The sequence below is a fragment of the Agelaius tricolor genome, unplaced genomic scaffold (genome assembly GCF_023055355.1).
Source record: "Agelaius tricolor isolate 1412-34295 unplaced genomic scaffold, bAgeTri1.0.p SCAF_26, whole genome shotgun sequence".
NCBI classification, from domain to species: domain Eukaryota; kingdom Metazoa; phylum Chordata; class Aves; order Passeriformes; family Icteridae; genus Agelaius; species Agelaius tricolor.
The window spans coordinates 8,046,426-8,118,514 of NW_027269286.1; the positions used below are offsets into that span (position 1 = coordinate 8,046,426).

Sequence of the window (72,089 nt, forward strand, 5' to 3'; positions counted from 1 at the left end):
TAAATTCTTTCCTTTGAAAAATACTACAATCAGCTAAACACCAGTAATTGTGTTCTAAATCTTTATAGCCTTAGTTCTAGCCTTTAAAGTATATTTAGAATAACATATTTAGCTGTATTTCTTCTCTTGCCTTTAGAATGCCAGGCACACCAATAGAACTATATGAATAATAAATTATAATACTGTTTATCATCTAAATTGTTATCGTTTAGAATTTTTCTCTCAAGTGTTTCTTCTAGAAATCTATTCAACCCTCCCTGATGACACATTTGGATGAACATTTTTCAACTGTGAATGCCTAAAGTTAATCATCTAGATCTAAATTTAGGCGCAAAAATGAATGACCTGATTTCAGAGTTGCTGATTACTTATTTTGATGCATTAATATGAATTTAATAGCTTTGCTGTAGGTGCCAAAGTCTTAAGAATGTTGGTTTTTTTCCCATGCACAACTTGTCTATCAAACTGCAGAACACATGCAGAATTAAATTACTAATGAACGATGACAATATGCCATATAAAAACAATGTTACATTGATTCATTTATTTATTTACATGGTTGGGCAGGCTAATATTATGCAGAAAGTTCATGATGAAAGCTGATTTATAGTGATTTGAACAGAAAAGCAGGCATTTCTCCCACTTGGAGAGAAACAATGGTGAATTCTGTGTGAAGAAAGTGCATCCTCCATTTGTTCTTTGTTGCATGCCAAAATGAAATCTAATCTGAACACATTTCGTTCATTCTATTGAAAAGCAAACTTAGTTTTTCCTGATGACTTTCATTGTGCTAAAAATTGTGGAAAACTGGATGCTGCACAATAAATTGATGCATATTGTGAAACAGAAGCCTTTCAGAAAACATTAAGAGCCATATGCTCATTTTAGAGATATGTGGTGCTGCTTTAAAATGTGGCTTCCTTGCTGTTTGAAGACCTGAGTTGTCAAAGCTCTTGGCTACTTACATTAACGGGCCATAAGTATTTGCTTAAAGACATTGCTGAATTGGGGCCTAATAATCTGCTTTGATATACCTTGTCTGGTTTAGTTTGAGAAGGTCCCTAAACTACTTTAAGAGTGCCCAGGGCTCCAAGCAGAGTCTACTTCACTGCTGAAGTGTAGTGCGAGTGGCAGGATCTAGATTTCAAAGATAAGGGTAATAAATACCCTTTGCTCAGTGTGTTGTCTATTTTCTCATGGAGTTATTTTTGATACACACAAGGGTGTTTTGCAAAGGAAGTGGAAGAGGACCAAATGCTAATTTTCCTCATCTTTAAGAGTTGGTCTTTGGGCCCTGATCAAACCAGTGGGGAGATTCTTATGAGCCACAGGGAAAGTGGGTGCAGGATCCCACCTACTGCACTTAATTTGCTTGGGAAAGCTTTTGAGAATGTTGAATAGAAGTAAGCTTAGTGAGTGGCACAGCTCCACCTGACATTATATTGACAGCAGGTGGCAAATGTGGATGGAAGTGCCTGTTACTGAATTAAACATACAGTCCCTTCAGCATCAGCAGCTGTATGATCACTGGGGAGCTGTTTGGTTACATGTGGTTTTTTTCACATCTGTCAATTTAACTAAATTGGTGGTCTAAATGAATAGTGTCATGCACAGGAGCATTGCATGAATTTATGGCAGTTGAAATGTATAGCACCTAGAGGATTTGGGGTTCATGAAGCAGTGAATGGATTTCAGAAAAAGCATGATTTTCATCTGTGGTAGGCATAAACTTGATCCATTATTCAACGTGTTATGCAAAATAGAATTGCACATTGGGTTCACAGGGCAGTCTTCTGGCATTTCAAAAAGAAGAAAAAGGAATTTGAGAGAAAGATTTATATGTTTATGTTGCCTCTTTTTATGATGCTAGCAAAGGAAGTCCAATTTCCTCCTAATTAGATTATAACAGGTGCAAGCAAATCCAACGGAAGTGAAGCTGCTGGTATAATATCTATAGCGCATTTGGAGCGAGCGTAGCAGGGAAACGGGAAGCATCTCTCAGCCATGGTTTTCCCATGGTACTGAGACCTGTCACACACTCTGCCATCAGCTAGCCCTGTTACTGGGCTTGCAGCGATGCCCTCACCCTCAGGTTGGGTGGCTGAACCAGCTGGGGAAGTGAGTCCCCTTCTGAGACTCATTTCACACTATGTTTTGTTCCTCTGAGAGCTGTGTTGCCTCAGGTTCTCCCATTCCATCTTGCACACCCTGTTTCTTAGAAGCTTGGGGCTGCTGCTTTCAGCCACGTGGGAGGTGCTGCAGTCCTTGCCAGTTCTTCACAGCTGATCCTGCCTGAGGCTCTCCTTCTCCCCTCCAAACCAAAGAGGCAGCAAGAAAAGGGTAACACATCCTGCATGCGGACTTTGCCTCCTCCAGCCATTGAAGCTGAGATGCTGAGGTACGAGCAGAGAAGACTTGGCGAGGGTCACATTTTCTGCTGTGTTGCCCTGTTGGTACTGCCAGCAGAGTGGTGTAGGGGACAATTGGAGGCAGAACTCATAGAAATGTCATGCCAAGAATGACCACAACTTGCCTCTCGGATTTCGAGTTGTCTTGATATATAAAGATGGTAGAGTTTTCCTCCTTTCTCCTCAGACTTGCACTGGGGAAGCTCTATTGACATGCCTCTGATAATGAGAACAGAGTCCAGATGGGCAGAAACTGAACAAGTGGTGTAAGAAGATGGATGGATGTTTCACTCCTGTTTTTAAACAACCCAGGGAGAAATGTTACTCCATTTAAAATGAAAACTAATGAGTTGAGAAACTTTAATTGCATTTTAAAGGAGGGGCAGACTTTCTACTTTCATTTTGAGTCTATAACTTTATATAAAAAGAAGGGTGAAGATCTGCTTTTTAATTAAACAACTGAAGAGATCAGACCAGAGATCCTAGTTGACTATGATGCTAATGCTGTTCTTTAAAAACTGCTGATGAAAAATATAGAGGATTAATTTATGATTATTATAAAGGAATGCCCAGAATCATTCATGATGGAAGATAAAATAATTTTCTTGTGGACTAATTGAACTATTCTGATATAATGTGTATTTTTGAGGAAACAAGGTAAAGTCTGTTTCTGTGTAAATACATTTTACTATTGTTTCAGACTCCTGGTGATATCATAATGATAAAGCTGCATAAATACTGTCACAAACTGGCAGAAACCAGCCTGGCAGGAAATTTCAAACCCAATGGCAAACTTCCACAGGCTATGGGAAATTAGTTGCTGTACTGCTAAAACAGCCATTGCGAGTCTAATGGGAAGAGGACTGAGTTTTTAATACATAGACATGTAGATGGGTCCTTGTCGAGTTTATGGTGTGACACTCATTTACCTTCAGGGAGAAGCTGAAATCCAGACTGTAAAGAAAAAATAGATTCCAGAGGCTGGATCTGTGGGGAAAAAAACCAACTTTTTTTTTCAGATTTGTTTTGACTATTCAGAATGGTATGTGAAGTGCGTTTCTAGAAATTAATGGTTAAATATCTGAACATCATTATAATTCCTTTTTTTAAAATCAACTTTGATTTTTCCCTACTTCTTTTCTTTTGGCCATAAGTTCATCTGATGCTCTAGTCTTACCTGTTTTTGATATGCGTTTTTAGAAATTTCTTCAGGCTTGTCTATATCTGTTAAGAGCAATGCATTCTCTTGGCAGGTGCACTACTTCCACTGATTGTCTTGTTTTCAAGTTAGCTTAACTCCAGTAGGTATGGATTTAAACTATTTCAGACTAAACCTATTTTGAAATAAGAGAGCCTACCCAAATTTGGAGGCAAAACTTAGTTTTCTTTAAAACTGACACTATCTCAGTTTAAACACACTTTGTAGTGTAAACAAGCCCAGGAGAGCATACCATATGTTTTGAATTACATTTGCAAGCTCTTGTGAGCACTCCAACTCACATTCGCATGGAATTCAACCTATAGCAATTCAAGATGTTATCACTTCCCAACTTCTCTGCTATTTATCACAGTTGGTCCATGAGAAGTTCCTGCCAGGGTGGTAGATAGTGGACTGGAGCACCAGCTCATTCAAGTTCCAGTGAGAAGTGTACTCTCTCAACACAAACCTGGATTCACTCATGAGTTACACTGGAATGTGACTGAGGATGCAGTTCTGGTTTTTTGACTCTTGTTTTGGGGTTGCTAAGCTGTTGCAGGGCAGCAGATGGATGCAACATAAGCATTGCTGGAGTGACATTAATGAGGTGCAGCACTTTGTCAAGGTGCCTGAGAGGTGGTGTGGCTCAGTACCTCACCTGGGATCTCTGGGCATTATAGACTCCTTCTTTCTTCTGCCTTGTAGAGGTGATCTTTCATGGTATCTTTGATATTTTTTTATAGAGGAATCAGGTTTTTCTTGGGGTCAACAAGCAAGGTTTTTCAACCCCTGCGCTAGGTTCATTTGAATATCAGATTCCTCTGGCTGCCAGCGAGGCTATTCAGAATTCTGCTAAAAAATAGCAATCAGAAGAACTGCCTGTTCTCCTTTAACCTTGTTCTCAAAGCAACAGCAACAAAAAATTGTTCTGGTCCCCTGGAGTCTTAAAAAATCATTAAGGCAGGCACTGAGCTCAGACACTTGAAATTTGGCTGTATTACAAAGGACTGAAAATGAGACATTTGCCCTAGTAAATGTCTTAATAGAGGGGTCATTACCTGTGCTCTCTGTGTGACTGGATTAAACCCACTGCAGCTGAGGATGGATTGGACTAATAAACTCTGGAGCCCACAGAAAGTCTGCAGTAGTCAACAGTGGAGAAAGCAATCAGGGTGTGTGTTATAGTGTGAGTGTTATTGGAGGAAAGCTTGCCTTGCTCTAGGATCCCCAGGGCTGTTTGGGCAACTCTATTTCCTTCAGTTGTCTGAAAAGTTGAGAGCTGGTATGTTAATTTGTTCTGAGAAGTAGTCTGAGTTGCATAAGAGCAGCTGCAGGTGACAGTGCCTATCCCATCCTGAGGTTTGCAGAAATCTAGCATGCCACTATATTTACAGTTTGGGTCAATCAGCTGCAGAGAATATCTGAGCATGACTCCTCTTTGTGCTGCCCAAAAAGCACATTCTTGTGTGGTCCATCTATTTATTTCTGGGAAATGAGGGCTGTTTTGGCATTGCTTACAGTTACCATTATGCAAATTATGTATCTAGTCAGAATGGATCATTGTGTCCTGGCAAAGCCCAGAGCACACATGTCCATGTCTACAGGTACTGCAAAACAGAACATTTGAATAGCTTATAAAATCAAATGATGACTTTCCAGCATCAAGTGTTATTTGGGTGTGAGCTTTCTTTTCCCTGGATGATGAATGTGGCTGAAATGAAGGGACTAATCAAGAGAATAGCTGCTGGTCTGGTCTATTTGTATAACCAAGCCCATCTGACATGAATAGGTCAAGTCTGTGCCACAAAGTGTTGGGCAGTTTGAAGATAAAGTGGTCATACCTCGATCCTGGTTGTAATAATGCCATGATGATGCAGTGCTCTGAGGAGGGTGAGTGTGTAGGTGTAGGATTGGTTTAACTTTTGTGTGCATGCCACAGGAAAGGGATGAGAATATTCTCCTTGCCTGGGATCAGAGGCCTTTGAAATGCATGCTATAGGCCTCTTTAGGGATATCTAATATTAATGTGAAAATATTCACTATGCTAAAGGCTAAACAAAGCTGCAGCTGTATCCAGCTGATAGTCTATAGGTTTCCTCATCTCTTATTTCAACTCAGATATTTTCCATGTTGTCCTGGTTGTGATATCTGGCTGAAGATGAAAACCTGAAGGAGCACCTTTTTTTGCAACTATGCCAAGCCCAGAAGGTTTTGTCAATTGAAGAGAAAGTGACTCAATACTTTACGTTGTTTGGCCTTTAGAGAGGGAAGAGAGTCTCTTTGTATCTGTTAGAAGGCAACTATTCATAGAACTATCATGAAAACACATTTCTCTCATTACCTCCTTAGGCTGGTCAAGACAACCCTGATCTGAGATTCCAAATGAGTAGGAGGAGTAAAAAGGAGAGTGCCACAGCTTTCAGACATGGGGTTATTGTGGGGAAGAAGATTCTTTTTCTTTCTTGTCCCTTAGCTCTGCATATCAAGGTGCAGAGGGGTTGCTAACACTTGCTACCTCCAGGCTGGGCTGGAGCCACATTCCTTGGTCACAGAACAGCCAGGGCTGCTGGTGCATGAGGCTGGTGCTGCTCTGCAGCTTGACAGAGGCAGCAGTTTGCCTGCCATGTGCAAAGCTGTAAAAAGCATCTGGGAACCTTTTCCCTCTGGCCAAGTGGCTGCATTTATATTCACCAGCCACAGGCATATGCATGCATTAAAGAAATGGCTTTTTCTTTTTTTAATAAAGATCTTATTTTTGTTGGGACTTTGATATGGTGGTATGTGGAACAGATGTTTCAAGGACCTTTCTGTATTAAGTCTTTATTATATAGATGCCTGTAAATTTGGGTTCATATTAGTGACTCAGATTGCATCCAGGTCATGTTCCTGTGTGTTCCTTGGGACTGGGACATATGTATGAAAGACAATTTTTTTTGAGAGAGTAAGAATTCTCTTCGCTGGATGCATTTTCGTGGGAAGGGACAGAAATGAGTGCAAGACTCTGAGAGTTTGAACTGCAGTGTACAGAAGTGCTGAACAAATAGCTTCTCAGATGAGAAGAAAACCATTATTAGTTTGAGGTCTTTTCTAATTGTGTGTCAACTTTTATTTTTGAAAATTATTTATCCCCAACATAATAGCAAAGTAAATAATTTCTTTCAATGTCATGCTGGGTCTGTTTCTAAGATACCTTTTGAAGGAGCAGTTTTCTGTTGTCAGCAATAACATGTCCCCTGCCTTGTCATTGCCCCAGGTTGTTGTTAAGCAATTATTCCTTCTTTTTAAAAAAAAAATTGCATGCAGGTTTCTCCTGCCTTTATACATGTGGCTAGCTGTCCATGAAAATCTATCATAATCCCAAGGCAGCCGTATACTTCTTTCGTAACCAAAATGTCCTCTAACGCTCCTTCTCCTGGATGTTTTCTTCTGCCTTCCTCTGCCATCCTGTATGAATATACACTATTCTCTGGGTTTGCTCTCATTTCTTTTGAGGAATTAATTATTTCTTCTTAAGCATCCTTGAATGGGAATTGATTCTCACTCACCACCCCAGCATATTTTGATACTGCTGTCAGTGTTTCATATATACACCCTTATACTCCTCTTCTAGATTTTGCTTTTCATGCATTTTGATGTTCTCTAACAAAATATGCCAGTTTTCATGTATGCTCTTACCATTTTGCATCCACTCTCCCTTCTGCCTGTTGTCTTCCTGTTCTTCCACACCAGGACTATACTTTCTTGGTGTGTTTTGGCTTTGAACTCAGGCAGATTATCCAGATTCTCTGGATTGCTTTGTTTAAGAGTCAAAAGCTCTTTTGCTAAGCCACAGAATCTGTGGTTAATAATCTCTCATTGTTCTGGCTAGTGGCATCTCAGCTGCTGTTGTTGTGGTCTTATGTCTTTCTTAGTGATGGTCTTTCTTTTTTGACATTATGGTTAATTTTTTCTTTCTTTCTTTCTTGGTGGATGAATCAGACCAGTTGGTGTCTGTGGCCTTTTTAAGATTGATTTGACACAAATCAAATTTCACCCTTTCTGCAAATTCTATTCTGTTTCTCATTCTGCTCCAGGAAGATGCCCTTTTCCTACAGTCTCAGAAAACTGAGGTTCACCCTTACCAACATATTTTTTAAACTAGGTGCTAATATTTTCCCATATACTTTCTTATTTTGAACATGGCCCAGAGGGATGTTTTTTAAAACACTAACCTGACATTCTACTGATAAAGGGATTAAATGAAAGTATTTGCATAATGTCTTCCAAATAGATGAGCTTTATGATAGATGACACCAAAATATATTGCATAAAAATGTGAATCACTTGGAGAGGGAAAAAATGCAAGCAATTTGTAAAGGGATTAGCAGAGTAAAACAGGTCTATGTTGAACATTGGTATCGTGAAATAGATGGATTTCACGATGACAGTTTTTCCACAACACCTTACTTAAGAAAGCTGACCCCCCTAAACTCCTTATTTCACTACAGGATGATCCTATAGTCAAAGAAGGCCAGACTCATTATTTCCAGAAAGAAACCCCTTCAGAAAATAAAAAGGAATATTAGCTCCTATGTTCTTGTATCATAGGATGAATTTGAATTAACATTTTCTCCATATTTTTGGCTTTACTTCAGGAATACATAGTTTGGTGGGAGGAGGGATTTAACAAGCTTTAGGCAAGCTTTGCTAAATCCACAGTATAGAGGGTACTGGACGACATGCACTGAAATGCTGATTCCACGAGGCTCAGAGTCTTATCACGTCTGCAGGCGAACAGGAGAAATTCTTTTACATTAGACTTGCAAAATGTAATGTGCAGTGCAGTACTTGCTGGCTGAACCTTTCTGGCAAGTTAGCACAGTGAGGTATTATATCCCACTTTGGATCCACTGGTTTTTATTTTCTTGTTTTAAGAAAGTGCAGTCATACACCTGTCCTGGGAACGTAGTAAACAATTCAGAAAGAATTTGACATTGTGACATCAGCTAGGATAAACATATATGTGGATGCTTACTTGATTGATAGAACCACCAAGATACATAACCTACATTCAATTCATCCTGCTTTTGGCCTAATAAACTGAAACAAGTATCTTTTTTTTGGCCTGCATTTTTGCATGTTTAATGTGGTCCCTGTTCTCTAATAGTTAAATGCCTCTCAGTCTTATTAATGCGTATGATTGCAAAACATGTCTCTAAGGCAGGGAAATACTATCTTTTCCAAATGTTGATGGGAAACTGAGATGTAAAAGGTTATGTTCATACCACCAAGCATGATCAAGTAATACTTGACTCCCTGACTTTGGATCAAGCTTTAGAGAGCAAATGCTATACTATTTCTCTGTTAAATAATAATACCTATCTCTCTGTTAAATAATAATCATGCTAATCTATGCTGTAATAAAAGTAGTGATAAGTTAGGCTGGTTTGAGAAGGGCTCTGCTGAACAGGTGTCTGAGAGACATAAGTGTGCTTTTTGAGAAGGTATTTTTTTGTATACCTCCCACTGAAATCAAACATAAGGTCTGTTGCAAAAGAAAGGACTTTGTCCTGAATTGCCCACCAGGACAGTTGCAAACAAGGAAGAACTGGTGAGGGTGCAGCTCTACCAAGAGAAAATCCTTTTATTTCCCTGTTTTCCCAAGTGGAAATTCTTACGTGCAACTTTCCTATATGACATATAAATAAAGTTTCTCTCCTCTAAAATGTAGAAAACTAATCTAAGTTATTTTTTTCAGATTAGGAGTTCTACACAGATCCAGAGAAAGTACTTTTATTTAGCATTAATTGCTCTTCAATTAGGAATAAAAATGTAGGTCCCCATTGTCCCTGCGAGGTCGTGTGCAAACACAAATATTGCGGAAAATGACAAAGCAACTGATTAACTGTCATTACTTAGCCAATATTTGCTTCCTGTCTTGGAATTGCCTTTTAAACATAAAACTATTGAGAAACTTTCATGTTTTGTGGGTGATTTGCAGTCCCAGCCTCTGGAAAGAACAGAGACTCCCTGTTCTGCTCAGAAAATGGGTTTTTATCCTGATTAGATATCAGGCTCTGAACTCTATGCTCTATGTTGACAGCACAAAGCTGCCTAGAAAATTTCACTTCCTTGCTACATAGTGGAGCCTGTGAACGTGGCCATGTGTGCTGAAAAGTCGCCCTCTCTGTAGCCAGCGGGACTTGTGGTGCCTTAGCAAGGCCAGTGGGGTTGTAGGTGCCATGGGCAGCTGCCTTCAGGCAGTTTGCAAGTTGACAAGGAGCATGGTGCCTGCTACTAATCTGGAGTCTTTGTATACACAGATGCATCTGCGCTGTCAGCTCGATTTACCTGTGTCTCTGTGTTGTGCTTTCCCTTGCTGCTTCATCTATCATGCTAAATGCATTCACCCCTTGGAATAATGCCTGGGCCTCAGGAAAAGTGGCCTGTTGGAATGCTGCTCATAGCTTGTTTCCTTGCAACAGCCCAGTGGTTTCCCTTGTATCCACATGGTGAAACACTTGTCCTCTTAGTGATCACATCTTAGCACCAGAAGAGCTCTACTTTTCTGTGTGGGTTTGTGTAGGTCTTTTTGGTGTGGGTCTTTCTTTTTGTTTGGAGCATCAGAAAGAACCTGAGGTGTGGATTGAAGACTATCAGGGTGGCATTTTCATAATGAGTGAATGTGATAGAAGGGCTGATGTCAGGAGTTGAAGAACTGGTTAGCATCAGGCAGGGTCCAATAAGGAACAAACCCTCATCCATGACACCTTTTGGGAGTGATCTGTTTCCAGAGTTTCCCTTGGTTTTGTATGGAGATCAGTTGGTTCACTCAAAAAGAACCCCAAACTCTGGGAAGGAAGTGGCAATTCTGCAATGTCAGGCTATCACAACCTGAGAGAAGAGCCACTCCGGTGGGCAGCATAGGCTTACCAGTCGTCTGCAATATGTATGTGCTGGTTTGCACCTGAACTGTGCTCTGGTGTGGCCAAAGAGTTTTTTTTAATACTGTAAAGGATATTTCACAGCCTTCAGCTGCTCTGACAGGCCAATCTGCTTCTCTTGGAGCTGAGGCTTTATTCCTGGCTGTACTTACAGCATCAGTCTCTCCCTTCCCTTGACAGCACTGTGATTTACACAGGAAAGCACACTGCTGTAACTGCTGTAACGGCACACTGAGAGGAAGAAACCTGTATTCATTTTCTTGCTCTACCAGCATGGCTCTGGTTCTTTTTGCTTACACATTATCACATGCCTTCCAGGTCTTGTCTATCTTATATTGAATTATGAGCCATGAAATTCTCCAGTAGAGATGCAGCTTCTTCTGTGAAAAAATGTCTTTACAAGAAGTTATTATATCCTTACCCTGCAAGATGCTGCTGCCAACCTTGTGAATATGTCAGGAAGCTTATGCTTATGCACAGCTGTGGTTAAAAACTTTACTTACTCCAATGGACATGGCTTCTCTCAAGAATTTTCTAGTATGGATTTGCCCTAAGCCTCAGCTTTCCCATTGCCACCTGGAGATGATAATGCTATGGTAGTTCAAGCAAGTCTTAAGAGCTCCTCACCAGGGAGATGAGTTTCATATGAGGCAGCACTGCTGCTCAGAAGTACTGCTGCTCCTGCCCTGACCTCTGCCCACCAGCTTTGGAAAGGAGTGTCTCCTAACCCCTTTCTTCACTTAGGCACAGCTGCAGCCTTTTGTTGCTGACTTAGTAGAACAACTAAGCCTGACAGAATGAAGAAGGAAAAGGAAAATGATGTTTTGTCACGGTCATGTTTTGGTCTAGAGACTTCTTGACTTTTATAAGTGTATAGATGTAGCCATTCCCTTAGTCCCAACTAGAACCTTTCTTCCAAACACCAAACTCATTTTCCCAGTGATCCAAAGAACTCAGCAGAGAAATTTTAGTTTCTTCTGCACAGGAGGTTTGCAACTGACTCTATCAAGGCAGTAGCTTGTTGGAAGTGGAGAATTCCCACAGTGGGTTGGGTGCTGTGGGAACTGCAGGCAGCTTGCTGGCTCTCATAGGGTGGTGTGCCACAGCTGGGGAGTGTAGGGGGCATGCTAATTGCGTGTGACCTTTTTTCATCTCTCTGGATCAGTGCTCTAGAGACAGGACAGTGAATAATTGTGGTCAGGTGGAATGCAGCCCCATGAAAAGAGAGCAGGGGCGTAAGCATAGATGGGTACACAGTGTTAATGCACAAGTAAGCATTAATGGGCACATAGTGTTAATATATGACTCACAAACCTGCTGGGAAGGAAATGGGAGGTAGTCTGTGTCCCACCTGTGCTATGTGAGAATCAAGGGAACTGAAAAGCTGTAGAGACCTCCATGCATTTTACTTATTGGCAAAGGTCTGTTGACCTTTGGGACAAGAGAAACAAGATTCTGGTGTGTGAGCAGTCTAGCCTGATCTGCTCTTTTCTGTACATGTAAGAAGTAATACCACAATGATGTGTATTGTCTGCACAACTTTGAAGGAATCTTCAAATAATCTACAAGGATTTTTATGATTGCATCACTGTAAGGGGAACGTCTGTTTACCTCTCATAGCAAATAAGCACCTGATGTTCTATAGAATCAAGATTAAGATCAGATACTGTACTCCAAGGAAAAGGTTTCCTGTTAGAAAACTGGATATAGTTAATTTATGATGGTGACTGATGTTCTTTGTACGTTAGTAATTTGGTTATTATATGGGTTTATGACATCACTTATCCAAAACCTGAAAAAATATCGTACAAGTTCCTTAAGGTTTGGTTGGGGAAATCCCCAGACTGTACTATAAAAGGCACCCATTCTCCCTTTGCTGTCACATCTGCAGGCTGAGAAGATGAAGCACACACTGGTGGCTGTGCTTTTCCTCATGCAGGGTGTGAGTGCTCTGGCTGAGATGACAGCAGCAACAGGAGCGGTAAGACAGGGGTTTCACAACCTGAGCCTTGGTGCCTTCTTGTCTTCTCACCTAGTTTAGATTGATGAAAATTATTTTAAGGTTTCTGGAAAATTATTATACAAATGTTGAGGTCTCTGAATAGAGAAAGTTTAAAGTATTCCTCTGTCCTCCCCCCAGCTAATGTATGGGGACTGAGTAATAAATGTAAAAGTGAGGCACAGGTTTAAAGTCAGAGTCAAATTCTGCCTTTGGTTAGATGAGTGCAACTCCCAGTGAGGATCTGAGTGGATATTAAATGCTCTGTGTAGCTTCTAATTAATTAGCAAGGGCTTATAGCACGAACAGATCCTCATCTTTGATGTGGAAGGAACTGGGAGGTGGGAGCTTTCCCAGTTGCATGATTGCTGTCATACTCTGTGACCAGGCACATGAAAGCCATATTGGTTGGTTATTGTTGGATGCTCTCCCTCTTTCCTAAAAAAGCTGTATCTGGATGGGCAAGAGAGAAATTCAAAGGAGACCAAATCAATCAGAAAAAACCCCACATTAACCCCCAACCAAATGCTGCATCAAATTCAGGGGGGAAGGAGAAAACTTTGAAAAATATTTTTTTTAAAAGCAAAAAATTATATTAATGAAAGATAGTTTTGATTTTGTACTGTCTTTTTTTTTTCAAATTTAAAATGGGGCTTCAGTTTTTCAAGAAAAGAGTTTGTGAATATCTTAAGAAATTTTTCAAATGAAGCAAAGCATTTTGGTTTTGTTTGATCAAAAATTACTGCCTTTTTGGTATTTATTAGTTAAAATTTGAGAAAAAAAACCATTTTGGCTCCTGATAATTCTTTCTAATTTATCTGGTTTATTCACCAACCAGAAAATTCCCGTGTGCCCCTAGTTACATTTTTTTTTAAGTTTGGGAGTGTTGTGGATGCAGGCAGTGAAGTTAGCACCTCCTGGGAAGATGCTTTTATCTGTTCAAGGAATGAAAAGCTGCAAAATTCAAGATGGAGGTGTAAATATATGTTGATAAACTGAAGATAGAAAGCTTAATAGGGGAGAAAGTCCTCCTTAGTCTGCTTAGCTTTAAGCTAGTCCTGAGTTTGTGTAATTTGCACAATTTGGGATGCTCTCTGCCCTAACACTGTTAATTGCTACCAGCTGCCCATCATGCTCAGTGTAATTGTATGAGCACCCAAGTACCTGTTCAAGAGGGTTTATTTGACAAATTGTCCCACAAAGCTTGTTTACACTGCTTAACAGAGCTGCCCTTTGCCAGCCATTTGGATATCCCCGCCATCCCCTGGCTCAGGAGCAGGGTTCCAGGTGGGATTTGGGAAATGCAGAAACACCCAGCAGTGAGTGTCCTGTTGCAGGGGAAGCCCATTTGGTGCTCCTTCTGTTGCACCATTTGACATTGAGGGTGTCTTGCTCCAGTTCCCAGTTTGGCACAGGTTTTGGTGAGATCCCATTATGTGTGACAGTGTGCTGCATCACAGCAATGCACTGTGCTCCTCACACTGTGTGGGGCTGTGGTAACCCCCAGTATGGTGCCAGGGTGACAGCTGCTGTCCTTGCTGCAGCAGGAAGGCAGGCATTAGCCACAGATGGAAGTTAAAGGGAATGTGTATATTCTTATTGCATAAAAGGCTCCCAGGGTGGATCTGGCTGTATCCTTGGCCGTGTGGTGTCTTCTCCCGGTGCTCTCTCTCCACAGTGGGATGCTGTCACCTCCATGGTGCTAGTAGCAGAGTGGGACATGCTTCCCAGCCATCACAGCTCACAGCCTGACAGCTTGGTGTGAAAGGGGCAGCGAGTCCTCTGCTTAGAGGCTGGGGCATGAGTTGGGTGGTGAGGAGGGGACATTCCTGCTGGGAGGACAGTATTCTCTGGATTTAGGGCAGAGGGGCACGGCACTGTCCTTTTAGACTGCCATGCAATCTGCCTCGGCTGCCTGTCACTCCTCAGCTCACACCTTCTGGACAGGCTGAGTGTCCCCTGCCTTGCTCTGGTCACACAGAGCCTTTCCTCAGGAAGAGGTGTCTGTGAAGTGACACTGTGCCCAGGGAAACTGTTGCCTCAGCAGCAGATCAGAAATGTTACAGTTGCTCAGAATAGCTCCCATAATAAAATCAAAGTGCTTTGGAGCTGCAGGATGGGGGCTATCTGGTGGGGAAGGGATGCAGAAAATCACACTAAAACAACCTTTCCTTTGCTTTTCAGACCGCTCATCTCAGTACGATGCTTCCATATCTGACTCAGCCTGGGAATACAAATGGCAAATTGCTCCCTTCCCCAAAGGTATAACCATTACTCTTCTTCCAATACAGTCCAGAAAAGATAAAATTTAGGAGATTATGTACTTTTCTTTTAATGCTTCACAGTTGCTAAGTGATTTAACTCTGACACAGGCAAACCAGTTGTACTGCCTGGAAGAGGCATCTATGTGTTGTGTATCCAGCACTTTAGGAAGTAGTGAATCTCCAAAATCATTGCTACTGTTACCATGTCATTCAATGCCTAAGTTAGATCCAGAACTTTGGCATTAACCTTGTAACTACTGAACTGAACCACAGACATGAAACAGATGGGGCCCTGGGGATTTAATGACAATGTAGCAAACAGTTTCGTGATTACAGTCTCCCCAAGGAAGTCTTCTCTCATAAGCTAGAAGAGAGCCTTGAAAGTAGCTTCTGAGGAGAGTGCCCACTTGTGGTTGCTGGGAGTGAGAAAATATTGATTCTCCCTGTTCTACCTAGTTCAAATATTATTAGCTATTTGATGATAGAGGGACCTGAATCTTATTTCTGTGCCTTCTGGTACAGTGCTTAAGTTCATGGTCTGCAGATTTCAGAGCTCAGTTTCTTTCCCTCTTTCTATCAGTGACTGTTCAATAACATGTTCACTTTGGAGCAGATTCAGTGGGTCACAATTGATCTCTATGGTCCTGCAAATTGTTGTCAAAAAGAAAGTTCATCTAAAGCACAGGTTCAGCTTCACAGCAGATCTTTTTATGTCCAGGCAAGCCCAGTGTGGCATATAGGGTGTGTGGAGGGACCTCTTCTGAGACAGAGTTGAGTCTCTGGCTCCAGAAGAGCATTTAGAAAGTTAAATGGAGTCAGGGCTCTCTTTCAGAGTCTGGTTAGCAGGACCCAAACTTTATCCATTTCCTTGCCCAGCTGAGGTGGCTTCTGTCCCTACTGTGGCCCTACTATGTTCTTTGTGTGGATCCCATTCTTTGTCTTAGGATGAGCAAACAGCTGATTTAGAGCTGCAATTTAGAGCTGCAAATATTGCTAGGCTACAGTGACAAACTTCCTGATTTTCAGAAAACTGAGTAACTGCTCGCTCCTACTCCCTTTCTTAATTTGAAGGGATAGGGACAAGGAACATTTCTCATAGCTTCAAATACATATATGTAACAGTTTTGCAGAGTGAAATGTTGCTGTCAAGTCCTTGCTGTAGGCTAGGACAGTTTGCTCTCTTTTGAGCATTCTGTATAAATTATTAAACTTTAAAAACTGTACAACTCCATCAAAAGTAGCAGTCTATCTCATGTATTTTTCTACAGGATGACGAAAGACATTTTTGTTACATGCTTGTCATTTGGCTGGTATTGTATTTTGATTGAAGCACTTATTGACCCAAGGGGCTTTTAACTAAACAATGCTTCTTGGTCTTGTCAACATCATGATCCTAATGTTTGTAATGTCAATGGAAGAAGGGAAGCAGTTCTGTCTGCCCAGGCTGTTTCCACTCTTTTGGGGAAACTGTTGGCTTCAATATAAGTGGCACTTACTGCAGTGAAGCTCTGCCTTCAACTCAAAGCTCCCTCCTAACTCAAATGTTAAAATATAATGATTGTTTTTCACAGGGAGGTTAAAAGCATGAGTTCAAGGGTTTTTTTGGATATATCTGAATACATTTATGAATGGTTTTTTTAGCTCATGAAATAGGCAGGCTAAGTCTAGAAAACTGATTGTTATAATACAGTTGAGACTGTAGTTTACAGCAGAGTGTATAATGCATACAAAGGTATACCACACACTAGTGCTATACAACATATAGCATACTCTCTCTTGTAGACATGTACTCATTTTTGTGTTACACAATATCTTCCACACAAAAATTAGCATGCTAATATTCTTGAAGAAGCTCTCATATACTCACTAAGCCACATTTATTTCTTCTTTTGGTCTTTCCCATCTGTTCCTTTATTATTGCTGAGCAACTTGCTTGCCATCCCAACCATTCCAAGGCACTGAGGAATCACTGAGGACTAAGTGACATAGGAACTAATTTTTCATAGTAATTTACGTACTGGTAGCAATATCTTCAAAAATACGTGGAAACTTAGACATAATGTGTTCTCAGTGGGATTTTCAGAAGTGCTTTGTTAACCTGCCTGGCAGAGAAATCAATGCAAGTTATGTGCTGGGACATTCTGGAATGCCATGAGATACTTCTCTGCTTCCTTTCATGTTAAATGTCTTCAGCAGTCTGAGTGAAGTTTTAAGACCCATGGTGCTTGAAAAACACAGATAAAACAACTTTCCACACTTTCTTTCAAAATGAGATGCATGCTGTTTGTTGTGGCTGCAGTAAACAGGTTGCAAGAAGTGTGAACTGGGATCATTCCTGCTTGCTGCTCTTCTCTCTTTGGGCTCACAGATCAAGACAACTTTGGTGCTGGTCATCACTCTGTGTTCTGGGCTGGTTTTTCAGTGAGAGCATTAGTTAAAAGCACTGTGAAAAAGCAAGGGAAGAAGTACTGAAGTGTCAGCTCTCAGGACATAGTTTTGTTGTTTGCTTTTTTATTTTTAAGAGGGAAAGAAAAAGAGAAAACACATGAATAACACTGGGATTTCTGCAAGGCAGAAGAGATTATAGAAAGAAGTGTTTTTAAAGAGCAAGTCTGTAGCTTTAAAATATGCAGCTGCATTGAAGTGTGTGCCAGAATATTTTAAAGTAACATCAAATATCTTTATTAATAAATTCGTGATAGGTTTATGAATTGGAAACATTTTGTGTACAAACAAAAAGCTGTTCTGAACACGCTCAGTATTCAGCCTGGTGTTTATAGACTATAGTGTGCCTTGGCTATAAATTATGGGAAGATCAGGAGATGCCAGCCCTGACCTTTCTGTCCCTCATGCACATTGCTTGGTGATGATGCTGTGAGCATGCAGACAACTGGGACAAAGCAATTCATGGGCAGGAGCTTTGCCAACTATCCACGAGGATGGATGGGCGGGCTGTGATGTGTGGGTGTTATGAGCAATATTTTGTAGCAAAATAAAAATCTCTACCCTAGGCTAAACCTGCATATTTAATTCATCACCTTTCAGTGGTGTATAATTAAATGCACATGTCTGTTTGCTGTGGCTGGCTGCAAATCTTCAAATGAATGATTTTTTTTTTAACATTCCCTGTTACTAGTTCTATGTCAGTGCTTTTTTCTCTATGGATGTAAATGACTAAATGATTTGTCCAATTTATATGAACAGAATAGTACCTGTATGACCTAACTTACTACATTATTTTCCTGCTGTTGCCTGCTTTTCTATATGCTGGAAAAGTTATTTCATTATCTTAGGAACATTGTCCACAAGATTGGGAAAGTAAGGACTATTATATGTCTGCATTTTTCCAATGGTAAAATCTTTAAAGCAATATTTAACTATTTTTAGAGAGATTTGTAAGGATGAGTAATAAAAATTGCTGAATATTTTGAGTTCCTTGGAAGAAAAAGGTGAAAGATGACTAATAAAGAAATTGTTGATCTCACGATTGACAGAACTCATATTATTGCCAGACATTAATAGGTACTGATTCTAGAGAAGAATATTAACACATTTTTTCTTACCAATTTGTTTTTGCAGCTCTTTGCCAACGTGTCCGGCTCTGTGAATGATGAGGGAACTTGTCAGTGCTCTGTGTACTTGCCAGATACCACCTTTCCAGTGCAGAAGGCTGAGCAACTGGAAATTATAGCCACAACGCTCTCGGAGAAGTTTGAGGCAGAGCTTTCTAAAGTAAGGTGTTCTTTTGTCTTAAAAATAACAGTTGCATCTTTTCTGAAGAATGGCTGCCTACAAAAAAGTACATCAGTGAGCGTTTTTCTGTGGTGTGTCTTTAAAAGAGTGGGAAAGAGAGCTCTGTAAGAACAAGGAGAAAGGTGACTAAACCTCTAATCTTTGACATTGTAACATGTCATACATTTGAATGTTCTCAGGTCTCTTTTCTAGGCCTTTTCAGCTAGAGGCATATGGTATGTTTTGGAAGAATGGTTATGTTTTTCCTCTTTTGGCTCTGTTCTATTAGTTTGTGATTGCTACACGATGCTATAGGAAGCCAAGCCTCCTGCTCTTTCATGTGTTATTATTTGTATCAAGCCAGCCAGATTGTGAGAAGGCAGTGAAGGGAAAGAGGAGAAAGGTCATCACAATCCAGAGTGAAGAAGTAGGTGAATAATTGCCCCTTCACTGCTTCTTCTCTCACAGGGAAAAATAAATAAATTTAAAAAAAATCATTCTTTTCAACATCTGAAGCTGTGGCAGTGAGACTGCTGAATTATGCATTTCTGCTGAAGACAAACACTGCTTTGGTTGCTTGCTGCATGAATTGAGATCCATTTTTTGAGGAACTTGGGCAAACCTACACATGCTGAAGTGCACTGGGTGAAGCTGCCTGTGAAGACAGGAGTCTGCTTTTGACTTTTCTTGGTGGATAAATATTCAGGATTCAGATTGGGTGACCAGCGGAAAGTGTTTTCTTTGGAAACCAAGCATCTTAAGAAACGAAGTGTCCTTGAATTAATCAGCAGAAAAGGCAAAGCATTAAATTATAAATTCTAATCATAAATATTCATAACCCTCCTCTGGTATAATCAAGAACAGATAAGAAGTTGTGCATAAAACCCACAACAACAGGAGTAGGATTCTGCGGTAAGATCTTTCAGTTCAAATAGTTTGTTTTGAAAGAGCTGGAGCTAACGGTGAAACACATTCAGCTGTCAGCAGGCATACGAAGGACAAACTGACATAAGTCCTGCTGCCTCCAAGCGCAGGAGTTACCTGATCCCTTGGAGCATGTAAGTGCAGCTCAGGGTTAATGAGCCATGAAAACCCCTGAGATTTCAGGCCCCCATACTGTTCCCACTGTGGTCAGTGCCAGCATTTGAAAGTAATTGTGCTGGGGGATAGGATGAAGGGCATGATTCCTAGCCAAAGAATCATTGGCATGATTCTTCAAGGTGGTTGTGTATTACCTTTCCCAGTCTCTTGTGCTGGTGTAACCTATCTCTTACTGGTATTTTATTCAGAATGGTGCATGTTCCCTTTAGGCTAGTGCCAGGCAGATATGAGAGTATCTCAAGTGCTGCTTGACCTCTCTGTGTGGACAACCTCAGTTCTCCAATGAATTCAGACATCTTGCTCATATAAAAACACAGGTTACTGCTATAGATATCTAAAATAAGGTGTCCAGATTTGTACCTGAAACTCACCTCTAAATTCAGGGCAAGCACTCAGCCCTGCCCTAGACTTTAATGTCTAGGTTGCCAGCTGGTGTCAGGTGCTGTGACTGTTCTCACCCCTCCATGCCAGCAGTGTACCTCAGTGTAGACACTGACCTCGACTTGCAATTCTCACTGCAGACTTTAAAAATTCCTGACCTAACTCAGGCTTCACTGAATTTCATCCTGTCGAGACCAATCAGCCAAGCAGTGTTACAATGCATCTAGTTGAAGTGTGACATATACTTTGGTGTGATATGGGCACAGAGATACTTTAGGAGAGACACTTTAGGTCAGAAATTGAAATGAACAGATTGAATTTTGGTGTAAATTGATGTGTGTTAGATTTTATAATGTTCTATTTTTTTATAGAAAGAAGAGAGCTTTTGAGCATTACCTTATTGATATCTGAACTTAAGTATTCTGAGATCCTGTCATGCATAAGTCTCCATGCTCAAAAATTCTTTACCTTTCAAATTGTATAAAAAATGCTTCTTATGCAATCCTGTATCTTAATTCAGTCATGATAATATTCATAGAGACCAGGAAATAATGAAATGGAGGAAACCTAAACTTTCAATATTGATCATTATTAGAAATGATCCTGAGCAAATTCCTAGGGAATTGCATTCAGACATAACTCAGTCTCACCACAGAAGTGGGACTTTCTACTGAATGCTTCCTTTTTTGGCTCTGAGAATCCATGCTTTTGTTGCTCTTCTAAAACGCCCTCTGAAACTCATGGGAACTTTTCCTGGATTGGAGCTGCAGGATTGGACCCTTTTAAGGATGCTTTCCATGTGCTAAAAGTCCCAGATAAACAACCTGATTGAATCATTAACCTTTTGCCTGATTGTTGGCTAATTCAAAAAGCAAGGGGGTCCTTTTATAGAATCAGCAGGCAAGGAAGCTTGCAGATAAAGAGATGCTCTCATGTGCCAAGTGAGTACAAACCGTAGGCTGAAAATACCAGACTAATTTTTCCTCTGTCACATCAACCTTTGCCAGCATAATTATGATTACAGAAGAAAATTAACCTTTTAAAGCAAAGTGGGAATTGGCTGCTCCTCTCAATAGGAAGGGGAAGAGGACAATTCTGTAACAGGGGTGGATCAGCACATGATCACAAGGAAAGAAAGTGCCTCAGAACATGGCTCACGATGGCCACAACATTCTCACTTAACAGAAACAGGGGCAAAACCCCCTGCTTTTCAAAACAGGTTGACCTGCAATGGAATTCTTCTCCATCTCAGAAGGCAGACTGCCAGCCTTGCTCCTTATGGATCTGTAGAGGTCAAACCTGCTCTGAGCCAGTGTCCTGGGCTGAATGATTTTAGAAAGTTGCTGGGTTTGTAATTTCTTTCTTATTTTCTCTCATTCCTCTCACATTTTTTCTTTTACATGTTCATCTTGCACTTTTGTTCCCCCTTCTGTACTCTCCAAATATGTGCTGGAGAAGTGTCTGCTTGCATGCTGCAAAACCTGTTTTGATAAATACCAGTTGCAGGTAAATGACACACTAAATGAGCATTGCAGATTTTTCCTGCCCTTTTCATTAAATGAAGGTGACAATGCTTGGAATGAGGAAAAACTGAAACGGAGGATTTTTCCCCTTACATGTTTCTCACATGGTTCCATTTTCTTCCCATAAGGGGCTAATCCAGGCCCTATGCACTCATCATACCCTACTTGAGGCATTTTATGACAAATGCAGCAGCAATCAGTACTAGTTATTGATCTGTATCCCTAAAAATAGGATATGCACAGAAATTCTGTGCTAGCCTGTCAAGAGACTATAGGCAGTCTCTAGCAGGTAGGTGCAGTAGAAGAGCAGGGATTACAAGCTGCTTAAATCTATCTGCCAATCAACAGAGCAATATTGTGTTCTTTTTTCAACTGATATTTCTAACCCACAGAAACCCCTAAACCAGATCTGAGCAGGCAGGAATCTCCACACAGAGCATTGCAGTGTTTAACATATGTGCTGGATTTATCTGCAAAAGCAGCGTAGACCTGTTAGTGCAGCACTGCTGAGAAAATTTTATTTGTCCTATAATTCGCCAGGGGAGCTATTAGCTTAAGCTCTCTGTGACGCTGGTGTGGCTGTGCAGAGCACTGCAGAGTGATGGTGCTGGTTCAGCCTCAGCTATACTCTGCTGGATGGTGTTGATGTGTCCTTAAATGACCTAGATGGTTGACTGAGTGAAAATCCTCTAATATGGGAGGAGAACTTCGGGTCTGCATTCTGCAGTCAGGGCTGAAATAACTATGTATGCCTTGTTCCAGCCCTCAGCATTTTGTCCAGGCTCTGAAAACCCTGGAGAAACTTCAAATTCACAGGTTACTCACTAATGAGTAGCCATCATTAATTCCAGCAGCCTGTTTATTTCAGTGGTTTGTAGATTTGTTCTGTATTGCATTATTATTACCAGTATTACTGTGAGAAAGTTCATTAATTATTTCCAGTATTACTGTGAGAAAGGTTATTAATTCCTAGACAGATTTCCAGATACCTCTGTGATAGACATAGCTTCACACAGCAGTGCAATTTTGCTCAAAAATGGACTTGCTTCATACTTTTCAGGCTGTAATAATATTCTTACATTTGTTTTTGTTGAACAAACTCTAGACCCACAGTTTAAACATTCACCTTTGAATAATTTTTCCAAATGATTTTTTACAGGTTGTCTTTCAACACCAAACTCATTTTGGTGATCATTGAAAGTGTGAGGTCCAAGAACTGCTGACTTTTCCAAAAGGATTGGTTCTTCTTTCTACTCCCTATCAGATGATGGTGGCAGCTATGGCAAGAGATCCCAGCTATCACTGTTGCTAGCCAGTAACAAGGAACTAGGTCTAGGTCTTTCAGGCTGTTATTTTTTGATTCTTAATTGTGTAACTTGAATTATATAACTTTTGATTCTTAATTCAATGACTTGAAGTTATCCTGGCTTGATCTGGGAGATCTAGAGCATCCAGTGCTGTGATCCAGGGTGCTTCTGCTACAGCTTGTGGAAACTCGACAGTTTTGAGCATCTCGAAGCCTGGCTGCGCACATTTAGAACAGAAGATCTGTTTCCAACTCAGATTTAAATACATGGAACTGAGCAGCCTGGTTTTGGTGTATACTATGTAGTCCATGCAGGGTTTTTGTAGTGGCTTAAGATTTATGGTGTAGTTGTGCCATTATTGATAATTATCCTTCTGAACAGAGGATTTACTCTTATGCTTCTCCTCCTTAATCCACCTCACTATATAACTTATAAATTTCCATGCCATGAGCTCCCATATCTCCTCTTTGGTACCCAAGCGATTCAATCAAGATTGAAAGGAATTATTTGAGAAATGTGGGTTTTTTTTCTGGGTCCCTGTCTCAAGGGCTACTGCCAGAGCAGAAAAACAGGGAGTCTGTGGTGTTCACACCATGGCAGGATTTCAGACAATGGGGAAAAAGTCTTGACTTTATTTTAATGTTAAGATAATGCAAGAATGCATGCGAAGATGTAGGGTAAGTCTTTCAGCTGAAGAAATAATAGTAATGTAAATTACAGTGCTGTAGATAGAGGCACAAATACCATCTGAGGGTATAAATATGAAGTTACTAGTGCAACAAGCTATTTACATTTATTCCTACTTATCTTTGTGATATAATGATATATGAAGCATATGGGAGAGAAATGATGTGCCTTTACCGAAGCGTTAAATTTCAAGGAACTAACATTTCTAAGGGAAGTCCCAAATCCATATAATATTCTTAACATTCTGCTTCACAATGCTTGTGCTGTGACCTTTAACTCAGCAGATATATGTGTGAAAATATATTTATCTGGACAACTATTTAATGCTTCAAAGACTGAAAAGGCTGCTATATAAATTATTCCAGCTAATGCCTGCCATAAATTTAACACTTTCATTTAAACCAGATTTGGTTTTTAACACTGTGTTTAAATGTTTCCTCCTGCCCAAAGACAAGCATCAAATCAGTTCTGCCAATGTTTGACACAATTCAAATGTACACAGGGTAAAGTCCTATTTGGATTCAGAGTTAATAGGAAATGAAGTTGAAAAACTTGGGGATCCTTTATTGCATTTTGCAGCCTTCTCTGGTTGCTTTTGAGGGATAATACACTGCGGATTTCCTAATAAAATTTTCACCAATGTAAGTTCTTGGCATACTGAGGATAAAATTAGCTCACAGAGAAAATATTGGCAATGAATTAAAAAAATGGAAGACTGTGAGTAAAATTCTGCCTTCAGTTATCCCCAGGCATTTCTGAGGGTATTTTTTGAAACTGCTGACAATAAATGTGGGTTAAATTTTATATTTTTTAATGGATGTGATGAGAATTACATTTATGCAGTTTATGTGAATAATATATATGACAAGTATGTGGAAGATATGCATAGGGTACTCAGAAATATATCTATTTTATATATATATTTCTCAGAAATACAATAAGGATGCCAGCCAGCCTTGTCTTGTTTGCTAACCTGAATACGTATCTCTTTTGTTTTCTTTCTTTCAGGTTAGGGAGTACTCAAAAAGAATTGAACTGTATCAGCAGCAAATCCTCAATCTAACCATCAGAGTGCAGCTGGTGGAGACGGGCGGTGTATCTTACACGGAGCTGGACTTCCAGTTACTGAAAGTGGAAATCAGTGACCTGGAGAGGCTGGTCACTCAGCTGAAACCCAGCCTTGTTGGAAGCAATGCCATCGTTGAGCAAATATATTTGGAGGTATTGCCAAGGTTTTGATTAGTCACAGAGGATTCAAGTACACAGATAGTCCATTCTCTCTTTAGTGTTTAGGTTGAGAAAATGCAGTCTGTCTCTACTACAGCTAGTGGAATTATTTTAGCATTTCATCAGCATAAATTAAAAGAAAGCTTGACCTTAAATATATTAACATCTTATTCCTTGGTATAGAGCACAGAAAAGTAAAGCAATCCCAAAGCAAATGGAGTCCATTTTGGTTTTGCCAAATATCTGCCTGAAAATGAAAAGTTTTGCGTAGTATTAAACACACAAGCTGATTAAATTACTATAATAAATATTAATTTTCAGACCCCCATGCTTGAAAGCCTCTGCACTTTAATTTAGATAATTAAAAAATTAGCTTCTGGTTGCTAAGGCAGTGGCTCAATCAATAAGAAATCAAGAAGTGGGAAAGACTATCACCTTCCTAGCAGACTATAAATCACATTTTCAAAATTGTAGTTAATCACTCACCTAGAGAGAATGATTACTTAAGATGGAAAGTGAAATCTCATTTGCTCCAATGTCCTCTATATCATCAAGCAGGTGATTAAGAAAACTATTTCTCTTTGCAAATAAAATTTGCAGATACTTTTGTAAGGCTGGCATAAGTACTTTTTATGTTTAACAGCTACGTGCCCAAGACTCACTGGATAGTTTTACACTATGACTAAAATAACACTATTTTTGCACACTGTTACACAACTTAGTCTTAAAGCATATCCTTGTGGCTATGTACTCTGCTGGAAACGTCAAGCTGAGGCTACGAGGATAAGGCCTATTTCTTAGAAACATCTTCTGTAGCGTCTCCTGTGGTCAGCCCTGCCTGCAAATATCTGTAAAATAATTCTGGCATTAAACTTGATGTCTTTTTCCCCTCTAGATCACCAATCTGACTATACTGGTAAATGAACTAGAGTCACTGGACAAAAACAATGTCCTTGCAATTCGTCGACAAATTGCCTCCCTGCAGAATCGATTGAAAGAATGTGAAGAGAACGCAACCAAAACTACACCGCCTCCTTATTTCCCACCAGGTAAGCATTTCTGTTGGGTAACACATAAGAGGTAATATAATACATGGTTAGAACTGTAAATGCAGAGACTTCCCTTTGTTAATATTAAATACAATTGTAATGATAACTATAAATGCAGAAACTTCCCTTTGTTAATACTACATACAATTGTAAGGATACTCCTTAGCTCTTGAAAAATTGAGCTGACAGCTCCTAATGTTTCATCAATGGTACAAAAGGAAAATGAAGGCAGGACTCAAATTCTTACAAACACAGTTGTGTGTTTACACTGTAACACCTGCTTACAGCTAGAAGAAGTTTCAGTCTTCCTCTTACCTATAGTTTGAAAAGTGAATCTCTATTCTATCCCTCTTGCCTTTTTTTTTCAGAACAATTACCTGTGGCAAATGATGTCTTTTTACTAATTAGCTTTGATTTCAGTAGTTCCTATGAAAGTGACCTGTGTTGATGGCAATATTGCTCTAATGCTGCTTGGAAAATGTATGAGCAACTGTTGATGTAGTAAAGCTGTAGATATGTAAGCTCCAGAGGAGAGCTTTGCATGAAGATTACTTTTGCTTGACAATCAAAAGATCCTTCTAAAACAGGTGGTCAAGGGACCTGGGGAAAAATTCTGATCTCAGGAAGATAAGGAGGAGCTGTATTACTGATTTCAATGGAACTAAGATTTTACAGTTTTCTTAACTAGGAAAGGTTTTATTCTGGGACCTGGATCAATGGCTTTCAGAGAGCAGTTCATATAATGGTGTTGAGTTACAGGGTGTGTGGTAATTAGTTTATAACTGAAAGAACTTTGGTCTGGACATTGTGTTCAGTTTGAAAAATCACATTGTGAGTGAATCATAGTCTGAGAGATTTTGAGAGTCAGATATGACATACTGGAGCAAAACATTTAGGGAGCACTAGATTGGATATGCCAGGTCAAGAATCCCAGTTGCTAACAGACAGGAGGATTTCTAAAACCGGATTGGTCCCTTGAGTGTTTTATACACAGGGGTATCCTTTAGCCAGAGTGTTGTAAGAGCAAAAGTGCTGTGTTGTATACAATACCCAGGGGAAGATTCTTGCTTTTTCCCATAAGCTGGTTAACAATCAGCTAGAGGAGCCTATAGTAAAGGAGGAGCTGTGTCCTGCTTTCAAGGAGCACAAATTTGCCCTCTCAGCATTTAGCTCTCATCACCTTGAGGTCAGCTAATTCAAACATCTCATTTGAAAGGTGAGAGGCAGAAATACAAGCTTCCCTTGGGGTGAGCAGTCCCTCCTTAGGGCTTCACGGCAATGCAAGCAGTTACCGTGTTTCTCTGACAGAATGCATGAGTAACACCTTGTCTGGGAATCAGACAGGAGAGAAATCCAAAACAAAAACCTGCAGTAAAAAAATCTCAAGGCCTTTCTCTGCTTCTTAAGGAAGGGCTTGAAATATTTCAATGAAAAAAACTGCACAATGTTTTAGAAGTACTTGAAGGGCATCTCACTGATTTATTGAGGGCGATGGTGTGTGGAAAGAAACAATCTCGTTCTCTTCAAGCCTACAGCAAGCTTTTGTTTTGGTGAGAAAGTTCTGAGCTCCAGAACAAGAATACTTTTTCCTTCCATGAGTGATGGAGGAGAGGGCTGCTTTTATCACCTGGGTGGCTGGTGTGTCTGTGGGACAAAGCAGCTTTCACTGTGTAGGAAAGGGGAAACCACACTTGGAGTGCAGCTCCACGCAGGGATAGGCAAGTCATGGTCTAGAGGAGGATGGTAGCTCTGGGGTGGGTAAATGGAACTACATGGAGTTGTGACTGAAATAGACTTATTCAGCATTGTTTCTCAGAGCACAGTAGGAAGATGGGTAGTCTTTATCTGGTCCCAAAATGGTATTGCTTCAGCATTGCCTTATTCTGGACTGGTCAGACAGCTCAGGCACCTTTGCATAAGGCAACACTGCCCTGTAGCAGAAAAGAATGAAGGAGGTAAAACCCCTACTTGGTATAACAACTTCCAGAGACTTACCAGCACTGACATCCGCTGAGAACAACATTTGGTGTCATCTGAGAGTTCTTCTGTCCAGAGGTAGGAACCTGGGAGGGGTTGGAGGATGTGTGTGGGTGTCTTAGCACATGGCCTCCTTTAGGGTGAGTGTGGTCTCTGAGGATGGCAGAAAGGACTGGCAGAGAAACTGTTGTATGCTGGCAAGATTTCTTCCTGTGGGAGATGAACTTAGGTGGTGTGCTCAGATCCCTTCTAATTCACAGAGGACTAGCATATTGTGACTTTGTGTGACTCATGGGGAGCAGTTATCATCTGTGTAGAGGACTTTGTAGAGCAACTACATGTCCTGCTGACTGTATCTGAAAACATTTAAAAGCAGTAAGATATTTTTTCTTGGGAAGAAGGAGTAGGTATGTGAGAAAGCTGCATCTTCTAGCTGGTCATTTTGGAGGTGCTGCATAGACTCTCACAGCTAAGCCTCTGGAGCTTTCTAGCACCCATTTGTGTGTTTGAATACAATTTCAGTATGTTTTCTCTGCAAGCTTGAATGTCTTGAATTCCTGCCAAACCTCTTGGCCTTGCCCCGATTTTAGTTCATATTATATTTATAATGTTTGTATTAAACTCATTCTTTGTCCTGTTTTCAGATTGCTTTTTCTTCCCCCCTTCATCCTCTCTCCTGCATATTTTGGGTAGGCAGCATGAACTAGAGAGATCTTGGCTAATCCCCAAGCTAGGATCATGAGTCTAAATGCAAGTTTAATTAAAGCTTCTTGCTTCACACTGCTGTAGTATGCAGCCCCTCTGACTCTGTCCCCCAAGGCTTTTGCTGCTGTATTTCTTTGAGTGAGCAGGCCTGTTCTCAAATAACGTAGCAGAAAGAAATCACTGGTTTCCATTTGCCTTACCCTGACTGAAGAGATGTGTGTCTGAGTGGCTGATATCTAGGTAGTCATCCCCATAAGTGTCACTGGCTTTCCTATCTACAGTGGTTCATGGCATCACTCTCCTCACCACTCCAGAGGGAAGAAATATTTATCCATTAGTTTTCCTTTGTGCTGATCTCATGTAGCTGCACTGTGTAAGTATAGAGAGAAAAGACACCAGGATGGTCTTTTGAGGACTCTGCAGCAGATGCTGTGTTGCACCTCACTGAAATGATCAGAGAGAGGAAGCAGGGAGAAGTGAGTCAGGTGAAATTCCAAGGCAAAATGGAAAGAAAGGAAAATCATTGGTTTTTTTATTCCTGGATTTTATACACTCAGAAATTAGGGTTTCAAGCTACTGGTGAGTAGGTCTCAGCAGGAGGAGTACCTGGAGTAGCATAATGGTGAAACTTAGGCAATTTTATTGGAGTCTTACAGTGATTTCACTCTTAGCTTTTGTTTTACCCCCTATGGACCTAAGCTGTCTGTGTTTTTTTTGAATATTTGGGTTGTGTTTTGAAGTGAATGCATCCATACACAAAGAGAGAGATATGCCTAGAGGCACCTGAAAAGAGCTGGCCAGTTGTCCTCCCCAGAACTCCCTCAATTACCCCTGGAGACACATGCATTTATTCACTGGCATTGGAGGGAGCTGATGCCCTCCCTCCACCCCATCCCCTGTTAGATGTTGCCCACACAGGTCTTTTATGCAGCTGCAAGCCTGCCTCTGTCTCCCATGATACTGGAGGAAGACTGGAGTGTCTTTGTGGGTCTTTTTGTGTCAGTGAGACAGTAGGAGCCAGGATGAGCCTTTCCTTTAGAGCTCAGTCTTTGGTATCTCAAGCCCTAGTAAAGCTGGGAAACAGCTCCCACATCTGGATGCAGTGGTTGATCTGATGGGAGGGGAGGGTGCACACCTGGTGCTTGGGAGCCTGTGTGAGAATGTAGCACCAGCCTGCTTCTGGTGTCTGTGCCCCTTGTGGGAGCTCCTTCCAATGTGGGTCCCACCTTGTCTTGTGACCTTTGTCTGCATAGGCCAAGGGTGGTCCCTTCTCTTCTGCAATCAGATGCAGCTGCCTGGTGGGAGGAGGCTGCTGGAATGTTTTCTTGCATTGTTGGAGTAAGAAGCTGATGTGCTCTGCCAGTGCTTCCCAGTGAAGTGGGTAAAGCGAGACCCAGCAGCATGGGCCTCCTGCTCAGTCTGCAGCCTGTTGGCCAAGCAAGTCAGGATCCCTGCAGTCCTAAAAACTCTGTGTTAGCTTTTTCTGATGAATCAGAAGGATTGGTATATAATTGAGCTGAGATACTGGTTCTTTATGTGGGGACAAGCATGTGTGTATGTACCTGTGCTAGTCCTTCTCTTCTCTGTTTGCTACATAAGCATGAGATTAAGGAAGGCAGAAATACCAGGATGTCATTTATCTGTGGCCCAAAACAATGGAGAAAGGAGTTAAAAACTTGGAAGTTTGAATAATGCATATGGATTTATTTCAAGTACCTTCTAATATTTACAAAATTACGTGACACTTTGTTTCCTTTGTGCATTTTTTTCCCACAAGATCTAGACGGGAGGCAAGTTTAGATTAAATAAACAACAATGAATTCTTCTGAACCTGTGTGAAAGACAGATCACCCCCAACTACCACAGAGGATTTTTGTAAAAAAAAAAAATTATGGGAGAATTTTCAAGGAAATAAAAATCAAGCACATACTCTATAGAAACCTCAGACAATTTTTGATGTCATTAAAACGGAACACACTTCTAACTTTATTTTAATAATTCATTGTTTCATAAATAAAAACCAAACAAGTGTTCAGCAGAGAGATCTCTTTAAGGGAAGAAATAATAATTTATTATTTCTTTGTAAAAAAGGTCTCTCTGCTGAACACACGTTTGTTTTTTATTTATGAAACAATGTATAAATTATTGAAATAAATCTGGAATTGTGTTCTGCTTAATGACATGAAAAATTATTTGAGGTCGCATATAGATGAGCTTAGCAGTGCTTCACTACCTGCAAGCTTTGGTGCTACATTTTTTTAAACAAATGAAGAGTTTTAGAACATTTAATAACCATTTAATTCTGAGATAAGTTTATTGTGATTTAAGCACAGTAATATATTCAATATGTCACCAGCTTTAAAGAAGTCCTCATGCCAGAGGTAACAATACATATTAGAGATATGAGAAAAAAACAGTTCAAATTGATTTATGAAGTTGGCAGGCTGCAAGCCATTTTGCACTGGCTGCCTTACCTTTCCTCCCTTGCATGAGCTGAGATGCAAGCACCTCCAAATGCTGGTAGCTGTGCCAAGTGCTGAGGCCATGTTACTAGACATGCTACGTGCCATTTCCAGAGATCCAGCCTGGCCAGCCATCCAGCAGTGCCTGCCTTGTGTGCTATATTTGGAAATGAGGTTTCTGCTCCAGGGCCTCGTCCTTTGTAAAGCACTTAAGTGCATGCTTAAATGCTTATCTGCTCCGAGCTAGGAATTCTGATTCGAATGGATTCTTGGTGGCACGAAGGAAAGCAGCATTCAACCAGGGTCATGCCATGTTTCAGCTGCAAGAAACTCAGGACACAAAAATGTCTGGGGGAGGAGATGGGAGGTGTCACCTTCTCTGCCATCAGAGATGAGATGGAGACTCAGTGATGAAGAGCTACTCCCATGGGCAGTACTGCCCCCAAGGAAGTTGCCAACATGGCCTGGGGACATAGGGATTTATCTCATTATAGTGATTTATATTTAATATAAAACTGCTCCCCACCTTCCTCACAGATGTTGAGAAGGCTGCAGGTGAATCACATGTCCCTCAGGTCACAGTCACTAGCATAGGCAGTACAAAACTGAGGAGTGAAGGTAGTATGCAGCAGAAGCAGAGAAATAATACATTTTGAGAAAGCGGGAGACACAGAGAGCTTCACTGTGCAAAACAACTATACACATTGGCACAAATGTCAGTGCTTGGACACTACTAACATTCAGGACACAGGTTTCTAGTCCTACACGTAGAGCACCTTTCTCCTAGAAAAAGCATATCAGAAAAATTTTCTCTGCTTTTGCAACTGTGCATTTGTTTCACTAATTATCTTGTTTCCCAGTCTTTTTCCAAGTAGAATACTTCAGATTGGTCTGATTTTCCTTCTTTCTGTGAGGTAGACTGCAAAGCCTTTGAGAACAAAATGTCTCCTGGACTTTTCCTGTCTGTGATTTCAGGAGTTTCCAATTCATCTCCATAAGTATTGTCTGGCCATGCTTAGGGATGTTCAGCTTTGAGGGCAAAAGGAAAAAATCTTTCTCTGTTATTCCTCTTTCTTCTTTGTTCTAAGACAGAGGTTATTTATATGCTTGACACTCCTTCATATAACTGAGCTTATGAGCCATTCTTGTCATAGAAGATGCAAGAAATCATTACATGGTTCCCACTCCAAGTATTAAAACCTCAAAAGTTAGTCTTGACTTTCATCAGCACCATAGCTGTCAGAGCACAGAGTTCCTGTTTTGAGGGAGGTATTATTAACACCAAAATTTCTGGCCATTAATTTATTCACTAACTTATGTGTGAGACTTGGGTCTATTCATATTGTACTCCATCTTTAATAAGGAGGGCTATCTAATGGCTTCAACACCCCATTGAACTGGGAAGCATAGGAGTACTACTAAGCTTGTGAGCTGGTGCCAGCCACTTGATATCTCTGTCTCCATTACCTCAGGTGAAGAAAACCTTACAGAGAAAAATCTGGGACACTTCTGTGGCAGTAATACAAAAAGCTAATGTTAACACTTGGAAAAGTGCATGCTGGTTTTTGCCAGTGGCAGCTTCACACTCGTCAGAAGCCCAGGGACATTTTTGAGTGGAGTTTTTTCCCTACAAGTGACTTAGAATATTGAGAATTTATCTGGAAACAGGAATGTCACTAATTCAGCATAAGTAAAAGGAAACTGGTTTTTTATTTAAATTATTTTTTCCATGATGCTGAAAATGGTTTTGTAGTTGATATGTGTAAAACAGAGCTGCTCTGGTTCAGCTTGAAGTCATATTTTCTTTAGAGTTGCCCCACATGAATAGTCAGAGTAATATCAGTGTACATTTCCTGGGCTGTGGTTGTTACTGTCTGCAGATTTCTTTGAGGGCCTGAGGTGGAAGGCACCATGTGGCTGTGACACACAGTTGTAAAGCTGTGATTCTGACAGCAGAATGCTAATCTGAAATGTGACTCTGGAATTACTGCTGCTTCTGCTCCTTGCTTCCCCTTCACAGTAAAATACAGAGAAATCAGATGCTCCTCATTCTTTTTTTTCCCCCAACTCCCATGCTTTCAGTTCCACTGAGGTAGAAAATAATCTAAAATGCTTCTGAAATTTTATTTTCCAGGGGATTTCCTAATGCATCAGGCTGGCCTGACTCAAATGGGTAGAAACAGAAATCTGTCCCTTGTATGGAACAGCACAGCGAGCACCTACTTTCTGTGAATTAATCCCCCACCTCCACTTTAAAATAAGTGTAATAATATGTACTCAATTTTTTTTTCTGAGTTTTTGAGTCAACTTGGAACAGTGGGTGCCATCCAGTTGCTGACCTTGGCCCAAAAGGAGCCTTTTACACACGAAACTGTGCATTTGTGGGTGTGCTGGGTCACAAAGCTATTCCCTTCTAAGCACAGTCTAGAGACTACGGTCTGCAAAACCTCTTGCCTAGTAATGACATTTGGAAAACCTGTTTGTTTTGGTTTTTTCTCTTTACTTGCAGGTACCTGTGTTCACCGTGGACCGATGAATGTTAGCCAGCCTTATGTTGCCAAGCTGAACTGGAGAGGATTTTCTTACAAATACGGTTCCTGGGGTAGAGATTACGATCCCTCTAACCCAGGGAATGATGTCTATTGGGTTGCACCATTGAACACTGATGGCAGATACTTAGAATACTTCAGAATTTATAATTCCTTTGATGATTTGCTGCTGTTTAAATACACGTATGAAAGGAGAATAGTATATGGGGAAGGAAGTGGTGCTGCCCTTTATAAAAATTACTTGTACTATCATCGTTATGGTTCCAGATATATGGTGAAGCATGATGTAAAAACAAACACGGAGGTTTTGAGGAAGGAGCTTCCAAATGCTGCTATTGGTAACCGCTTCTCTTATGCAGGTGTAGCATGGCAGGACATAGATTTTGCCGTGGATGAAAGTGGGTTATGGGTAATATATTCAACTGAAGATAACGTGGGCAACATTGTGATTAGCAAGCTCAATGAGACCACACTTGATGTGCTAAATACTTGGCAGACGAGACAGTACAAGCCATCTGTTTCCAACGCTTTCATGGTATGTGGTGTTCTTTACGCCACAAGGCCGTTGAACACTAAGAAAGAGGAGATCTTCTACATGTATGACACAAGTACTGGCCGAGAAAATAGAGTGAGTATCATCATGGATAAAAAGTTAGATACAATCCAGAGTATTGATTACAGCCCCACAGATCAGAAACTGTACGTTTACAGTGACAGTTACCTTGTAAGATACGATGTGACTTTTCAGCCTTAGTACCTCAGGGACATAGACGTATGACAGAACTGGCAGCAGCCAATGTGAGAGATCCAATGGATGTTTAGACAATGCTACTGCCAGTTCAGAGTTCATCTGGTTTGGTGACCTGTATGTGGGGGTGTCTTACAGGTACTTAAAGTCTTTAAAGGAATTGCCCACTCTGACCACTAATATTGCTGGCAGCAGTTGGCATTATGGGGTTTTTTAGGTTTTTCTTGGTGTTTATTGGTGCTCAGTGCTTTGCAATTGTCCTTTTTCTGGGGGGTAGATTCGGTGCTTTTTGTTTGCAGAAATAGCTGGGCACAGACTATCTGGTGACCGAGTAGCTAATTACCCACTGATTTGCATTTGTCAGAGTAACACAAGCAAGGCACTCAGAAACAGAATGAATTTCCACTGATCTTCATCAGAGTGAAATGTGGCCTCAGAGAAATTAATTCAAGGATAAAAATAGATTAGGGAGTAGACTTGGTTGGAAGACAGCAATCCATTTGTTAGTTGGAAGCCGTGGTATCTGGCTCAAGACTTCAGGAGGGAGGGTAAAAATGCACTTTGCTGTGTAAGTGCTACCACAGGAAGGGAAGGCATTGTGGAAGGGACAGGGCTCGCTGCCCTCGATAGCAGTGATGCAGTGGGATACTGGCCCCTGGCCCCCAACTCTAGCTGCCTCCAAGCAGTTCACACTCCCAAGCTACCATACTACCAGGCTGCCTTATTGGAGTGCTTGTGGAGGCAAAACTGGCAGTATGGTTTTCATCAATGTTCCCTTCTGTCCCACTCTGCTTCCCTTATTAATTCTGTGTGTCTAAACCTGGCCCTACAAATGGTCTTACTATAATCTAGCTATATACTCCATTTTTCAGCCAGTGCAGTGCAAAGAACACTGTTTTCCTTTTCTTTATGTTCTTCTAAGTTTATGCAAATCCTCCCATTGACTTTATTGGCCATGAGTGGCTCGCGGTGTGTATAACACACTGCCATAGAATAACAGACAAGTTATTTGATGTGCCTCTTTTCAACATTTTTGCCATTCTATAATTAGATTCCTGAGAGCCTCGTTAATCTAGGCTCCTATTTGTTCCCTGGGTAATTCTGTCTCACAGCAAGGTAAGAGGTCTTGTGGAAAACATAAGTCTTTTCAAACTAGTTGAATATATGATATAGTTTTAATTTTCTTAAGTGGGTATTGTGTGATAGTTTCTGAATATGTGCACTGTAACAATGTCTTATTTTCATCACATCAGAAAGCGAGCTAAAACACTGAAATTCAGAGCTTAGAAATGACAAAGAAAGCAGTTCATGTGGTTAATTTTCTTCTGTTACATATGTGACTGTGTCTGTATCCTCTGATAATCAAAATCAACATGTATGCAAATGATTGCTTTTTTTTTAATAAAAAACTGTTTCAAAGAATCTCAGCTGTTCTATAGAGCCATTTAAAGTTATGTGTGACAAATAAGTAATTTCTGGGATGAAACAGGAACCCTGGGTGCCAAATATTTGAAACAGGATCACTGCACTTACTTGGGCTCTGTGTGCTTAAGTAGGAGCCATGAAAGGTGTGAATCTGTATGCCAACAAGTATGGAAGAGGAGCTTTATTTCCCTGCATGGAAATATGTTAGCTGGTTAGGGCAACACTTCTTCACCAAGCCGAGATGTTACTCAGGATATTGGAGGCAGATGAACTGATAACATGTTTTGAATCCAGGTGCTGCCACTTATCAGGTATCAGCATCTGTTTCTTGGAAACCTGTGAAATGAATTTGAAAGCCATGGAGGCGTTGGTGCAGTAATCAGATCAGGCAGTACAGGCAGGGCTGCTGTGTGAATAATCTGCAACAGACCAAATAAGGATTTAGCTGGGAAAGAAAGAAGAAAATACTAAAAAAAAAAATATATATATTCTCCTCTTCATCTGTGTGTGTGTCACGGAATGTGACTAGCTCTTCACTTATTATCATGAAATGTCATCAGCATGGGCCTTGAGGCTCCTCAGCTCACCACCTTTTAGGGAGGGAGTTGATATTAAAATGCAAGTAATAGATTCTAGTGAATTGGTTGTGGTTCTCAAGTCCTTCCTTCAATGTCTTTATTGTTTCAATGGCTTTCAGCTTTGTGTATTAGGAAGAAATTCTTTATGTGACAGTGATGTGAGACACTGGAACAGGTTGCCTAGAGAGGCTGTGGATGCCCCATCTCTGGAAGTGTTCAAAACCAGGTTGTGGTCAAGTGGAAGGTGTCCTTGCCTGTGGCAGAGGGGTTGGAACTAGAAGATCTTTAAGGTCTCTTCCAACCCAAACTTTTTTGATTCTATCATTCTATGATTCCTGGGGACAGCTTTCTCCCCTTTGGAAACCACATTTGGCCAGGATTGGAGGCTTCCATGGTGATCTGGAGGTGGGGATGCTCTGGCTGCCCACCGTGTTCAATTGTAGTGTGGCCCTGACCTGTGTGGCTTGGCACCAGGCTCCAACTGTGACCACTGAGGGGGAGAGGATTGTGACAGCAGCCATCTCTTCAGGATGCCTCTCAATGTCACTGCAGAGTAGATAAAGCACAGCCGGGTTGGCCCTTGGTAGTTCAGTACCAGAAAGAAAGCAGAAACATCCCTGCACTTTCAAAACTTGAAAATGTCTTGTGTAGAGGGGCTGGGTTGGGATGTTTTGGTGCTGGCAAGGCTGAGCTTGTCCTTTGATTTTTGTCCTGCGCTAACATTTCTCAGTGGCAGGTGCCAGGGTGCGGTGGGAACTCCCCACAGGTCTGTCAGGGCAGGCCAGGCAGCCAGGGACCATCCCACTGCCCCTGCCAGGATCAGGGCAGCTGGGGGGCAGCCCCAGGCACTGGGCACTCCTCTGGGGACAGTCCAAGGCTGGGCAGGGCTGCGGGGAGCTGGATGTGGCATCACTTGTTGGGGGCTGACATGGGGTCCAGGGCAGGATGGGGGGAGCCACAGTGAGAGGGCATGGTGGGAAGTGAGGTACATAAGTGCCCTTGGGGCACTGGCACTGCCTCTGTTAATAAGAGGCTTTGCAGAGTTGTAAAAAGGTCACCGTCCTTTTAAAAGCAGAAAAAAATAAAAGCACACAATGACTTTATTTCAGCTCTTAGCCTATTGACTTGGCATTTCCCCATGGAGGTTTTGGGGTCTATAAACAATATTGAACATAAATAGTTCCTGCCACAGAGGCAGGTGGAGAGGACATCTGTCTGTGTGGTGACACAGGAACTGCAGTACAGGGACCTAGAGGCAATTTTGCTGATGAGTGGTTTTCACACCACCTATCTCAAGACACCTAAGGTGGGAGACTTGGCTCTGATCCATGCATTGATGGCATGTAGGGAGAGGGGATCTTCTGCAAAGGAGCACTTCAAGAAGTGGTAGTAATAAATCTTTTCACTTCTTCTCTTAGACTTGTCCTTTCAGACCTTGGCTGAAGGTGGCTCAGTAGAGCTGGCTGTTAAAATTAAAGTGTGTTCTTGAGCTGGGCATGGCACACAGCCTTGGGCAGGCCTCACTCGCTGGGCCCGTTGCCCCCTCTCCAGTTGCTGGTGCTAGCTCTGCTTTGCTTGGGAAGTGTTCCCTCCTTTCCTTCTTCCTTGGATGTGGAGAAGACCCTACCCCATACTTCCCAGCATAGACTCTTACTGGTATGGTGGCTCTACACTGTTTCTTGAGGAGGCTTTTGCCTGCAATGACAGGAGTTGCAGTCTGATCCTTTTTACTCAGTCCTTCCTACACTCACTGACCTTGTTCTGCCTGGTCTATTCAAAGTGCAGTGACATCCTTTTATTTGCCTTTTACTGTCCTCCTTGTTCCCACTATTCCTTTTATAGGTTCGATATAAACTCTCTATTCTTTGATCCAAGACTTCCACATCCTTTCCTCTCAGCAACCAAATTACCCGAGCCTTCTTGCTTTGCTGTCTAAATAATGCAACAATGCCAACCTCCTTCATCCTCCTGCTCCCTTGTTGCATACCCTTCTGTTTATCCCACCTGACACTTTTCTCTGGGATGCCCTTGCCTGGACTCCTTCAAATTCCTCATTAATTTCTCTTTGAAGCTCCTGATAAATTGCTAACTGGCTACAGTTAACTTGTTGCCTTCAATAGACTGGTATTTATATGCATCGTGTATCCAATTAGCTGGCACATGAGTGCATAAAGCTGGCGCACAGAAACTCTCTTATTATTCATTCCCGTATGTCACTCCCTCACTCTGTGTTACATTTACTTGTTATATCTTGTCTTAAACAGAGACTGCATGTTCCTCAAGTGAAATACCTGTCTTTGAGTTTGGGGTAGTACAGCACCCAGCATAATGGGCTACTACCTTCCTCCTCTTTCCTGGGTGCTTCTGAGAAACAAACAATAAGGAACAACAAGAGCTGGCCAGGGATTGTTGCATCTGTGTTTTTGTCTGAATTTTCGTGCATGCTGCGATGTGTGCTGCATATAAATTGGCTTTGAAAAGTAGGCAAACAATATGCTTCCAGACAACAGTGTAAACATTCTGTTGGAAACTGTTTCAGTAGCTATAGCACATGATGTAGCTACAATGCATCCCTAAATTTGTACCATGTGGGTTAGAATCACTTTTTCTCCTGTAAATATTTGGTTTCTTTCCCTTCTTTCTTTGCTTTTTTGTCACTGCACAACAGTTGCTCCCTGAAAGCCACAGACCAATGGCACAAATGTGAGCCATGTGCAGAGTCTGCAGCCACAACCTGTTTCATACTGCCAAACAACCTGTCGTTTTGCAGGACTAGGAGTTCTCCTAATAGGACAAAATGCTTGCTTTGTTGGTGAGCTGGGTTTGGAGAGATGAGAATTAAGGACTTGCAACATGACGGTTTGTAAGAGGGAGCACGTGTGAGGGTGAATGTGTGTGTCTTCCCCTCTGCTTTCTGGGTTGCTGCCAGTTTGCAAGCTGTCAGCCATGTACAGGGAAGCAAATGGAGGGAGGGAGGATGCATGGACAACATTTCTTTCAGGCCTTCAGGGAATGGCTCCTGCCACTGGCCTACATTTTCCAGTATGTTCAGCCAGGTTGGCTGTACTTGTCCTTGGAACACATGTGAAGGCAAATCTGGCTTTAACCCATTGCTCTTCCTCAGCAATGAGGTTGGAAATTGGTGGCCCAGTCCCCAGCTCAGCAGCTCCTAAACTCCTTAACTTCTGCCTGCTAAGTGTGATTCCTATGGAGTAACTGGATGCAGCCATATCCCACGTCCATCTCTCTGCCTTGGGTCCATGTATTATGCTGGAGAGAGAAGGTGTTGGACAACAGTGCTGTACTGCTAGTGGATCTGCTGATGGCAGGAAGTGTCACTGGAAGAAGACATTCGAGTGTACTACTTTTGGCTAGAGCTGTGCAAAAGAGGGCAGAATCCCAGACCCAAGTCCCAGGAGATCTCCTTGTCTACCCCTCTGCTCGAAGGTAGGAGCATGTTATGTCTGAGCTGCCTTTGACAGCTGTTTGTGTAATCTGTTCTTTAAAATCTCTAATGATGGAGATTTCACAGTCTCCCTAGTGGCCTCTTTTGGCACTTAACTACCCTCACAAGTAGAAAATTTTTCATAAACCTTCTCTGATGAAAATTAAGTGGATTTAAGAGGAGGTAAGCATGACTATGTTGCTGAGACCAAAGGCTCAGCTGCCCCAGCATCTCTACACAGCAGTGGCCAATAACAGGGGCCTCACAGAAGTGTATAGCAACAGGACAAGGATACAGTGATAATCCTGCCACTTCTGTAGCCTGAAGTTTGAGAATGTTTTGTTGGTCTGTCTGGAAGAGGTTCAAAGCACAACTCTCTTAACTGTCTTCTGTTTAAGAACCATTTTTGTAGTGGATAATGCTTTTCACAAAACTATAATATCTTCTCTTTTGTAGATAAAGAAAGTCCTGTTTCCTGCCTCTTCCACCTTGGTCAAGTTTTCTAAACCTTATAAAATGTGTGTTGATTCTCATTTCAGTTGAGCTACAACTCCTTTAATCATCTTTTAGGAAAATGGACCGATTACCTGTAATCTCATAGTTTACAACACTTTGAACTGGCACCATCTTTTCTGTTGCTGATGAGTTTTAGCCCAATCTGGTTTAAAAGGAAAGGATTAAGGAGCTGTAAAGAGAAAAAACCCAAGAAGATAGGGCTGATACCCTAGCCCAAGCAATATCCTGAACATGGAGGGTCCCATGGCCTGCCTCCTGCACTGGATGTTCATTAATTGTGTGCATGAGATACACAGAAGCTGCCCTGTAGAGGAACCAGCCCAGCACTTCTTCCTCAGAGAAGTGCAGAAGAATTGGGCAGTCATTATCCCTTAGGGCCCAGGGATATTGCATTCCTGCTTGCACAGTAATACAGTTTTCAGAGGGGAAATGGAGAATTTTCACCCAAACCCCAGCACCTGTATTATTCCCTTCTGTGCTGTAATGAGAGTTGAAGGATATGTGGATTTGTATGGGGTTTGGCTCTGACTCCTAGTGTTGCAGTGCCAGCTTGCTGGGAGATTTCATTCTTTGGCATTTTCTTCTGGCTGGCTCAGTGTGTTTGTTGGTTGTTCTGCATCCTCCTGTGAGAAGCTCAGGTCTCTCACAGTATCACGTGGGGAGCTGCAGACATGTCTATGCCCTGCAGTGCAAATCCTTACAGTGACACTTGAGTCACTCAGCTGTGATGATGCAAAGTTGCCAGTGCCTTTTGGACCAAGGACAGAATCCTCTTTGCTGTCTTTCATTTGGCACTATAGGCAGATTCTTGAAGCTGAAGAACAGGATAGCTGTTCTAGCAGATGCTAACATGAGCACTTGGCTAACAGGCTATGCTAATGTGGCTAACTGGCTTCCAGAGTGCAAGCACTCTGCCACAGAAATGACCCAGCTTGTTTAGAAATTCCTGATGAGCCCCCCTCAGTGCAGTGTGGTGTGGGTGCATTGACAGGTGACTTCCTCAGTGCCGGACACTCCGCAGCTGCGGGTGGGAATAAATTTTGTGCCTTTACCTCATGAGCTGCAGTTTGGCTAATCTCCTGGGTTCTTGGCTCATTTTACATGCATCTGTGTGACTCAATTAATTAGCTGCTGACCTGTAATCAGGGAGGGCCAAGAATACTCTGGAAAGACCGAGGTGATGGAAGATCATTGTTGGGAAGATTGATGAAAAGAGCTCAGGTTCTTGATGTTTATGTGGGAAGCACATACAAAGGCTGCTCAAATCATTATCATCTGTATTATGAAGAGATCTCAGAGCATTAACCTGTTCTATTAGTTGCCTATGCTGGAAATATTGTTTTATGTTAGCAAAGCTGAGGTACAAATCCTTCTTATGCATAATGCAGGACATTTTATATATTTGACAGGAATGCAATTTGAAATATTTTGAATGGAAACATTCTCTGCTGAATTGTTTTATTGTGATGAAAAATACCCCCAAGTAACAGTGATGTTAAAGATGCAAAGTCTTTGGAACTCAGGAAAGTTTGGAGTGATAAAATGCAGCTTGATTTAAGATTTTCTGCATCTCCATTTTGGTTTATTTTAAAGATTAGGAAAAAGGAAAAGATTAGTCTGGCTTTTAAAATAGGAATAATAATGGTTAGCTCTTCATAAAGTGGTTTTCCTCTGTGGGCCACCCAGTCTTTCACTAGCAGTAATTTAACTTGGAAACTTCAGTGTGAGGAATGGAAGATATAATAATAATAATCCTCATATTCATTCAAAATTCCATGCCTTTAAAAATGGGGAAGGAGGAAAAGTCAGCTGGAAGTTGTGAAAGATCTCTTTATCTGCAAAACATTCCTTTTATAGCTTCTCTTCCTTGGAAGAATCTGCAGCTTTCCAGAATGGGGGACAGTCAGGTTTCTGTAGGACAAAAGAAGTGTGTGCACCTGGGCCTTTGTCTACTGAGACTTTTTTCCCTTTTGACCAATATGACTCCCTGAAAAACTTGGGGGTGCAGCCTGTGCAGCTTCACACCATGCCCTGCCACGAAGGACAGGATCCAGGATGGGGAATGGCACTGTTCCTGGCATCACCAGCTCCTGGGATTTCTTAGTGCAAATCTTTGGCAACGGATTATGTTTTGGAAGTGATTCTTTGATGTCTTCTTATTGAGGGCCTGGGGGCTTTAACTGTGTGTCTGTTCTCTGCTGGAGATGGAAAGTATTTTCCCTTTTCTGTAGCTCAAAATAATTCCTGCTTTTCCCTTTGTATCAGCTGTAAGAGAAGTGGCCCAGAGAGATTCAGATGTGCATCTGTAGCACAGAAAAAGGCTCAAGGAGGTTGGAAATTATTTTTCTTATTCTGGTCCTTGGAGTGATGTCTGGAATCTGGGGTGATAGTCATGGCATAAGAGCCTTAAGACAAAAAAAAAAAAAAAATTATCTGTTGATTTTTTTTTAATCCAGTGTTAATTCTTCATGTTTCCATATGGAGAAGTATGAGCAAGGAATGTCTTTCTGTTGCAAAGCAACCTTCCTAAAAGCATTTGAATGTAGTTAGATTCATAAATAAATGGCTTTTTAAGTGCACTTGTTCCTCCTGGGAATGGAGGTGGATTCATAAGCAGATCAAAGAAATCCATTGTTGCAGCCCTCAGGAAAAAGCTGGCACTATGTATATTGCAAGAAGAATAGGGCTGAGTTCAAATGACACAGACTGACACACTGGTGAGAGATCCCCAGCTCTTTCATAACCAATTCTTGAAGAAATCTGCTTGGAGAGCAGAGACAGGGAGTGAAGAAACGCTGTGTGGATGATCAGCAGTGCAGCATGGTTTCTCATCCTTGGATATTTATGAGCAGAGATCTTCTGTTTGTGCATAGCTCCAGCTTCCAGCATTGGGATTTCTATGCCTCGAAGAATATCATATGGATATACTATTTGTTTTGTTTTGTTTTCCATCTTGGGAAACAGAGTTCCATATGAAATGTATCTGTAAAACATGTGCAAGAAGTTTTTCCTCTGCCAGCCTGTGGTGGGTTTTGGGCTGAGTGTCCTGTGTCCAAGGTAGCCTAAAGATGATATTTACAGGATAAAAGTGAAAGCGGCAGACACAGGTTTGTTATAAAATGGGAAGGAAGAGTTCGAATTATTTGGCTTTGAGAAGCTTTTGGGGGTGAACACATAACAAGGGCAGACCACAAGGCTTCTGGTCTTTCAGTTTTCAAGAGAAATAAGACTTAACCCAAATTTCTTGGAAGTTACTTTATTAAGAAAGCTTTTACAAATTTTACCTTTAAATAGTGTGTGTTTATAGCTTGCTTGTTCACAACATTCATGGTGTACATTTGGCCAAGAATTATTTTGTACCCATAAATCATACAAGTTTATTTCACACAGTGAAAAATACTGTTTGTTAATTGAGCAATACACTAAACAGGATTTAACAGTAGCACCTGTGGAGCATTCCCAGGAGTTAATCCTTCACATATCTTAGTAAGGAATTATTAGCAGCCTGCAAAAGGATGAAAAGCATCCTGCATCAATCCACATTGTAAAATTCCTTCTACTTTGGGGAATGAATTACAAGATAGGTGTTACCATAGGTATTAGTGGCTATATTGACAAGGTCTCAGTTTTACTGCTGAAATAGGGCACTCTAAAGAGCACCGCTTAGTTTTAGACATTTCAGACATGATCAGCAGAAAAGTGGTTAATGTGCTGAGAGCTGGAAAAGAGATTATGGTTAAATGGAGCAAAAATTGCCATTTTGTACCTGACTCTTCACAATCCTGCCTTCGTTTGCAGCTGCATTGTGTCATCAAACCATGAGCAATCCATGGGGTTTCAGCTGCATGACTCCCATTAATTTTAATCAGAGTCAGGAGAATAAACTGCTGAGCAAAGCACTCTGAAAATGTACCCCTCCATTCTTAACAATTATATTACTCTGCTTTGTGTGGTGGGCAATCTTTAGGAGGCAGAGCCTGAATGCTGAATCATTTCAATACCTGCTCTTTGTGCATAGTGAAATCAGCACCGTTTGCAGCCTGCTCCCTACGACAGTCGACAACTGATTTCACTACGCAAATGACCAAATGATTGACTTCAGCATTTCTCTCCATGAAACAGGTACATATCTTTCAGGGATGCATCAGCTGTGTTTTACAGGATGGAAAGACTGTTTAGGAATATTTGGTGATGTCATCCTTCAATTAAAATAGTTGCCAGGATACTATTAAATTACAGAGGATAACTGTGACTGTGGCAGTTCTAGTGTTAAAGAGATGAACAAATAACAGCAGTCAGAACCAGTGCCATGTGTTTAAAGCTAGAGCAGAAGTCCAGGTGCAAGCTAATATATCCCCACTGCCATATTTCCATGAACTGTAGCAGGCATGCACACTCTGGAATGGTCCATCCAAACAGCCCTGCAGCAGTCAGAGCCTGTGAGATGCTGAAAATCCTCATCCCTCATTAGTGTCACTGACTGAGAGATGCTCAGTGCTGCTCAGAACCACAGATAGGCAGTGAGCACATAGAGCTGGCATCTAGCCCTCTCACTGTATATGTGTTTCCTGGCTTTTATGCCCAGGCTCAATTGTTCTGAGTAAATAACAGCCCTAGTTTACAAATCTGCATTCTGAATAATTTCTTCAGCATTCAAACATGCTCCAACCTTTTATATGACCCTCCAAGTGCAGATAAAACCACAGAGATTTCCTGTGGGAACTTTAAAAAAACAATAACCACAAACTCCTCTGAAGGACAGATAAAAATGTGGTGAAAGTTTCATTAGCAACAAACTCTAGCCGTTTTAGTGGCACTAGCAGCCATATTTTTTGTTCGGTGGGACAGTTTTTGCACAGATGTCAAGTTTTGCTACTTGAGGAATGTGAAAATGAGAACAGAGTTTTCAATGCATTTGGATCAGTAGGCATAATCAGGTCTTAAGACTACCCTTCCTTATCCAGATAAACAGTAATTCTTTACAATGATTTCTGAAGTGTACCATGTTCCCATTTACTCAGACACGCAGCGCTTATATTGGGAACCATTGAAAAGCGTTGTCCTGCATTATCTGAGGGATTTTGAAGGAAATGAAGCAAATCTGCTTTACAATACATTGTTCCTGCGAGGAAGGATCTCACAGAATCTAATCTTTTTTTCATTCATTTTTTTTTAGTGTAGCCTGCACAAGAGGCAGGCTCTTCAGAATCATTTGTATGATAATAGCATTGTTTTGTCCCAAATATGGTACACATCTCAAGGACCTCCATAGTTACGTCATGGGGATTGTTCAGTCCAGACAAGGGGGAGGCAATTGTGGAGGGAACAAGTCTAAACACAGTGAAGTGAATTTCAAATATTACCGTTAAATCGTTACATTACATTTTTTGTCTGCCACCAAAGAGCCTTTTCAGCAAGAGGGACGTTTGGCTTCCCATGGAATTTCTGCCAGACCAGCACACACTGAGCTTTTCCAAGAGACTTAGTCTCCTGAATGTCACCTGTCTGCCTAATCCTGGACTGCAATAGAGCTTTAGGCAGTCAATAAATACTTAGCCTCAAAACAGAGTTCCCTTTTAGTGTGCATGGGTAATTAAGGACAAACTTCTGGGAACTTTGAGGTGAAGTGGGAAGTCACTTAGACTTTAATGTAGTTTAGGTCTAGAGCTGTCAGAGGTGCTGTGCCTGGTCCTCACAGCAATTCCAGAGGAGTCTGTGCTTCCAATCTGATAGTCATGATACCCCAGGGTGTGTTGCAAGGTCCTAAATACCCATGTGAGAGCAACCACAAACTAATTTATGAATGATTTTAGTCATCTATAGGGCTAGAAGGGCTCGAAAGCCTGCAGAATGGATTGGTGTTTGAGACTGAATGTTCTACAGGGAGATTGGTTCCATTTGTTTTCTCCCTGTGGATTATGCAGGAGCCCGGGGAAACTGGGCTCCTAATTTAGGAGCTTCGCTGGGATGCCTGAAGCTGGCAACATGAATCCCCTAAGTGCCATTTAGAACAGTGCCTGGGCTTCCACAAGTGAAACTAAGTGCTGTTATGACTCTATAATGAGTAGTTTTCTTATAACATAGCAAATGATTTGGCATGGATGCTTTAATTATAAAACTGAACCCACATTTCCTCTTTGCAAAATATTAATGAATAGCTCGTGAAGTGCTTGTTGTGACTGGTTGTGTAACATTCATGGTCCTCTCAGTGTGACGAGTTTGCTGCAAATATTCAAAGTTCACCCTTGTTATTGTACTGCAAAGCCACATGAATCAAATGGAATGAAGTTTATTTTATGCACCTTTTCAATCTAAAACATATATTGTTCTAAGCTAGTTGAATATGCACTATCCATAGAAAGAGTTAGACACTGCCTGGCTGATTCACCTTCTCCTTAAGGAAAACATGAAATAGTTAAAATAGGTAGGCCAGATAACATTCTGGAGTGTTCTTTCATGTTAGGTAGGTTAGATTAAACATGTGGGGTTTACTTCTGTATCCCACCCTGATATTTTTAGGGCTGTTTGAGGTGCCCTAGAAGAGGTACTTGTGACAGGGGCCATGGGAAATGCATCTGCCTAGAACAGATAGAGGTAAGGCAATGTACCCTAGGGCACTTCAGAGAGGGCTTAGATGCTTACATTCTGTAGATGCTTACTGTGGGTGGCAACTGTACCTAAACAAAGGTCCCTCAGTTGTCATGGTCACTGAAATTGCAGATTTCCTTAGTAATCAGGTGTACATGTTTATTCTAGGTTGTGTCCAGTACCTTTGTAGTTTCTGTTGCTTCTATTCTCTTTTGCTCTTGGATGAAACCCGCCTCAGATGCAGACACTGGTGCCATGGACACCTGCACATAGATATCTGAATTCCACTGTTGCATTTTTGGGGGGAATTAAGTTGAATGAGATTAATGTTACCTAAGGCTGAGACAAAAAACTGTGAGAAAAAAAAAAAAAGCTAGCTCAACTCACATCAAACTGGAACATGTCTCCTTTTTTGGGGGGAGATGCAGGACCCCAAAACAATGACTTGCTTCATAGTGACATGACTAAAATGTGTAGCTAACTAAAACCACCCATTCCCTATATAGTTATAGCCTTATTTTTAAATGAGGTCAATTTTGATATGAAAAAGCCATTTTGAAATAAAAAATGCAAAAGATTCCTTTTGAAAGTGTTGAAATGAAATGTGCCATTTTGAAAGTTTCACTCCTGTTTTTTTCAAATGAAATGTCAAATAAATGCAAATCAAATTTACACAGTTTCTATCATGTGAAAACAACATATTTTATCAAATCTATTATTCACCTATATTTTCAGGATAGATCCATGTCTGATGTGTGAGCAGGCAACTTATAAAACTAGCACAGTGTGAATTCAGTTGTGAGAGGAAGATGACAACTCATTCCCTGTGACTCCACATTGTAAAAGAGTGACTGAAAATTCAGCTCCCGTGGTATTTGTGTTAAAAAGGTTGGCTGTATGATGATTTTTACTGCATAGATCATGAACGGAAAATAATTTTGATTTCTAAGAAAATAATTTTGACTTCTAAGGAAATAATTATTGACAGTGTTTCTGCTTGAATGGAAAACCAAAATAAGCTGAACCTGGCATGCAAGATGAAGATAAGGTCTAGTTCTCCTACTTTATGTTTTTAACTTTAGCTTATATTTTAAACTGCTGTTTAAATTATCCTTCCATAGTAATTATCTAAGTATTTATAAAGCTGACATCTATGTAAATATTTGGGAATGATAAATGTTTTTGAAAAAAATCTAAAAAGTTATGTAGTCCATCTATATTTGGTCACTTGATTTGGGTGCATAACTTCTCTACTGAAGTCTTCACTATTCCATATTTGTTATTTAGGGACTGAAACAAAATTTAGGAGATCTGCCTCATCATAAGCCTAACATTCAAAGTTCAACATATGAGCCAAGATGATTGAGTGGATTCTGTTTTAATTGTTTTATGACATTGCTTCCAGACCACTGGTGATGTTAGGGATAGAAGGACTATAGATACCTCTAGGAGAAAAAGAAAATGAAATGAAGTTTCTGCTGATGTGCACATGACTTTATTAAGTGTGGCCAAAAACTTCAGCTGGCAGGGACCTGTGCAGGAACTAGGTTCTTATTTTTGGCAGTGATTTCTTTAGTTATGATGCCATAAGGCTCAGGTTTTGTGTCTCTCCTTCAAAAGCAGTCTGACAGCCAAATAGGTCGGGCTTTCTGGGCAGTGGCACTGCAAGACTGGAGACTCAGATGGAGTGAATCCACACCTCCTGCCCAGGGAGCTTGCCTCACTGCACGTACAGAGAGTGTTTCTGATGCACATGCCCACAGTAGCCATGGCCTCCAGCAACCTTAAGACACCATGGATTTCTGGAGTGAGTTTCCTATATGACTTTGGACAAGTCACGCTTTAGTTTCCTCATCTGTAGGCTGGGGATTATGTTGCTGGAGTGAATGGAGGCTAAAATCACTGATGTTTGTAATTTGTGTTGATATTCTCTGAGGGGAGGCAGGCACAATAGAAGTGCAAATAAATTGTTGTGACTGGTTAGTATTTCAGTAAATGGAAAAACTCTTCAAAGCAGAGTTCAGAGCAAGTACAATAGAGTGGAAAATTACATGTGTGGAGATAAGAAAGACAGAAAGGCATGAGCAAGTAATTTCATTTCAGTCATTCCAGTAATCAATGCGATGTGTACATTTACTTGCCAGTGTGGATTATAATATTAGCAATGAGCCTTTCAAGAAAAACAGTATTGCATTTGGGCAGGCAAGGCAAATTTGAAACTGGTCCAAGCTTGGTCACAAAAGTTTCCACTTCCCTTTCCACGCCTGTTGATTATAATTAGCAAGCAGAGCTACACATTTCTGTAGGAAGGGACAGCTGAGAAGGCTCCTGACTTTAAGATGGACCTGCACTTTCCTCATGAGTCTGGCTACAGTGGGACCAGGCATATGACAGCTTGGAGAAATAGGGAATGGTGGTGGACCTGGTGAGCTGAGACTATCTCTGTTTGTGCGGGTAGAGGGTACATGCATCATGGAGCTTATCATAACCATCTCAGATCTGCCCACCTTGATGTGGGTAAACACAAGCTTTGTAGGCACTGGAGGGGTGAGAGTAACTCTGTTGAGTGGGAAGAGGTAGCCAGCTTCTGCTTGGGCTGTGATGTTGGAAGTAATTGGTCAGGATGGGACTGGTCTGGTGACAATGCAGGAGGCAGTTTCAAGGAGTGAATTAGGAGAACCAATTTCTTATGGGCAGGTTACTAACATTTGTTGTCATCTTCATGGTTCCTCTCCTTAAGAGTATGTATTCCTAACAGGGCTGAGCAGGTTGTGTGCAAGTGCTGTTTGAATACAAAAGTCTCCATCTACATACTATGGGCTGTGACTGTGGAAATGGCCATTTGGCAGCCAGTGGGAAATGAATTATTTTTCAGCCTGGCTCTTAACAGAAAGGTTATCCCCACATCAACATTGTCATTGTAATGCTTTGCATTGTTGGGCACATCAGCAAACACATCAGAGAAGAATGAATGTCTTTTATGGGTATGTTTCCTCAAACTCAGCATTGACACATACCATGAACTAAAGTCCTTGTCCTGTTCTTACTTATCCTACATCATTTCTGTCCCTGAGCAAGTCTCCTAAATTCCTGGACTGTCATTCTTGCTCTTCTGTTGAGCAGTTACAGAGCAGTTACATTTCCCTTATAGAGAGAGATGGCACTGAACCAGACCCCAGAGGGGAGTGTAAGCTAGCACGACCTTAGAGCCTGCAATTGGTCTATATATCTGGCCAGCTTCCCTTCCTCAGTTCAAGTGCTCCTGACCTTTGATCTCAAAGAAGTATTGGTTATAAGCAATGACTGAAAACTGGAGTCTCTCCTATATAAAAGTCATAAGAAAATATTCTGATCTGTGGTAGGTTATAACAGCTCTAGGGCAGTGGGAAGATGATGTTGCACAGCAGGTCACAATAAGCACTAATTTTTAACACTTATGTATCACAAAAATGACAGGAGGGAGAAACCTTGAGTGAAGTAAAGATATGAAGAGGTAGAGAATGGAAAGAATAAAGAGAATCCTAAACCCCTACAAGGCTCATACCTGAAAGCCATATGAAATGGCAGAGGAGGTTAGCCCTGCTGAGGAAAGAAGACAGACGTAATCTGAGCTGTGATAATACCATATTACATTATTTAAATAATCTTTTTAATTCTTTTTAATTTGTGAGATCTTTTTCTTGGAAACTGGGATCCTTTTGACACTAAAGGAGTGCTAGCCGTCCTTAAAAAGCTGACCCTGCCACAAAAGGGACTGCTAAGAAAAATTGAAAACAGCTCCTTAACAATGGATGCTTCAGTTATAGTGTGGAAGTGTTGGAAAAGCATGTCTCAGGACTTCCAGAGAGCTGCTGCATAGAGCTGAAAAGCGATTAAGGCTGGCAAATCACTGTATAGTTTTCCACTGCCAGTCTTGAGACTGCCTCAGTAATGGTGTGACTTACTCAATTCAATATAGCCTTGAAAAGGGACCTCTTGAGCTCAGAAATGCTGTTGTGTAGACCACTCATTTGCCTTGAGGGGATTGTCACAACATTTCCATGGCAATTGCTCTTGTAAGCTGAGAAACGTTCAGGAGGCTGCCATAATATAGGAGCTGGATAGTATGTCCTGACTTGTGTGTGTATGTGTGTGAGAGAGAATGACTGTCTGGTGGAAGATCTATCTATCTGACCTACCAATGGACCTGAGCTGGCTGAGAGGTTTCTCTCTGTGCTGAAAAGATCTGTTTTTAGACCACTTGCTAAGCATTGAGTGGGTACATTTGCAGAAATCTGGATTGTTTTGTGAATTATTTGTCGGCAGAAAAAGCAATCAAAATCTATGAGATAATGCATACTTTGACTATTTTAGAAGCAATTATGTTTTTGAAGCCATCAGTGTAAGCTTAATGCAGAAAAAAAGGAGCTTTTAGTGCCACCCCTAAAGCTCTCTTCATTTCGTCTGCCACTGGGCATCATACTTATCTCACCTGGATCCTTTCTCCAAATCCCAATATACAGGTCATGTTAAAATCTTCCTGTAAAATAATTGTGGACCTTTCCCCTCCTCTTTGCCACTAATTATTTCCGCCCATGCAATCTCTCATTTCAGAAACCATCATTGTGTTTAGATGCCTCAGGAAGATTTCTGAAAATTTAATGTAAAATAGGTGCTGGATTGGAATTTTGGCTCATATTTTCAGCAAAACCTTGGCCATGGTTCCAGTCAGCAGCTGTGTACATTGAATAGCAGCATTTCTGGAATGTTGTAGGACTTAGTTCTGCCCACCAACTGACCTGAACAGAAATCACCAACAGTTTGTGGCTGGAGAGAGGTAAGGCAACATGGATTTTGCTACATCCTGAATATACCAACCCTTGGAGCAGGCTCCTGCAGCAGTACAAAAGGAGCCTGCTCTAGTTTGTGGCTACACTTCAGCTACAAAGGCAGGGAAAAGAATGAAGTCTTATCTGGTGGTGCTTTCTGTTTCTATGGTGCTTTTTATTGTGTGTACCATACAATTGTCATTTCATTGCTGCTATTGGCATGTGCAAAGGCTACTGTCACCTGGCTGTGCTTTGTGGCATATCAAATCCCTTTCCTTTTGATCTGATGACCAGTTGTATGTGTGGCAAGTAAAAAAATAGCTGGGGTGTTTGGCTATCTTTGAGAAACTGCTTTGCTATTATTCTCTTATCTCTATGTTTGGTGCTTCTTTCCATGTCACCATGGAAAAGTGTTGCTTTATCGCGGCCCACCTGAATAACTTCAGAGTGACTTAGCTGTGCAAATGTGTGAAAAAAATCATATTCTATCAGTGCTTTTCTTTCTGGTGGTAGATGATGCTGAGAGGAGGCAAAGGGCTGTACCAGCTGAGAAAGGAATGAGCTGTTTTACAGGTCAGCAGGACATAGCACCAGGAGTCACAGCCTTCAGTTACAGCAAGCAACTAGTATGATCAGGAGTTAGGAAGATTTTCTGACTGGAAGGACACCTAAGAGAACACCTAAGAGAATGAGGATAAAAGCATCTTCAAGGCTGTACAAATGTCTGTGAAGAACAACACAGACTGGATTGTTTGTGGTGTGCTGCTGGTTCTAGTCTGAACAGTCTCTTGTCATGCCAGAAGTCCTGTTCTCATGTTTGTACATCCATTTCCTGTCTGGTAACTCAGCAATAAGTTTTCCTTTTTCCAACTTGCATCAATTTCCAGAATTAGATTTAATACTGAGCTCCAGCTTCATCCCTGAATTTTGCTAATTGCCATTTACTTTCTTGCATACGTTCACAAGACATCTTGGTTTTCTTTTTTAATCAGTTTACAGAGGACCTAAACAGTAGCAGCCTGACTAGTTGTGATGCTTTTTATAGTGATCCATCATGGTGTTCTGTATTTCTAACCTTGAATCTGTCCCAGCTGGCTTTATATAATTTCCCAAGGCTTTTTAGGGTATTTCAGAATTGACCCAAGCAATCAAATGTGTCATGTAGAGCTCAAATTGTTAACAGCACACTGACAGTTGAAAGGTATTTCACCTCTCCTTGATGACTGCAAAGAAAATTCTTCAGAAAGGGAGTCCTGAAATATTTGTAAAACTCTTTAGGAAAACAGTGTGTTCCTATTATTTAACCAGTCACTGTCAGATGACCTGATGTCCCACATCAGGGAGCAGCATAGAATTTCTGCTTTCTCTATTGACATTTGCAGAAGCTCATCAAAGGCAGTTCATTTCTGCTTTCTCTGCTGTGATCAGAGGAAAACCTTCTCATATTGAATATCACAGTCCAACCAATCTGGGCTTACACGGTGTTTCAGGGTGTATTGACTTTTCTCCATGACTTCCAAACCACCTTCTGAGTCAATGTCTGATTTATTTTCTCTAAGTAGCTCAGACACAGTCCTCTGGTTGCACCCTGAACCTCACTGCAACATACAGAGTATATCCATCTAAAATGTCTTTTTATCTTTCTGATTGAAACATGCAGAACAACAATTCTGTTTCTCAAAAGTCTTGCAGGGATTTGTTGTTATCTTGTTCTTTTTATATTCTTGGTGGGGTCCTCAGTCACGGTGACCACTGCAAGAGCAATTTTGTATGTTTTCTCCTTTGAAAAGCATGCCCATCTTTTGCATGCTTGTCTGTCTGTGTATAAATGCATGTGTATATTTATTTCCTACAGGAATCAAGACAGTGTAAGGAATGAAAATCTTACATGGCAAGCTCTCAGTTGCCAGTAATGAACACAGAGCACAAAATCAAATGAAAAACTCATATGCTAGAATATAGCGTTAGGAACAATTTGACATTTATTGAACAACAGACAGTGATTAAAAGAATAAAACCTTGGTTGTCTTGCTAAAAGCCAAACCTTATGGTTCTGTCTAAGAAATGTCTACCATTTCAAATAAAACACTCAAGGCATCAATGAAATCATAGGAAGATCAGTGTAAAAGGGTTTTTATATATGTTCTTATCAGAAGTGTAGTTAATATCTCCCCTTCAAAAGTATCATATTTTTATCTAGGTAGTTTTTTGGAAATGAATCTTCTCCTCCAGAAGATACAGGTAGTAAACAATTGAGACAGCGCATGTGATAAACTGTATTAAATGAGGCGAGAACTGAATACTCTCTTTCCCTTCTACTGTGCTCTTTCAGTGCTGTCCAGCTTTCCTTATAAAAGGATGCAGTGTACAGTCCTGTCCTTCAGAGTGGGAACCCCATGGCAGTGGGGAGGTGCCTTTGTCACTCTCACTGGAGTGAATGAGGGGGCAGAGACAAACTCTCCCAAATTATCTGGTAGCCTGTTCTGTCCTCTTTCTCTTGCACCATGCAATTAAGTGCTACTCTCCAAGGGGTGTCTGTGAGCTACATAATAAAGGTGTTTAATCAGTATCTTTGTGCCACAGAATCCCAGAGGTTCGTATCCTGCCTGTGAAGGAATACATGAAAGATGAGAAGCAGTCTATTGGCAGCAGATTTATATTCACTTTCTTTTGGAGGGTGGGTGGATGCACATTGTACCAGACAGAGGTCTTGGGAAAGTGGTCCCATTTTACCGCCAACCAGTGTATCTTGCCTGTCTGATGGCACTCAGAGATTGTCTGCTCTGAATGCACCTTCTGGCTGAGTCTGTCAGAGGACACAGACTGACATATGAGGAATTTATATTTATAGGATCAGTAATGAACAGTTTTGCTTCATCTCTTTCCCTTTTGTGCTAAACAATTTATCACATCTTTGTGCGTAATCACTGTGGTGCTCTTAGGAGTGATATACTGATAATTAGCAATAATTGCTAGACATATTCAGCCTAATTTTTCATTGTTCTGGCTGCACATCCTTCTCTCCATGTGCAGTTGTCATGTCATGTGTTGATGGATGAGTTTTGTTTTATTCTTTTGATCTAAAGCTGTTCTGCACACTTCAGACTTGTTTGCTGTCATGTCTTTCTTTGCTCAGACCATTCTGCTTGTCTGCATCAACCATACTTTTTTTTCACCTTCAGCATTTTCACCTTCCTTTTCTCTTCTGTCTTGGCCTTGATTCTCTTTCCCCCAAGTTTCCCTGCCTGAGCAGAATGACTTTTCAGTTGTCATTTCACACATATTTGCTCTGCCAAACCAGTTTCACAGATTGTACTTGCTGTGTTTAGGAACAATAGCCAACAGCATGGTCCAAGGGACTTGATGATACAAGATATTTCTTGTTAGAAATATCCTCTCAAGATCTTTGGAAGTCAATGACTATTAAAGCACAGAGACAGACAGTAGGATCTTAAAAAGGATGGAGATGCCCATGAATGGAGACAAAGAGAGAAAAGCATATGTAGTAATAGCACCTTGGGACAAGCATCGTAAAATGGCTGGATCCCTCTCTGGAGCAATTATAGCTTTCTACTAACTACCAAGGTTGGCTAAATAGCTGTCTCAAAGTAGATGTTTATGTAATGGGAAGTAGAGTATGGCCATGAACTGAAGCACGAGACACTGGGGCTTTAAATTCCATGTGCCAGCATTACTTGGTTTCACCAAAATAATTACATTTTTTCATTAACAGTATTCAGAGTTGGTTTTTTGGCCAGAAGGTTTGGGGGGTTTGTGTTTGTTTTCTTTTAATTTTTTTCTTTTTTTTTTCATAACATTTTAGGCATTTTAAGTCAACATCTAATTGCAAATTAGAATGTAACTTTGAGAATAAGAAAGGCTGATATGAATATGTGGTATTTTAACAATAGAGGAGGACCCCAGTGAAAAATATGAACACAGAATTAGAAGTATCCTAACCTTGACCTAATGGGTGTGAAAGATGTCAGAAAACCATTATTCCAGTTAAGGAAATTGCAATAGTACCTACTCAGAAGTGATACAGAAACCAAGACATAAACAGTGAAATTTGGAGGGGGATGTGATGAGAGAAAGGTGAGATGGAACATTGGTGAATGGAACATCTAAAGAGTCTGGGCACTGAATACTCTGGGTCTGCCTCAGAAGGTGCAGGATGGCTAGTGAAAGCCATCAAAGGAAGACAGAAAATACATGAAGAAAGGCAGAGAAGATTAAATTCTTACAATGCTCCATGGGAACTTGAGCATTCTCTGTTTTCAGAGGTGTTCAGATCTCAAGCCCTGAGGAAGTCTCAAACCCTGAGCTAGGTCAACCCTGGCTTCATCAGGGTGTCACATGAGGTTATTTCAGAGGTCCCTTCCAACTTCAGCCACTCTATTATTTCATACCTTTTTTCCCAACTCACTTATAGAGACATGGTATTTTTTTCTTTAATTTGTCCTTCAATAAGGGGCACAAGTTCTTTTCATTGGCATTATGTGAACAAAGGCCTCCTGCTATTATCCTGTAAAATATCATACTGAAGACATAAACTAATGAAATCTTCCTTAATGTAGGGTTAATGTTAATGCATTAATGGAAAATAGTAAAAGGCGACAGTAAAAAAAACAGAAAAAAATTATTTTGCTGATGTTTGCAAAAGGTAATGACAATATCAGCAGTAAGAACCTATTAAGCTACTTCAAATTAGTATCTGATCTGCTTTAAAAAGACACTTATTATCAGTTAATTCATTAAGGGTATTTGTTGAGGTTTAAAGCATATGAAACAAAAATACCTCATTTGCAAGTAATTAATACAGAATTACTTAAGCAATACGGTTTCACAAATGGAATACTTATATTTGAATTTCTTTTAATCCACTTGAAAGAGATACTTAGATCTTTAATCATCAGCTAAATTAGATATGTTTTGTTAATTACCTATCAATCAGTATTCCAGTTCAGCATCTACGTTGCTCAAGAGAAGGGCACACAGTTGAGACAAGAGCCTTTTTTCTTCATTAAAAATACCACTTCTTTATTTATTTTCTTCATGCAGCAGGCATTGATGGTATTAACCAATTCAACTGTTCAATAATTCAAGGGAGAATTACTGTGTTTATTTATTTATTTCTTGCTGTGTTTTAAGTAAAAGTCCCAGAAGATTTGGTCATTTATTCCTATGCAGTGAAACCTTCATGAGCAGTTTTATTTAGAAGTGCTATCATTAGGACAACATTGCATTTAATCTTTGATTTCAAGCCTGAAACTAAACTGTGTGGCAATTGTGTGGATCTACAGATTCTGCAGAGACAGCTCTGTGAAAGCACACTCTTGAGTCTGAGTGATCCACTAGTTCCTCATTTTGTGTGAGGTGCACTCGGCACCTGCAAAGGGCAGACTTTATGATTCAAAAGTCTTTTGGCATACTTTGGAGAACTAGGAAGAAGAGATCCTGGAAGGTTAAACCACCAGGAGAAATTGCCTTTGTTGTGGTTTAAACTCCAGCACTTGGTAGAAATACTGCTTTTTTTCCCTGTTGAGAGGAAAAAATGGATCTTTGGATAAAAAGTAGGCCAGAATGTTTCTTTAAAAATTATTCCAAATGATTCTCACCTATGTTTGAAATATCTACCAGTCTAAAGCCAGGGATGAGAATTATGTTAATGTCTGACTTGAAAAGCACTGAAAAGCCAGTGTTAATAATGAAATGCTGACACAACTTTATCTATAGCCCTTCTAGCAGAGCAGTTATAATATGAAAAAGTAAGGTTCAATAATATGCAAGGCAGAAATAGCAAATTATATTAGATGTGACATATTAGCCATAAGGCCTTTTCTAAACCACACTGAAAAAATTAGGACAAGGGTATGGTAGTATATTTCTCCCTAAAGCACGAGAAAGGCCTAACCCCCAGAGCATTCCCTCTGAACTTGTTTTCTATTTCTAGCATGTGTTTTATTAACTTTTATTTTTGTTTTGCAGGCTAGACATACAGCACCAACCTTAATGTCAAATTAGATAATGAAAAGCAATAGTCATCTTAAGAAAAATCATTCAAATAACTGTCATGTTGCATTATAGTTTTTGCTGCTAGCAAAAGCCTTAATTAAGTCTGCAGAATGGTTTCTTTTCTCATCTTCTGATTTCAAATGCTCTGAGCTTCCTAGGCACTTTTTTCTGTTAGAGCTGCATCTTTACATTCTTACAGAAATCATCCCATCATCCCACGAATAGAATAGAGACAAAATAAAAAAAAAAAAAAAAAGAAAAAAGTAAGGGAGTGAAGGGAGTGTTTCACACAGGGTTGTGACATTTAACAAGCTGTAAGAAAAAGAAGTCAAAACTAGAACTTTGTGTGTTGCTAGATTTAATCTGGAGTGATGAACACAAGCCTAATGTCTGTTGCTGATATACAGTGATTAACAAATCAGAACGACAGCTAGTGACATATTATGTATGATAATCTGGAAATATGCAATCAAACTGATCCTGTCCTTCTCAAGCTGCTGTGAGGTTACCCAAGCTGGGAGTAATCCCTGGCTGGTGCAGAACCAAGCTTACCCTGAGATAAATTTTCCTAAAGGAAAGAGCACTGGTGGATCATTGTTGCTTTGAGCAATCTCTGACTGAATCAGTAATTCTCAACGGGGAATCTAATTATGCCAGGGGCTGAAATGATGAGTACAGGCACCGGAAAGTGCAAGGAAAATTATGCTGCACCCGGGTGCTGAATCAAGCAGAGCACAGCCAGATCTGGAGGAATGGGCCTAATGAATGCATGCATAACAAATTGCAATTAATACCACTGAAGGAGTCATTGGTGTGATAGGCACTACTTACTGTAAATGCATTATTGGAGTTAGTAAGTTGAACCTGTTTTTACTGCTTGGGAACCTCCAAAAGTTCTCCATAACCTTAAAAGCAAACTCTCCATCATGTTCTGTGCTTTGATTTCTATCGTGAAGTGATCTCAGCATTCATGATCAATTCATGATTATTTTGGCTTGGAACTGAATTGGAAGTGATGACTGAGGAGACCACCTATTAATGGATGAGCTGCAGACAGGCACTTAGTCCATAGAACCAGACTAGAACCCTTTGTAAGTGAAATACTGAGAGATATGCTTATTGGGATGCCAGAACCCTTCTGCACCAACCCCTGAGGCCTGTAGATCCACTTCTAGTGGTCCAAAAGGCTTGCTAAAGCCCTTGGAGAGATCCTCTGGCCTGAACACAAACTTTGGCTATGCAGGAGCCACAGTTTCTTCTGTCTGACGTTTACATAATGGGGGTACAAAATGTTTCTTGGTCAGGACACTCCATTGTCACATGTTCCTATTTACACAATGTCCTGTAGAAATGACAATGATTACCTGAGGTAACAAGTTGCAGTGAGCCAGGCTCACTTTTTTTTTCCCCACTGAATCTCCAGGCTGTGTTTTCCCTGACTTTAACTCCTGATTTCAGCTGTATCTATTGCTTGCTGCACCAGTGAAACCAACAGAAGTATTGCTGTCTTAAGGCTTGACTGTGAAGCCAACTGCACATTTCTTCAGGCTATTACAACAGAATATGATATTCTAAGATGATATTTAATATTGGCCTAAATTCCCCTTCTGCAAGACTGAAACAGTAAAATTACACTTTGCCCCTCTACCTTAGTGGCAAGTGTTCTGTAAAATAAGAACATAAAATTATCAGGCCAGTTCATCCTTATGGGATCACATACAGCAGGGGAAATTATGTCTTCTGGGAAATAAATCCAGATTTTGACAAGAGGCCTGATTACCTTAGTCCACCAAGAGGAAAACCAACTTTCTTCAAAGTTGGTTTTCTTCTTGTACAGAAGCTTTCCACAGAAAATGAAAACGTGGTCAAGTGGGTAAGGAAAGAAGGAAAGTAAAGCAAGCAAACAAAATACTTTAAAGAAATTTCCATGCTATTCTTTGAACTTGGGTGCTATAAAAATTTGTATGTTTTGACTAGCTCTAAAAGATCACAGCAGAGCTAGCAGGAAGGAGAAAGGGTCAGGGCATGCCAAGTGAATTGAAGAAAAAACTTTGTTAAGTAGGGTCTTTGCAGTATTTTTTGTTTTGATTTTTAGTTTGGTTTGTTTATAGGTCCTGAAAAAATCCATCAGATTAAAATACATCAGAAAATCCCTAGGAATAGGCTGAAAGTGAACAAGAATTTAATCTTTCTTCATCACTGTCAACAGAAATTCTTTCCTCCTGATAAATATAAGTAGATGCTGTTTCTGCTTCTTTATTGATGTTGGTGATCTCAATCCAATAGTGCAGAAGAAAGTGGAAGATTAAGATGTATTGTAAAGCAGGATTGCAAGATTATTGCAATAAAATGGAAAAACTGTCAGTCACATATTGCCTTAAGATGGAATTTTACAATGCTTTTGTGGTTAAGAAAGGTTAAAACTCTTCCAAGAAATCTTTCTTACTGAGAGACTTTCCCTGGAGAAGACCTTGTAGTCATTAAAGCTCTTAGTGACCTGACTATAAATCTGATATCAAAAGAACAAAAATAAACTGACTTGCCAAAGGCTCTTCAACTGGTGAAATCATAAGTGCTGTGAGTTCCATGAAGGAGGAAATTGGAATCTAAGTCAAAATCAGACTATATAATTTTTCTGGGCCAATCCAGGCACTTCAATAACATTAAATTAACTAGATTTAGGAGTTATTGAATAATAAGGTCCATGTGTTGACCAAGGAAATCAGCTGGAATGAGATGGAAAGTAACTTAAGCCAGTATCCCAAAAAGAGGACCAAGGTAATTTTGACAAATCATAATTGCTTATGAGATTACAGCAAGTCTCTAAGAGTGCTCTTTGACAATTCCAGATCTAAAAGAGCAAAATTAAACCAGCATACAAAGACCTGGGTGTCGTTTTAGCATTTGGACTGTAACCTGGAATGAGAGTGGGGTGTGAGGGCTGCACAGAGGATTCTGTGCAGGGAAAATCTAAATTATCTGCTGAAGGCATGCGCTTGCCTTTACAGGGACACAGGGTCTGGAAATGTGCTCTATGCAGAGGCAACTCTCATCACCACAGGAGAACTTGAGCAGAGCCCTTTCCCAGCACAAGGGTGCTAACACAGAAACCTCACAATAAAATCAGGCTTGTCTGTGTTTTTTCACCCACTCTCTGCTTGCATGGCTTGGATGATTTGTATTGTGAAAAGGACTGGACAGAGTATCACTCCCATTCAAGTACCCTTTGACACTGAGTTGAAAATATTTAAGCCTGCAGGGAGATTGGTGAATGACCCTTTTGAATATGTTTCCATCTAAATCATTAGGCACATGGGTAGTGAGGGGAAGAATCCCTGACAATGTTGCATGGCATATGTCTTAACATTTCTTAACTACTGAGAAAAAAGTGACCACAGAAAAAGTTGGTCTAAGGGCCCAGTATGTCAAAGCATTTCCAAAATGCTTGTGCTCCCTATTTACATCCCTCTATTTGCATGTGAAAGGCCTGTATTTGCAGATGTCAAGATTTCACCAAGGGTCAGACTGAGCCGAAACCCCGAGATTCAAACATTTCAGAAGGCCTAAGAAAGCTTGTTTTCATGGCTCTGGTTTATGTCATTGTTGGACGTAGGCAAGTGAGATGATTCAGTGCAGAAATAAATTCCTCCAGGGTTGGTGTGTGCTTTGGTTTTGGTCACTTCTGTCAGATGGCTTTGTCTGATAGTCTTGCTTGGCTGTTAAATGCTTTTAGCATTTTGCTCTCATCTGAAGTGGTGCTTGCTTGATCAAGATGCTTCAGTTTGCCAGAGAGCTATTCTACAGAACTGCTCTGGGGCACTTTTCAGCAGGGTCAGACATGTCCAGGACTGGCATGGGAGCTGAAAAATCATGCCAGGAAAGCAAGGGAAAGAATGAGAAGGATGTTTTTGGTGTCATAGTGGCTACTGCACTGCTGGACTCATAAGATGAGGTTATGCAGGCTCACCTGGGGCAGGGCAGATTTCTCCTGCTGGTATAGTCTTTCCTGAGCAGCTCAGAATGCCGTGACTGGTGGGCATCCATGTCCCCAGCAGTGGCTAGCCATGGTCCCACTGCCTGCATGGCCACCTCCACCTGCCAGCTCCTCTGCATCCTCAGCAGCTGGCTGCGGCAGGGCGGGGCTGGGGCTACTGCGGCACTGCATTTCCTTATCCGCTACTGAGACTGCAAGAATTTGTCCTCATTCCTGGGACAGTAAAATTTGATTTTGTCTGTGCTGCTGTGAATCCTTGATCTTCCCCTGAGGACAGTTCTTACAGATTTCAGAATGAAACTATTATTACATTACCATTTAGGAAGGGCTTGCCAACATAATTATTCCTATTAGAAGAGCCTGCATCATTGCAATTTCAGAATATTGAATTTGCATTACACAAAACTGTTGGTCAAGATCTTAGCTGATGTAACCCTCCTAAATTTGCTGAAAGCATTTCTAGTAGGTATGAATTTGTCTATACATATGTACGTGCCTGTATATATAGATCCAACAGAGAATTGTTATACAATAGATGACATTGGTAGGAAAAATTCTGCTTTATATTGCCTTTGATGCTTCTTTGATAGAGACCACTCTGGAGAACAAGTTTGATTTTTCAGAAAAAGAGTGGAAATTGGTCAGTTTTGCCTTTTAAAAGAATTAAACCTTGAATTATGTACTATAAGTCTTCAAACAAAACACTGCAATTGTCTGTACATTCACTTTTCTGTTGAGAGATTTTGTGTCAGGGAGTATGTATGCAGAATGGGAAGGAAAATAATGATCAGATTTAAATGAAACTAAAAGACATTTTCTCAGCTGGAGGGTAGAAAAAAATTATTCCATAAATGCAGAATTTTGTGCGAAGTCCTTGATGATGTCTGGAATATCATTACACGCAGCATAACATAATAATGATAAGAGAAAACAAAAACCCCAACCCCTACTTTAAACTTAGTTCATTCAATGCATGTACATTTTTCATTTTGGCATTGTTTTTGTTTTATACAATGTGTATTTTAAAGAGGATTTAGATGTTTAACTGCATTGAGATCATGCATTATACTCTTTGTCCTTTACAAAAGCAAGCACACCTGCCAGGAGCACATAATTTAATAAAGAAAATATCATTATAACTAGATTTTAGTGACAACATAATCAGGAAACACAGGCGAGAGGTCAGCCAGCCAAATTGTTTTTACCAGGTATTTGAGAACTGTGGGCTGCTGTTATTTTCAGCAACACCATAATTTTATTTTATTGTGGAGAATAAATCAATGTTTTAAAAGGAGGCTATTTTTTTTTTTCATATCTATAAGCTACAGATGTTGGCACGAGAATTGCTTGTTGCTGAAACTAGCTGTAAGCATATTTAGCCCAAGAGAAAATGATCAGGTTGATAGCTTAGAGGTCAAAAAACCACCCTTATGACAATCACGTTCCCTTTGGCATCAGCACAGTGTCTCCTATGCACTCCTGTCCTTGCTCCTTCATTCTCCTATGCATTATTTTCCTGTTATTGTGTCCTTTAGGGTACGGGCTTTGCAGGCTGCTCAGCCTCTGAATGGGTTCAGTCCCTGGCTTCCACGGAGGCTGCTGAGAAGGGTGTCACTGGTGAAGGCAGTTTTGTGAAGAGGCAACTCGCTAATAAGACCCACACTCAGCCAGGCAGCCTGCTTGGTGCAAGCCTCCAAGCAGCTATCAGAAGCTAATTGTGATGCTTATTAAAGACAGCTTAGCAGGGACGTGAAAATGGCAGGCAGGGCTTTGCTATTATCTACACCAGCTCTCAGTCCTCTTACTCAGCAGCTCTGCTCTCTGGGTCTATTCAGGGACAGAGATGCTGCTTTTCTAAAAGGAGGGAAGGAAAAAAAAAAAAAAAACCCAAAGATTCCAAACCCATATAACTTGGCAGCTCTGAAAAAGTGAGAAGGCTGACAGAGGCTCTTTAGGCTGCATCATGTGCCCTCTTTTTTATAGAAAGCTGTTTGCAGGACCTCTAAGCAAGTGGTACTGTCTTCACAGTCAGCATGTGAGCATGACATAGGGGTTTCTGAGGATGTACAGATGTGTCTAATATCCCTTATTAGTGGAGATAATGAAGAAAACGGGGAGCCAGAAAAATACAGTTTTATTTAAGTATTTAAGTTTAAGCTTCTGAGTGTCATTTCTTATCATTTACAACATCTCCTTCCCACCTCCTCCCACCTCCTTCAGTTTTTCCTGTGAAAACTAAGCAAGTATGGTATGGAAATCAGGGACACAATGTGTGTTAAACTCTATGTGCCATATCCTTAAACTCCCTGTCAGAGTAAAAATACAGTTTGAGGCTTTGCATCCTGTTATTCCTCATGCAAACTGCCACTGCAGACAACCACTTTGCCTGTGGTAAATGCTCTTGTTCAGAGCAGATGTTTCCCTCAATTAGCATTTATTCAACTATTTAGCAAGTACATTCTATTAAAATATTTTAATTTATGCAGAAAGTATGTTATTAAATTTACAAATTTTTTTATAAGACACATCCTGTAGTTTCAAGCTAATAATTTTCGATCAGTAACACCAGAGAGTATTCCTGTAAAAGAAATCTTGGCACTATTTTCTCTAACAGTGAGATATTTTCTCCTTTCATGTATTCCTCATAGCATGATGATTGCATTTTTTATATTTTTCTCATAAAGATAATTAATGTTTAAGACACTTGACAGGTTTTTGAAAACTTGGGGATACAGATTTTTGAAAGTTCTGCACATATGTAATAACCCTTTTGTTCTTATTCTATTAACTTCCCCTCTTTTAAAGGCACGGATAGACAAGACAGACTTTTTCTTCTTGTCTTTCCATCTGCTCGGAGCATTTTCACGCACTCTGACAACGCAGCTCTGCCCCAGTGTTGCTTTTCCCCTGAATATTGACTGAAGTGAGCAGCGTAGCTGAAGCAGCAGCCCACATATAGGTCAGCACTATTTCCGAGCGCGTTTTGCCCTATCAGTGGAAATCAGCTGTAGCAAAGGCTGTTTGCTGTGAGACTGAGCAGCTCTCGCGGTTGGTCCCAAAGGCAGAGTGTTTCTGCATCCTGGCTCTGGCAGGAATCCAGCTCAGGTTGGTAGTGACCGACAGCTGCTACCATCTACTGGCTGCTCGCAAAGCTCCGTGGAGCAGCGGGACACCGGCTGCCTTCCCGGGGATGGAGCTGCTGCCTGCCTTGCTGCGCCTCTCGGGGCTGGCAGCCCACAAGAGGGGTAGCATGGCCACAAGTCCTTTTGCTCGAGTATAATTTAATGTTTTAGTCTCTCGCTACGTAACGCAGTGCTCGTTGTTTGCTTCAGGTGGCAACAACGCAGTGCTTAGGTGTGTGCCAGCTAATTGCTGCTGAGCTGCGATTTGGCACAAAGCAGTCCTTGTCTGCCTGGGATGTTAATATCCAGTGCCCCATCAGTTAACCTGTGTTTATCTGTACATTTGTGATGGCCGTTCTCAGTGCTGGCAAATCCCCAGGGCTTTGCAGGTAAAAAAATCCCTGTGTTTTTATCATACCCCTTTTATACCCCCATTTATTATACCCCTTTTATCAAGGTTAGTCCCCAAAGACAGTAAGCTAGCTCTGAAGGTCCTAAAGTGCCAAGGCAGTTAAGGCAGATAATGTCTTCTTGTAAATAATAAATATATTCATTTAATAATGAAAAAAGGGTAAAAAAGGTTTATGGACACAGCACTGTCTGTTTTTTAGACCATTTAGTGGAGGTTAATTTTTTTTTTTTAGTTCCTTTATAGTAATATGCACAGTTTAGCTCCTTTAAAAAATTGGTCTAATCTGGACAGATGCATGTTTATTCTTCATGCTTATAATTCTGGGAATAAACATTAGGTAAAAGTAATAACAACAACAGCTACCACACAATTACCACGCTAATTTCAGCTCCTTCTTTTTTGCTTTCCTTCATTTCCTGGCTCTCTTAATACCAGAGTTTAACACAATTTGGCTTTTCCTTTCACATCCCTAGGCATAGCCTTCCTGGTCCCCAAAGGAGAATGCCTTTGACTAGTTGCCCAGTCCTTGTCAGCTACTGTTGGAAGAGAGGTTTTTAAAGTAGACTAGCAAGTGCCAGTACCCCGGCAGTTTATTTGCAGAATGTAATAGATTGTAGATCTAGCATCACCTAAAGGGAACGCACAGAGGTGACAGAATGACAGTAGAGTCTGCAGAAGCCAGAATCGCACATAGCAATGAAACATTTAATGTTCCCAAAAGCAGTGAACTCCAGCAAGATGAAAATTAACCTCAGAACTTCTTGTAAATTTAGGTCACAAGCAAGAACAACACAAAACTTATAAATAACTGAAGTGTTGCTGTTGGTTTGATGTTATGATTGGCGATGTTTCCCTATATATACCTGGCCACAGGCAGTTTGTTAGTCATGTAGGAACTCTAGTGCAGCTGTAGTAGTCCTCTCTTTGCCCTACTGATATCCACTGCCACAATGGAAGAACTTTTTTCTTGACAAAAAACTATCAGGTGGAATTCTCTGGTTTCCCCTCTGGTAGAGGTCAGCCTAAATATTTGACATATTTTATTTGACCTGGATGAATCTCAATGGAATCTATGAAAAGTAAGCAGACCTAATATGTTCTCTGATTAGTCTGTTCCATCTCCCCAAGATTAAATGCACACCTGCAGGTCATGGTGGGAACTATTATAACATTGGGGCATTCATTTCCCATTTAGTGACTTCCAATTTATGCAGTTTAATAGTAAAGTGAGAAGAGGAAAGACAATTATGTTCTCCTGGTAGTTTGGTCATAAGTGGAATCTTTCTTAAACAGTAGAGATCAGAAATTATAGTGAACCAGCTACTTTTACCTCCAGGAATCATGGAATAATTTGTTTTATTAGTTACACTCAGCTGTGGGGTCAGCTGAGGTAAGTGATGTGGTCATCACATAGGTGGCAAAAACAGTGCAATTGCTAGGATCATTTTAATTACCAGTACAGTATTACTGTAGAATGAGTGGGACTTCAGTGTCGGTATCCACACCACTTTGACAGATGTGGTCTGGGAAGAATTTAATCCTAGTTTTTCCCTTTTACAAGGACTATACAGCTGTCCAAGTGTGCTAAGTGGTGTTGTGACCCAGAATTTCTCCTGCCATTCTGAACGAAGACTTGCAGACTTGGTGTTAAAAGGTAGACAAACTTGATCCTGTGTCTGCTCTGACTGCATCTTTCTGATCAGTAAAATGGAATTCAGCTTCAGATAGAGATGTTTTAAGTGTAGGTGTCTAAATGAAGGTGTTTACTGTAATCTAACTAAAACCTATTGCAACTTTTCATCATTACCTGAGTCACTTTCTAGGCCCTGCTGAATGTTCTGACTGGCAACTGAATTCAGATGCCCACACATGGACTCTGTGATGTTTTAGATTCCCTGAGATACCCTCTCTGGTTTTCACTTACTGCTATGGAAAGTTACTGCTTCTTGTAGGCCTGCTGTCATATCCATCCTCCTCACATGAGTGTCTTCCACATTATAGAACATCTTAAATTTAATTCCAAGTGTATGTGTGTGCAACTGACTTGAGTCAGGATCTGCATTAGTTATAATGGGAATTGTACAGGTCACAGGTAAACATCTGAGCAAAACAATAGAGTCTCCTGCTGTTATGAATGGATGTGGGGGTTTAGATAAGTCCTTGCCTTTTGCCCAGGCCTCTGGCAGCAGGCAGTAGCTTTTTTGAGGTGGCCAGCACTCCAAAACCCACTCTTATTCACAAGTTCTTTGAAAATGGCTGATTTGGCTGATTTGTCTATTATAGAATGCATTATTTATTTAATAGACAGAAAACTAACAGACATAAGACTTGAAACAAACTACACAGGAATAAGGACAACAGAGAAACTATCAGTAAATATATACATTGTGAGGTTAAAGGTACCTGTTAATATACCTTTAGAAAGAGGTACATTAACAGGTAGAAGAAATAATATCAACAATAATATAACCTCGGATTCAATGTATCTTGCCATCCAATTGTTGGTGCAGCACACATTGAGATCCTTTCCCTCAGCCCCAGAGAAGTAACCATGGAACCTGTGTCCAGGTCTCTCACACTTGCAGGGTGTGTGTGTAGAAGACTTCTGCTGCTGTGATAACTCGTGTGTCTTTTATACTTTGTCAATGTCACTTAGTAAAGAATATTTCTTTTCACTCTTCCCACATCAGCTCTCCAGACTAAGATGTTGATTCTTAGCTGAGCTCTGAGCCCTTTTGGCACCAGAGATGAGCCCTTGCTGAGCCTTTCAGCCGGGTTTGTCTCTTTATGGACCAATTATTTGTGGTAGAGAGGAGGGGGGTAGGTATCCTGCCACACCTGCCACTAGAGGTGCCTTGGGATGCTCCACCTGACTGTCCTACATACTGAAGACTGCCTGATATGGCACTGCATGGTTTGGTTTAGTCAGCTGAATACTGCTTCTAAATTTAGAGTTCTCAGTCTCAGACTGTGTATTTCCCCAAGGGAATGATACAACTGACTGAAACAAGTTTTTGTTTTTGTTTTTTCTGCATTAGATACATGAATGCATCTCTGACATCTGCAGAGGTATGAGATATGCTGCTGGATTTATAGACTTGAGTGGTGTTGGAGTGGCAGCTGGAGAGGTACCCTCAATGTCTCGTGGAGAACAAGGACAGTGCTGCACTGCTGGGTACAGCCACGGCAGCTTCCACACAGGCTGGGTAAGATGCTCACCCTGCACACAACCCAGGCAGGGCCAGGGTGGTTGGAGCACCCACCCTCTACCAATGCAGACTGTGTAGGTACATGTGTGTCTGTGTGTGTACAGGTGTTTTATCTGCTCCTCTTCCAAGGGAATATTCGGCTCCTTAGACTCTGCAAGGTCAGATGTGTTTCATTCCCTTCAGAGGCTTAGCTGGTCCACCACGCTAGGCTGTGAGCCATCAGGGATGTCAGTACTGCTAATGGAAGTCCTGCTTTGGTTTTTATTTTGTTGAAGAATTTTATGTTTCCTGACCCCAGCTGAACAGGATGAACAGATTATGCAAGATAGAAATGGTTATGTAAGTGTCAGGAAAACTGGATAATGTTGGTGTGTAAATTGTCTGTTGGAGTAATTTTCTTCCTATTTACTATGTGGTCATCAGTTACAAGCCATACTTGACCTGTCACTCTGTGTCCATTTCCAGACAAAACTTGGGTCTCATTGTGTCTTTTGAAATCTATTTGGACAGAGGACCGAAACACTTTTTTTCTTTGACAAGGAGCTTGTCACACTTACTCATGTCTTTGTCGTTCCAAGCAAGATTTCTGCAACATGTTCTGCTTTAAAAGGATTTATAAATATCTGCTAGAAATAGAAGTGGGCTGGCCACTAAATACCATTGCAATATTGCTCTCCTTGCATTCTACTATCTCTTCCATTTTGCTGCCAGGTGAAACTCAGTCAGCTATGACCTTGAAAGCCCCTTGGATACAACAGCTTGAGAGACAGGTCTTTTTGTTGTGGAAAATCCTGATGGAATGGAAGGATGTAACTGAGAACATGCTTATTTGTGAGGAGGAAAATTAAGGGTTTTGGTTTTGTTCTCCTGATGGAAACTGGGTTTGTGTGTAAGACAGATGTTTTCCCATAGAGACAGATTTTGTCCAGTGAAGACATCCTGCCTGTGTACAAAGGCTAGGGTCAGACTGATAATGGGAATTTGCCGTGTATGTTTGGCTAAAAATTTCATATTGAAGATATGGTTCTGTTCTCTGTTATGCTTTTCTTCATCTAATAGAATGAAATCCATGGTTTGTAATAGGAAAAATTCTTGCATCTAATGTATGAATAGCAGCAGAACTCTAGCTACCTTGAATGACTGCCATTAAAAGCAGAGTGTCATTGGACAAAGCGATTTTTAAAATCTGCACTTCTAGGAGGGTTAGCCAAGTGATGCATTACTTGGTAGAAAGTGGTTTTAAGCTGGTGAAATTTCGGGGGAAATTTCTCAACAAAGTTGAAATCAGAAGGACTGACAGACAAAAAGAAAGTCTATGAATGGATAGAGGGAATGGGGAGAAATACTTCAAAGCAAAAGTGCCAAGGAAGAAGAAATTTGACTGTGGGAGTGGAGGTGATTCTGAGAAATATGAGAGAGAAGAGCAATTCTAAGCAGATGAAGTTGAATGAAGATCAGGACTGGTCAGGCAGGAAAATACATAGAGATAGGTGTTCTTCTGTTTATAGCTATCAAACACCCCCTTTTCCTTTGGAAAATCGTGTTGATGGGAAATTTTCAAGTAGCTCTACCTGATTAACACAGAGGAACCTTGACACCTTCTGTGCCTGTTACTATGCCCAGTCTCCTATCACTTTAGGCAGTGATGCTAGAGATGTCTGCTCAGAAATATGTGAACTGGTTTCCTCCCTACATCTTGACTATGACTGATGCATTTGGAGTGGCTTTTCCTGGGACATCTCTGGTAGAAATCATACATACACTATCTGCTCCGTCCAGGGTACTGTGCAAAAGATGTGTGCATAGAAGTATTTGCTCTTTAATGAACTGGGCTGAAAATTGTCACTCTCCATAGGCTATTACATATGCTCCTCCATTGCAGCAATATTCCATTCAGATACCATGGTGCTGAGTGTGAAATTAAAACATACAAACAAATTAATTATCCTGGGTTATTAGAATAGTTAGTTCTCCCCCAGGGGGAAAAAAAGGTTCAAGAGTTCTGTCCAGAGTAAAAAAAATGCCCGTACATTTTATTAGAAAACATGTTCCATCTTCAAAACACTTTGAAAAATCAACACTTTCATTAAACCTGGCTTAAGGTTTATAGCATATGGTAGTCTTTAAAAGAGGAATATATCTGGAGGTTTTCATGACTTCATAAGCTACCTAAGTTACACATGCTGAAAGTGCTGCACATTGATACTCTTGTCTTGGAATGTGATTGCCTTAAAGGTATAAAGGAGGCTGAGGCTAATAATTCCCCCAGCGTGACTATTCTCCATTTCTGTTCCACAGAGGAAGATAGAAGGATGTGGTATCATCAAAGAAGCATGTGTTTGGAGAAGGACCAGCTAATCCTTATATAGTTGTGCCCTGCATCTCAACTAAGGAATGAAAACCTTGCAAAAGGATTTCCTGAAATCCTACATACACTATATCCCTTAACCTATTAAATGCTATAATTGTTGCACTAAGATAAGAGATGCTTCCAAAGTAATCCATGTTGGGTGGCCCTAGGTAATAAACTATTTATTAATATCCCAGAGTTGTGTCATGCAGTGATAGTGATGGAAATTTGGCAAACCAACTCTACTTCTGTCAGATGAGTGAAAGAGCCACTTCACTCAAGGCAGGATGACAGATAAATGTAGAGATCATTTTATGAAGGAAATCTGATGAGATGGCTTATGATTACAGTGGTGACTGAGAGAGATGACAAGAAAAAGAGAAGAGGGCAGTGAGTACTTTCTCATCCAGACAGTTTTACAGACATAAGTCTGAAGACTCTCTCTTTTAAAATATGTATTGACAATATAAATCTGCTGCAAAATTCTGTTAATTTAGATTATTAACCTTTGGCACTGGTTTTGAGCTTGTGCAACTGATTTTGGGTGGTAGAATGGTTTTAAAGTATCTCTAATCTGTTTTACATGGACTGGTATGATTTTCCATAATTTAAGTGGAACAAGTAGAAAACTTACCATCAGAGACTGAAAAACTATTGCTTAAACAGGAGAAGCCAGATGTTATTAGACATGAAGTGTTTGGTTCTCATTATGTACTACACAACCCCCAAGCAGACACACATACTCCCTCCTCTGTGTGTGAGGGAGGCAAAATGCCTTGGGCTAGAATCCAAACCCACCCATGGACTGATGGAGTGTGGGAACACTGAGCAAAAAGAGATGAATGAACCCCTGCCCTTCCCCATGCTCTTGCAGCAGTTCTGCAGATTTCAGGGGATTACCCTCTGCTCCCTTTGCAGTGCACTGAGCTGGAATCCCTGCAGCTGTAAAAATGTTATTCTAGTGTGGGGAGAAAAAACCCTTCAATCCCACAGTCAAAAGAGGCAATATCTCTGCCAGTTTTCTGCATAATAATGCAGTGGTTAGAGCACTCACTTTGGAGAAAAGGTTTTTGTCAGGGTTCTCCTTAGCACAACAGAATCCTACTCATATCTTCCATTATTCTGAAGAGTGTGACCTGAGCTATTAATTGTGATTAATTGCTTTTAATAATGTTTGTGAATTCACAGTTAGGGAATAAACACCATTTAGACACATCCTGAGTGTAAATGAAGAAGGACATAGTCCTGAGAGCCCAGGGCTCAGACTGAACACAGGTGAGCTAAATACTAGCTGGGTTACTAAGTTCATATCTCACCTTCTTCCCTCTTCCTCTCCTCAACCTTCCATGAAGATTTAATTCCTTTCTGAATGCTGCAGGGTGAAAAG

At 40.8% G+C, this 72,089-nt stretch overlaps 1 protein-coding gene across 1 annotated transcript; it reads left to right on the plus strand.

The window, feature by feature from the left end:
• Nucleotides 1–12,429: 12,429 nt before the first annotated feature.
• On the plus strand, nucleotides 12,430–35,629 carry OLFM4 (olfactomedin 4). Its single transcript, XM_071448370.1, has 6 exons — nucleotides 12,430–12,510; nucleotides 14,713–14,790; nucleotides 18,372–18,524; nucleotides 24,532–24,744; nucleotides 25,646–25,799; nucleotides 33,453–35,629. Exons 1-6 carry the CDS (start codon nucleotides 12,430–12,432, stop codon nucleotides 34,244–34,246), a joined length of 1,473 nt encoding a protein of 490 aa, XP_071304471.1. The 3' UTR covers nucleotides 34,247–35,629.
• Nucleotides 35,630–72,089: the final 36,460 nt, after the last annotated feature.

Excerpts from the sequence above, each read along its gene's own strand:
- OLFM4 (XM_071448370.1), top strand. The coding sequence starts at position 12,430 with ATGAAGCACACACTGGTGGCTGTGCTTTTCCTCATGCAGGGTGTGAGT. Across the intron at positions 14,791-18,371 it reads AATTGCTCCCTTCCCCAAAG|CTCTTTGCCAACGTGTCCGG; the intron begins GTATAACCATTA and ends TTGTTTTTGCAG. Across the intron at positions 24,745-25,645 it reads TTGAGCAAATATATTTGGAG|ATCACCAATCTGACTATACT; the intron begins GTATTGCCAAGG and ends TTTCCCCTCTAG.